We start from the raw sequence: 72089 nt of genomic DNA, 5'->3' as shown, positions 1-72089 counted from the left end.
GTGATTGAATGGGTCTATATATTACACAGTCATCGGCGAACAAACGTACTTCAGGAGTGATGCCATGGTGGAGATCATTAATGTAGATTAAAAAAAAGAAGGGGGCCAAGAACGCTTCCCTGAGGGACGCCAGATGTTACTGTGCTTGTGGTAGATTTTATATCGTTAATAGAAGTGTACTGTGTGCGATTAGTAAGGAATTCAAAAATCCAATTGACTACTGAGGGGTGAAGATTAATATTTCTTAGTTTCATTAAAAGACGTTGATGAGGGACCCTGTCAAATGCTTTGGAGAAGTCAATGAAGATGGCGTCAGTTTGAACATTGGAATCGAAATTTGAGTAAAAGTCAGTTAGAAATGCTGTTAGCTGAGTTTCGCGTGAGTAGGACTTGCGAAATTCGTGCTGGTGCTTGAAAAGGAGGTTATGAGGGTCTAGAAAGTTTATTATGTTAGAATAGAGAATGTGCTCCAAGAGTTTGCATGAAACGCTGGTGAGCGAGATGGGACGATAGTTGCTGATTTGTTGGTGATCGCCTGTTTTATGAACGGGTATGACGTTAGCAACTTTCCAATCTGATGGTATTTCAGAGAGTTTAAGAGATTGAGAGAATATGTTGCAGAGGAAAGTGGAAGAAATATGTTTAGTGTTTATTAATACCTTAGAGTTAATTTGGTCATCTCCGGAGCTGGAGGACACCTTTAGTTGATCTATAGCCTTAAGTACTCCAGTACGGTCAATTACGATAGGATCCATGAGAGGGTGAGTGAATTGGCATGAGTCGGGAATATTTAGTAAGTCTTCCTTAGTAAAGATGGAGCAGAAGAAATTGTTAGTAGCAAGAGCGCCGTGTTTATCAGAAAGCGGAAGTTCGTCGTCATCTACCAATTGCAAAGGAAGTGAAAGTGCCGGGTTGATTATTTTCCAAAACTTCTTTAGTTTCGTGGATAGTATGTTGGGGAGGTCTATATCCGCCATTTCGTTATAACCGACTTCGTTATAACCCTCGACAGTAGAGAGCTTTCCTTCTAGTCTCCAGTAACGGAAGACAACACTGGTTTAGAATTTTAGTCACAGACTTTGTTCAATTCTTGGAGAGCATAAAACAAATAGTCAACCTTTAAACTTCTAATTTTTCTTTGTAAATATTGTTTTTCCCTTAGGACTCTAGACCGCAGTTGCGTACTGCAGTCTCCAAACTTTTTAACAATATCGCAAAAACGCCGACCGGCCGGTAGATCAGCGTCTTATCGCGACGTGAAACAGCAAGTCAGCGAGGCTAGGCGTGTGCCTTCTGCCACACGCGCGTATAGGCTCGCTGACCTGCTGTTTCAAGCCGCGATAAGGCGCTTGTCTTCGGCCGGTCGGCCTTCGCGCGACACTGTTAAAAAATATGGAGGCTGTGCTCCAAAGTAGGGCGTATCATTGATTTACAAGCTGTCACTGTGGCGTCACTAGTCGCAGCTTTTAACCTTCGTCTTATGAAGCACCGACTCCGATATGCAGAGGAGCAAACGTTATCAATATAGTCCCGCCATTGGACATTGTCTGTAACGCGGAGGGATTCGAAACTGCACTCATTACTAAGTTAACATTTACTATATTATAACATAATGGCAAGACATTCCTTTTCTTATATGAATGTATACTAATTTATGAAGATTTCTCTGTATATGTCTCCCCTTGGTCAAGTGCCTTCCAATTCCAAATTCCTGTTGAGTTTTAATTGATCAATCGCGTTGCCTGTTGGAGAGCAAAGAAGATGGTCATCAGTAAATAGCTTTAGTTTTGTTAGTTTTTAGATATTGACGTATATTAAAAGCAGCAATGGCCCCAAGATAAAGCCCCGAGTGATTCCTGATGGTGATACGCATAAAAGAGCAGATGTGCTTCCCTCAATTTCGACTCTGGCTTTAATTTGATATATAAGCCTCAATCTAATTCACGGTGTTACGACAGACTTATTTTCATATGAACTTTTTTTTGTGGGGTATAAATGATTTCCAAAAATCGATGCTGATGACATCAGTGTTGTTTGATGCTTACAGTGTGGGAAAAATCGTGGAATATTTCTACAAATTGTGTAACGGTCGACAGACCACCTCTAAAACCGTGCTTATACGGGTAAAACATCCCGCGCTCCTCCAGTAAAGTAAATATATATTTCCATCTCCAGACGGGTTTTCTCTTTAAAAACGGGTACAACACGGGCAGATAACTGCCCTTGCGGAAGATACTGCCTGTAATGACCTGTCAAATAGGATCTCAGGATGAGAGGGCAGTTACTCTGCAAATCGTTTTACGAATTCATTTGGTACCGTATCTAAACCTACCAATTTTTTTCGCACCAAGACAAAGTAACTCTAAAAAAAAAATAATGGCTGGCTTATTACCACGCGTGGCGTGCTCGTTTTGGTGTCATCCCGCGCTATTTCACTCAAACGTTGTGGCTCCTCGGTTGTGAATACCGAATGAACGAACAAATTGAAACAATCTGCCATCTCTGCACTGTCAGTAATAACCACGTAGCTCTCAATGATGTGTTCATTCGTTTCTTCCCTTTTAGAAACCGCAAAATCTTTTCTGGGGCAGTTCTTACAGGGTGTGGGGTAACCAAATGTATGCGAGTACTATTGCTTTGCCTCTTTCAGTCTTTAATTTAATTTGATTTTTAGCGTATTTGCCTTTTGTTTATTCTTCATTTTATTTTTATGCCTTTTCATTTGACGTTTAAGGCCTATAACATTACGTGTAATCCAGGGATTTTTAGGATCCGTATTTTTATTTCTTCAAGTTCAAGTTTCAAGTTCAAGTTTTATTCGCCTCAAAGACGTTCGTTCGAACGTATTACATGAGGGGGGGGGGGGGGGTAGAAAAATACAATCAAATGCAAGATGGAATGGCAATCAAAGAACTAACTGAGGTGAAAAATTAACAACAAGCAAAAACAAAGAACGAACTATACAGGATTCGGAACAAAGTTTACACAAACCGGGCACAGCAGAACTGGGAACACAGTGTGCAATTTATAGTAAACACAAGCAGACATGGCGCGGAAAACATATCATGGAACCAAAGCCGAAGTTTTTTCGCGGAATATTATTTCGTTCTGTTCAGTGACTATGTCGTTAGGGAGAGAATTCCAATTTTTAATGGACAGAGCAAGAGGACCCAGGCAGCACCGAGTTCTGGGCCAAAACTTGGCTTGCGTCTGGCAGTTTAGGGCATTAAAAAGCCCGAAGAAGCCAAAGTAGTGCCAAACCTGACCTCCCTTGGCAACAGTCTGGGTATCTTGGCCCTAATTCGCCAAACAAGTGCCAAACTTAGGCTTCACTGCCGGGTAGTTCGGTTATTATCTGGCATCTTCGGGCCTAAATCGCCTAAGAAATGCCAGATTTAGGCTTACTGCCCGTTAGTTCGGCAGATCTTTGGCATTTTTGGGCCAAAATCGCCAAACTAATGCCAAAGTTAGGCTTCACTTTTTGATAGTTCGGCTATCACCTGGCACATTCGGGCCAAAATCGCCACAGATGTGCCAGAGTTAGGCTTACTACCTTGTAGTTCGGCAGAGCTTTGGCATTTTTGGGCCAAAATCGCCAAACTAATGCCAAAGTTAGGCTTCACTTTTTGACAGTTCGGCTGTCACCAGGCACATTCGGGCCAAAATCGCCACAGATGTGCCAGAGTTAGGCTTACTACCTTGTAGTTCGGCAGAGCTTTGGCATTTTCGGGCCAAAATCGCCAAACTAATGCCAAAGTTAGGCTTCACTTTTTGACAGTTCGGCTGTCACCTAGCACATTCGGGCCAAAATCGCCACAAATGTGCCAGAGTTAGGCTTACTACCTCGTAGTTCGGTTGAGATCTGGCATCTTTGGGCCCAAGTCGCCAAGAGAGTGCCCAAGTTAGGCTTCGCTTCCCGATAGTTTGGCTGTGATCTGGCAGCGACGGGCCAAAGGTGCCAAACAAGTGCCAGAACTAGGCTTACTGCCTTGGAGTTCGGCTGATGAGGTATTTGATGTACGCGGGTGGTCTTCATCTTAATTAAATAGAAATCAAGTTTTATTCGGCTGGCAACTTTATCTTATTTTGGTTGTCTCTTGATTTCTGCAGTCCAAAGGTTGGCTGAATGTTTTGACGCGGCTGGAGCAGGCTTTGCAAACGCAAATTGTGCCAGATGTTTTACTCGCGCGTAGGTACACAAGCCAATATCGGGACGCGCCGTGAGACTGGTTCGACATTATGGCGCGTTCACACCGGCGACGCGATCTAGTCGCGCCATAACTTTCATCGCAAAAGCGACCATCGCGGGCAAAAAGTGACGGGTTTTGAGCAGTCGCTTGCTGACCCGACGTTTTGCGATGCACTCTAGTCGCGGAGAGGCCGAGCCAACCAACGGCGTTCGGAGCGAGAGTTTTTGAGACGCGACTCGCCAACGAAGGCATTGGACTCGCTCATCGCGCACGCCAAATTGACCAACTAATTACTTTTTTTTCTTTTTTTTTTTTTTTGCGATGCGATTTAGTTGGATCGCGCGACTGCTATCCCCGGTGTGAATCCGCCTTTACAGAAAGTGCTGCCATCGAGCTAAGACTGCGCAAGACGGATGTGCGCACGTCTCAACAAGATATATCATTATTAAGGGGTGTCCAAACAGGACACTACAAAACGCACGACTCCTACAAATCGTGAAAATTGAAGCGGACGCGCCCGCTTCAAGCCCGCTTCAATTTTCACGATTTGTCGGAGTCGTGTCCTGTTTGGACACCCCTTTAGGCGGCGCATTGCAAAAGCGAGCGTGGCTCTGTGCGTGTCTTGCATCGTGATTGAGCACTGTCAAATCCTAGCGATAACAAAGTGCGGAAACGACCGTGGCTCTATGGCGCGGTTCCCGCATCACACTTGGGGGATGAAAATGTAATCCCGGAAATTGTACTATTTTAGCGTGTTGATACTTTTTAAACATTAAAAAGTGGAGACACAAAAGGGACGATAAAGACAGGACAATCTTTGAACTTTAAAGGCCGCTGTACAAACGGGACGTTCTGCAGAGAAGAACCTTCTCTCCCGAAGCCGGGGGACGGGGAGGGGAAGGTCAAGCGTTGGATGAAAAGAGGTTTAGAGAATGGGATTAGCCTCGGGGCGAGCCATCCTCTCGAGAGGGGGTGGGGACGGAACAAAGCTGCCGTGGGGTTCCGGCTAAAAGGTGGAAGAAAGTTAAGCTTGTCAAACGGCGACCTCGGATCCGAGGACGGGCACGCCACAGAATTTGAAAATAGCTGCTTGATTAGCCGGACGACCCAGTGCGGTCTACTGGTTCTAGAAGGTGACTCGGAAGAAGAAAACTCGTTTTGGTCGAAAACTCTAAAAGCATTCTGGACGTGAACTCTTGCCTCAAATAAAAATAACACATGCATGAAAAACTGCGAAGGCACCTAAGTTTTCGCCTATGATGTGGGAATGCATGAGCATTACAGGCAGAGTTATGTTGGCGCAACTTGCAATAAAGAAAGAAAAAAAAAAAAGTTATGTTGGCGCAACGGATAGCGCGCTAGTTTCACGATCAAGAGGGCCTAGCTTCGAAACCGGGCAGGGGATGGTTTTTTTTCTCGTGTTATTTTTTTTTTCGTTTTTTTTTGTTTGGTCACGTGACAAGAAAAATCACATGAACAGAATTTTTTTTCTAATTTCTCCTTTTCTTCAGTCTTTCTTTCTTTCTTTCTTTCTTTCTTTTTTTTTTCCTTTTTTTTTCGGTTTACGCTTCCTATCGCAAAACTCTTTGCACCTATTTCGCGTTACATTGGCGTTAGCCGAATCGTTTTATTTATGGCAGGGAATTCTGCCGTACGTATCTTATGTTACTATTACCAACCCTGGATTTCGTCCGGCAACCAGTTTGGGAATGACGACGCCAAATTTGTGTTATAATTTCTTTGAGGTCTAAGGCTTCGTTATCCGTCGGTCTCTAAGATTGGCTCTTCAAGTATCTTTTGGGAAAGAGTTGACGACAGGCATTTTTAAGGAGCACGTGTGTCGACCAGAGTGAACATTGCTGAAGCGCCTCTAGTGTGATTTTGGCCGTAAATAACTGGAGGCCCCGGGCAAACCAACCCAATGGAGAAAAGTATCTACCTTTCTGGTTTCATAGAGAGCTATGAAAGTCAAAAGGGACGAATCCCAGCCGAGCCAAACTACCGGCTTGCAAACGCAATCGTGTTGATAGTAGCGCAAAGGAGTTTGTATGACTCTCTCTGGCGGTGCGCAGAGGGTAAAGGCACGGAGGTAATATATGCTTTTGCCCAGTCACCTCGCGAACGGTTGGGTATTGGCGGCAGAGATCCATTTCGCGTTGTTTTATTACGGGATTATATCTTGATTTCTTTGTTCCTAGTTTCACAGACGGAACGAAATCGCTTTTCTCGTGTGGTGTCACGGCGGGAAGACAGAAATCAATCAGAGTACCGAAATTCGACGCTTGTGCTCGTTCTATAGCGCTTCTAAAAACCGTGCGATCACGGCTGTGTATCGTCAACATTGCATAAACTGCCGTTACTTGTACTCGTATTGCATCGTGAGGGAACGACTATGACTGGGTAAACAGAAATAGGGAGAATGGGTGCGTGTGATTTGATGAAGTTCGAATCAACAAATCGAGCTTCAACGAATGCGATAGTATTGCATTCACTCAACCAGCTATATGAGTTTTCAGATCCTTCCAAGTATGCGATTCGTGTTCTGCCGGTGGTACCTCAGTTAAATTAAAAAACAAAATCCACGTTAAAAAAAAAAAAAAATTACGGTGACTCGAGCCGCTCCCGCGCCGAATCATGTTTCACGTAAGCGTAATTTTGGGTTCGATGCACGACGAGGGGTCTTCAATCATAAAAATATTTTGATTACGATTATTTGCGGCGCTAAAAATTTGAAAGCCAAGCAGTGAGGACGATGGTGTTCTTATAAATATTATATACATTTTATTTTACACTGTTTGAATACGCTGCCGTCGTTATGTCCTTGAATTATTGGCTAGCTTGTGGCGGACAGGAAAGTCTTGCAGGACCATTATGATAGGACCTACACTAAACCTGCCGCGCTTCGAAAAATATTAGTCCAATGCATACCAGCTTGTTCAAGGCGGGCGAAGCGTTACGCATCCGGCAAAGCGCATTAAATCGCTGCCCGCGACGTTTTTTATTTTTCTTTTTTTTTTTTTTTTTGCAGCGAGATAATCTTTAGTCAGGCAGCAATCCGGCATAACCCCCTCTACGGCGGGTTATGCCGGATTAACGGAGGCGTCTCCTAATCCATTCTCCGCGTTGACCCCTCGGGGGAGGGCGGTGAAGGGAGGAAAGGAGGGCAGGAGAGGAGGAAATGCAAAAAAAAGTGGAAAGAGCGAACTTTATTTTCGGCTTCAACCTCGAAACCCGCCCGCTCCGTGGGAGTACCGGAAAGAGAAATCTTGGCGGAAGGAGAGGAAGCGAAGGAAGTGTACGCGATCCCCCTGTCCTGCGGGACCAGGTACATCGGGCAAACGGGGCGATGCCTCAACGACCGACTCCGAGAACATCAAATGGACGCCGAAAGAGCTGCTTCGGAGTCCAAGCACCCGATCGTCATTCACGGGAGAAAATGTCCCGGTTGCGCTCCTAATTTATGTAATAACAAAAACGGCTTGACATAACAAAAATAACAATTTAATTAAACGTTGCGCCTCCAATGCGGGAGGCATCTTCAGTAGAGCACAGAGCGAGTGAGAGTCGCACAAAAAAGTTCGGCTATTTAGGCATAAAGTTTGTGTACACGTCCGGCAGGGGGCCACGGTTCTTGTTTACCAGCGATGAATCACTTCCGCGTTTGTCGTTCTGGATGAACCAAGATTCCAGCAGCTTCCTCGGTCCCCACCTTTTATCCCCCTCCAAGGTCGATGCCTTGTCAATGTCAAATTGGTGTCCTGACGTCCATGCGGGTCGACGAGTTCGGACTTGAAGCCGAACGCTGACAGGCTAGGCAAGGCGACAAGGTCACCGGCAGAAGCGGCCTTTCCTTTTATGCGTTGTTGATGCCCCTTCGACCTCGCCTTTTGCAAATCCTCCCCACCTGGTTTTGCGTCTTCGTGTGGCTGTCAGCGAGCTCGACTGCCGCTTTAAGCAAATCAAAAGGATGAAGCGAAACGCGTGACTCAGCGTGACCTCTCTACATAGGACGCGTAGGACAAAAACGTTTGGACGAAAATTTGTCACGTGACTTTCTCTGTCACGCTGATGGGATCTCTGGGGCTGTCGTTTTCGCCGTTTGCCTAGTTATAGAAGTAAGCAGGCCACGTAGGTCCGGTTTTCGAACTGGGCTCTTCAGTGTTCTGTTGCTTTCGTGCGTTGCAGACGCGGCCGTGTTTTTTCGTCGTAAACGGTCGGAATACGTCAATGCCAATTTTTGGTAACAGTCATTTTTTGCACCGGAGTTCGTGGAATACTTGTGATGTGTTTGTTGGACACGCTTCGACAAAAACTGCTCTTCGCCGACGACGAGACGTCAGTTGAATGTGCGCAACCTTCTTCCTCGAATGTGTTTGTGGGGTGCCTGAGTTGGATTATGCATCTATCAAGGATTACATGATATCGCTCTTTTATTAGTAAGTGCACTGCAAACATGATTCTGATAGTCGTCCTGCTTTCCTTTCATTCTCCGCGGTTTTACGTGTGATGAGCTTTGCTTGGCATGAGGACAGTGTTAATTGTATTTTATAATTTGCTTTTCGTTTTACAGAGAAGTGTGACCTTGTAAATATGTGGAGAATACACTGTGTGTAACGATAGTTGTTTAATAAACTTCTGGGAGCGATCGAAAAAATTTGTTTGTCCGTATAAGTGATTGGATATGCAACAAATGGCATGCAACGTACACATACTTGCACGACGTTCGGCCAATACGAAGCAGACGCATCGTAGAGTTTTCGCACAATATTACGTGAACGCTAGGCCGGGGCGAAACAGCTGTACGGCAATACCTGCCGGGTATCAAACGGTGGTGCAAAACTGGACAGTTGAGCGATATTGGAACCGACTTTCGGCCGGCACTGGCACGATACTGCAAAGTATTGCCGTGCTGCTTGGGAACGGAGGTGATGACATCTTACTATCGTGCTTCCAACGCTTATTTATTTTATTTCTCTTCTGGGACGCGTAAAAGAGCACTTCTGTAACACACCAGAGATATTCGAAACTTGGGCTGGCCTCTCGGCTTTCTTTGCCACTTTTGGCACTTACTTGGCACTTCAGTGGGTAGCCAGGAAAGAGCCAAACTTCGGCATGCCCCGAATCGACAAATTAAGATTTACTGCGGCAGTTATGGCTCAAGTCTGGCACTTACTTTGGCACAACTGTGGCGGACCAGAGAAAAGCCAAACTCGGCGAGGCTGAAATACCGAAATTACGCGTTGCTTTGGTAGTTATGGCTCAAGTATGGCACACTTCGGCACTCCTGTGGCGTATCAGAGAAACGCCAAATTTTGGCGTGTCCGAAATACCCAAATTAGGCGTTGCTCTGGCAGTTATGGCTGAATTATTGCATCAACTTTGGCGCTCCTCTGGCGGACCAGAGAAACGCCAAACCTTAGCACGTCCCAAATACCGAAATGAGGCGTTGCTCTGGCAGCTATGGCTGAAGTATGGCACCAAATTTGGCGCTCCTCTGGCGGACCAGAGAAACGCCAAACCTTGGCACGTCCCAAATACCGAAATTAGGCGTTGCTCTGGCAGTTATGGCTGAAGTATGGCCCCAACTTTGGCGCTCCTCTGGCGGACCAGAGAAACGCCAAACCTTGGCATGCCCCGAATTCCCAGTTTAGGTTTTACTATGGCAGTTATGGCTCAAATCTGGCACCAACTTTAGCGCTCCTCTGGCGGACCAGAGCAACGCCACACTTTGGCATGTCCAAAATACCCAAATTGGGCATCGCTCTGGCAGTTATAGCTCTAGTATTGCACTACTTAGGCAATCCTGTGGCGGACCCGAGAAAAGCCAAACTTTGGCACGTCCCAAATACCGAAATTAGGCTTTGATCTGGCAGTTATGGCTGAAGTATGGCACCAACTTTGGCGCTCCTCTGGCGGACCAGAGAAACGCCAAACCTTGGCACGTCCCAAATACCGAAATTAGGCGTTGCTCTGGCAGTTATGGCTGAAGTATGGCACCAACTTTGGCGCTCCTCTGGCAGACCAGAGAAATGCCAAACCTTGGCACGCCCCGAATTCCCAGATTAGGATTTACTATGGCAGTTATGGCTCAAGTATGGCTTCAACTTTGGCACTCCTCTGGCGTACCGGAGAAGAGCCAAACTTTGGCATGCCATAGGATCGCCCAACTAAGGCTATAGTTAGGCACCGTACTTTGGCACTGATGAATGCCATGGTGCAAAAACCTAACTGCGCCAAAGTTGGGCCCTTATGTTTGCCAGACCTTTGCCCAAGTTGGGCATTCCTCTGGCGTGCTACCTGGGGAGAGTATTTGTATCTATTAGTGCGACCGAACATAGGTGCAATTTTTAAGGAATGATCATGACGCAAAGAAATGTATGAGGCAGGCTTACAGTGAGTGAGCATGAATGATGGCATGTTGTAATAAAACTTATGAAAAAGAGTAAGGCGAGCGACTGTCCGACGTGATTCAAGAGAAGTTAAATTAGAAAGAACCTTTAGTTGGGAGACACTGATTTTCGTACTGTAGTTTCGATGAATGAAGCGGACGGCCTTATTCTGGACTGATTCTAGTCTATTAATGAGGTAAAGTTGATGAGGAGCCCATATGGTGCTAGCAAATTCAAGTTTCGATCTAACGAGGGTTTTATATGCAGTAAGTTTCACGTCCTGTTGAGCAAGGTATAAATGCCTTCTCAGAAATCCCAGAGTTCTTAATGATGTATTAACGATGTTTTCGATATGGGCATTCCAGGTTAGATCATCGGTAAAAGTGATACCTAAGTACTTGTATGAATGAGTAGATAAAATAGGATCGCAAAAAATTGAGTACGAGGGATTGTGGTGTTTTGAGGAATTAAAAGAAACGAGCTTGGTTTTAGTAACATTTATGTTCATTTGCCATGTTAAGCACCATTCACCCAAGATGTCGATGTCGCGTTGAAGGAGTTCCGAATCGCTAGGATGAGAAATTCGGCGGTACAGTACACAGTCATCAGCAAAAAGCCTTACTGATGACGAGATTAGTGAAGGTAAGTCGTTTATGTAGATGAGAAACAAAAGTGGACCTAAGACGCTGCCCTGTGGAACTCCGGATTTAACTGTAATGGCGGGCGAGGACGTGTCATCTATACATACATACTGCTTACGATTGGTGAGAAATGATGAGATCCAACTGACGATTTTGTCATTTATGTTTAATTGAGAAAGTTTTAGAAGTAAGCGTTGATGAGGGACAGTATCAAAGGCTTTAGCGAAATCAATGAAAATTGCGTCAGTAGTATAAGAGTCGTTAAAGTTATCGTGGAGATCTGTTACGAATTCAAATAACTGAGTATCACAGGAAAGATGTTTGCGAAAGCCGTGTTGTTGAGGGTGAAGATAGCTAAAGTTGTTAAGATAGTCCATGACTTGAGAGTAGATGACATGTTCGAATATTTTACATGGTATGCTTGTCAGAGAGATGGGTCTGTAATTTGAAGGGTCATTGCGGTTTCCATGCTTATGTACAGGGATGACTTTTGCAACTTTCCAATCGAGCGGTAATTCAGACAAATCAAGTGAAGCTTGAAAAAGGCGGCACAAGATAATTGATATTTTGTCTTTCGTTATTTTGAGAAAGTTAGAGGTGATGTTATCGTCCCCGCAAGCCGAATTTGCACGCAAACGTTCGATGACGTTTGCTACTCCGTTTGGTGTAAATGTTATGTCATCCATGCTCGTGCTGGCACGGCACAACGTCTGCGGTAATGGCAATGACTCATCCGTGAACACGGAACTAAAGAACGAGTTAAATATGGTTGATGAGTCATGAGGTGACAAAATGGTTCCACTACTGGGGACGTAATTATTAAAGCAAAGGATCCGGGTTGTTTAGGATCCGGGTTGTTTAAAACAAAATTTCCACAGACCTTCATAGTCTTCGCAAGAGTACAGCGTAACCCTGTCGTCCTGCAACGCAGCTTAATCGGACGTTGCATGGCCTGTCACATTGCGGTATAGTTGAACTAAGCTTCGAAGAACATGAAAGGAACGTTCGTCGCGGACACTTAAGGCCGGTTCTCACATGCAGCGAAGCGCTGATGTAGCGCTGCTCACGTGCCGTCAGTTACTTATCGCATGCCATGAGCAACAGTTTTGACAGTGCGATACAAAGCTGGTGAACGTTCCCGTCGGTACGTGCTTAGCGCGAGATCAGCGCTGTGCTTGTAGCGCTCCGCTGCATGTGTGAACAGGCCTTCACTCTGATCTCGTCATCCCCTTGCAGCGTTCGTTTGAGGCGTCCGTCGTTCCAAACCGCCACCACGTGGCTTACCCATGCGTTTGTGGATGGTCTCGTCCTCATGGCCAGCAGCCCTTGGAAGTTGTCGGCGACTTCGGTAGGACTCAAACACCCCGCCAAGCCGACCACGACGGGACACGTGAAGACGTTCGCGCGAAACCAAACGCCAAACATACCGAAAAAAAAAGCAGCCGGACGCAAGCTATTGCAGATAAAAAATGATCTCTGGGTTGGAAACCTCACTGCAAAATCCTCCGTCCAATGGGAGCTTGGCACGGAGCCGGGACATCATCCAATCAGCGGGTAGAACGTATGCACGGCCGCGATATCAAACAGATTATCGCAGTCTCGGTTATCTGTTTCGTGCCTTTCTTGTGAACGACAAAAAGAAAAATCGATGACATTGCGGATGCTTAAAGCGCGCGCAACGCAAGCAAAAACGAGCATCCAGGCGGCAACTGAGAAGTCATGTGCAGCAGCCTGAAAAGTGCTCCCGTGCTCAGAGAAAATGCTTTGACGGAGCACATTTATGACGCCTGACATTGCGAGAGCCAATAGAACTTTTGGGGTGTTGGACGTGCCGCGCCGAAGGGCATCTGGCAGGCCGCAGCGGTTCCACGGCACCTTGAAACCCTCCTTTAAACACGATGCATGGAACACGACAAGTTTTAAATGCGATATAATTTTTCGAGGAAGTGATTTCCGTACACTCGTCAATAAACGAAGTGGCTTGGCGAAGGGGAGGGTCACTTATTGCCTCCCCGTTTTTTTTGCATCAATCAGTAGTGCAAAAACACTTAGTTTCCACGTCAATAAATCCAATATTTATCTGTGGCTTCCGACAAAAAAAACCGGATCGGCAGTAACCAGTTTATAAACAACTAAAACAATGAGAACCAGGCACATCCAGCATACCCGTCAACGTTCTTTTCCGATGAATACAAAAAGAAAGCGTCTAAGCGGCAAGAGGCCCAAGACATAGAATGAGGCAGATAACCGTACTTCACATTTCGCCCCGGCTTGCACGCATAGAATTGAAAAGAAAATTTTCCACTAGTGGCTCTTCGCTAATCTTTTTGATATATTACTAAACGGACGTAATTACCGTACATGAGGCATAATCACCTTCCGAGGAACACTAATGAATGACGATTATTTAGACTCTCGAACAGGAGTGACCAAACTGCGATTCGCGGGTCCAAATGCGGCTCGCGGGTCCCTGGTAAGCGGGCGCACCTTCCCCTCCTGTGTCCTCAAAAGAAGAAGAGTCATAGCATTTTTTTTAAAGCAAAAAAGCTCATAGTGTTAGAGGCCTTGTACATACATACATTTGGACTGCTTTTTGACACATAGATGTGTTCAGTGATAGCTTCCATTTGTGTTCTACAAAGAACTTTGAACCGTATACCAAATATTCTACTAGGGGAATACAGGACACTCTCATTTGCACGAGAGAACGACGAATGCGACATAAAAGAGCCCTGGTGGTGGGGTTTATTTGGCGACCATCTCTAGTCCCCACCCCCCCCCCTTCTCTCGCCGCCAGAGCACGTGAAGGGGACGTCTCGGAACGCAGTGCGGTTGACGGGGTCGCCGATGCGAAGACGGGACTGCTGCCGCCGTCACGCGCGTTTCCGCAGATCTTCGCTATTTGACTTTTTCTACGCATTCTCGGGGAGTGTCCTGTACACGCGCGAAACACATGTACGACGAAACCGTCCGATCCGACGTGCAAACTGCCGGAATGACCTTGGGGGGAGAGGGTTTTCGCAGCATCGGGGAGCGTTGAAAACCCTCGCCTCCGACCGTCGTATTGCGCGGTCGGACGTCGGATCGGACGGTTTCGTCGTACATGTGTTTCGCGCTTTAGACACACTTATTCGGTGAGGACACGACGGGGCTAAGCGCGTCACGCGAGGAATCAAATAGTGTTCGTTCGACGGGCATCCGAAAGGCTGCATCATTCCGCGGCCACCGTGCCCGCGACTGACAGTGTCGCCGGTGGCCAAAAGGCGAAACTGTGTGAGAGCGCAAAACATTATCTCGTTGCCATGACACCCCCGGTACACCGTGGTCTTTCTTTCTGCACGTGCGACAACCTCGCTGGAGCTCTGCGCGTGTGGAGCATGAGGCGGCACGAGCCGTCTTGCGCAATGCTGCCTGCCTTCTGCGTCTTACACCGTGCCCATCGTGCCCACGGGTCGACGAATCATCTGCCGGCGCCGCTTGAAACCATAGTGAGAGAGAGAGAGAGTGAAAGGCGAACTTTGTCGGCACGTCGCGAGGAGCGCGCTGTCCTCACCTGAAGAGTAGTATCTTATTTAGGGGTTAAAAGCGCTAAAAACGACGGACGAGTAGGAGAGACACACACCACAGAGCGCTACTTGCAACTGGTCTATTGGAAAAACCACACGTACCGCGAGACCAACAAGACACACATCCGATTCAGTTCCAACCGTCGCTAATCACATTTCTTACTCTTACACCATGCATGATCGTAAAAACGATAACTCTGATTCAAACAGGGTTATCGATGGGGCACTTACACACGTGCCCTCGTCACACTCGGAAATAAAAAACGCTTCCGTTATCTCCCTTGTCTTTCTATTTTTGTTTCGTGCCAAGATGACGGTGTTGTCGAAATAGGGTAAACACTCACACCTACTGCAATGCACTGCGAGATTGCCAGAGGGGGCTGACCTCAATGACAGGGCATGTTCCCTCAGTCTTTCGTTCACGTATCGCCCTGACTGCCCCACATATACCCTCCCACAAGACGGAGGAATTCTGTACACTACCCCCACTCTGCATCCTACATATTTTGTTGCGTGCTTTTTCTGACAAATATCCAACCGTGTGTCACCCCGTTCCACCCTCCCACATAGCTTGCTTAATTTCCGTGGAGCTGAAAGGAGAACCGAAATGCCATGCTTTTCCCCTACCTTTTTGATGTTATGGCTAACGTTATGTATATACGGTATCACCACTGGTCTTTTTTCTGGCTTGCCCCTCTCTTCCCTCTTCCCTCCTCCACGAAAATTTTTTTGCGGTATCATTTGACGTTGAAAACCTGTTTTATTCTATACCACATGACGGTCTTTTTGTAGCTATTCGTGAAGCCATTGAGGTGTTTGGAGAGGTCAAGTTCCAAAATCAATGTGGGGTTGCCGCGGAAGGTTTTCTAGAGTTCCTGGGCTTTTATTTGGAATCCACATATATTGTTTTTAAAGACGTACAGCTCGTGCAGAAGCAAGGTGTGTGTATTGTTGCGAGTGTGGCTCCAGTGTTAAGTGATTTGTACTTAGCAAAGTGTGATAGGGACATTAAGAATAGATTGGAGGCAGGAGTCGTCCATGTTTTCAGATTTGTGGACGACTACCTTGTTCTGTTCCGGAAAAAAGGGGAGTCAGAAAGGGCGGTGTTTGTGTCAGACATGTTGGAGATTTTCAGAACTAGCGCCTCGGGCTTGAATTTCACAAGTGAGAACCCGGTGGAGGGTGGTTTGCAGTTTTTGGATCTGAAGTTGGCCCTTCTCCCGTCGCATGTATGTTGGACTTACTGTCCTAGGGCGAAAAAAGGTGTTTTGCCCTATGACTCGAACCACTCCAAGATTATCAAGAGGGGGATCGCCACAACCTGCCTGAACGCGGCCTTAACGAAGTCCTGTCAGCACAGCGTAGCCGAAAGCTTCGGGTTACAAGTGAGGAGGCTAGAGGAGGGAGGCTTTCCCTGTGAGATTATTAAGGGGGTGGTAGAGGGCTTGCTAAAAAATTTTAGTCTATTCTTAAAAATAGCCGCCCCCCCCCCCCCCCCCGTTTTTTTTTTTTTTCAGCGTCTCTAATTCCATGTCGTTCTGCAGCGACAATTTCCGTTCTAGAATATACTGGGATTACCAATGTAAATAATTTAAATAAATATAAATTAGTTGCGGCGGGAAATCTAGCCGGTTTCGGACGTCGAAACGTGATTTTACACTACACATAAAAAAAAAAAAAATCAACGCCAGCCAAGGCGTCACGTGTAGTGCGAGGCCCATTCCAGTGAGCGTGTAGTAACCAGAATGAGGGCGTCACAGTTAGTTCAAAGCTTGAGCGCAGGAGGCCCGTAGCCTGGAAATAAAGGCACAATTGAAACAATTAAAGAAAAGGTGACACTAATCAAGGAAAATTTTATTCGGATGCCAAAGTGACATCCCTTGCCGATTAAGATGGATTCCATAGTGCCTCCTCGTTGCGCTCCTTGTCCAAAAGGCGCAAAAAAAAAAAAGAAAAAAAAAAACACAACACCACACCACACCACGCCACGCCACGCCACGCCACGCCCAGGTCGCTTCCTGGCGCAAATGAAGCCACCGGAAGTTCGATGCTTGTCCGGAAGTCGGGCATCCTGAAGTAACTTTTCATTTAACTTCACATCTACGACGGACGTAAAAGAAGTTGAAACGAGAGCCGACGATGATGATGTCTCCCGTATGCCATGGACGAAGAAGTCGGCAGAACGAGCGCTACGGATGAAGAGAAGGAAGAAGCAAGCGTTGGATTGCTGGTATACTCCGTTTCACCTTATGTTGTACCGCAGAGAAGGCTAAAAGCGCGAGCTCATAGCGTTGGGAGCTGCCCTTGGTGCACGAGAGCTTGTGCCGCCGAGATGTGCCCTGGAGCAAGGAGCGCTTGTAGCCTTTCCTGCGGTACATCATAAGGTGAAACAGTGAAACAGAGTATAGCTAGTCGGGTGTTCCCAGGCCGCACTGATGATGTCTCCTGTACAGGAGACGAAACGTCTGATAAATTGTTGGTATTGTTATGCAAGTCGGAGGTATTTGTTTTTAATCATGAATCCCGGCTTTTGGAACATTTTTGCTTGAAATCAATGATATAACACTATAGTATAACCATAGCCTCCTCTACAGTGACAAAGCCTGGCAGATCGCAACGAGACGCGGACGCCGAAAGTGAAAAGATAAAGCGGCAGACAAGAGGCATGTAACGGACGCCCCGCTGCGGCGTGACGCCGAAACACACTTGTCCCGAAAGATGGAATGTCCACTCGTGCTTCTCGCGTTCCTCGGGCTACCGCTTCTTTTCTCGTCGGGTTTGAAAACGATGCTTCGGGTTCTGGACGCTGCAAAAGCTGTGCGCTGACTAGGCTTCCCGAGAAGTGCTCCGCACTACCAGATCTTCGCGCTCCAAATCTGCGACCGGGCCAGGGTGTAAGATAGACAGGTGGGGAAACGAGAGCCAAATGAGCGACCGGATTGTGTCCCCCTCGGTTTTCTTTTTCTGTGGCGCCATCTATGTGGAGCACCGCGAACTTTCACTCCGGGTGGGCGAACGCTGGCGACCGGTTAAACTGACGGAGAAGGTTTCTCGTGGATTTTCAATGGAGGACTGTCGTGCTCTCAGTTTATTTTGCGCACTCTCCCATAAAGTCCCATGCAAATTCAATTCCAATTTTTTTTCTTCTCGCCGCAGCGCCATCTGTCGCAAATCGGGGGTACCCGCAAGCCACCCGCAAGCAGACGAGTACACAATCGGGTCACGGCACTGCGGTAGGTTTCTATGGGCCGTTTCCCCACCTGTCTATCTTACACCCTGGACCGGGCACTCAATGGCTCCGTCATCGAACCGCCAAGCTTTGTGAATATAGAGGGGGCTATGGTATAACCAAGTTGTTCCTGCAGTACCCTGGGGTCGAAGGAAGGCATTACACTGGTTATCTCTGGTTTTGGCGGGAACAGCTAGGGTCTGTAAACGATAAATTTACAGACCTGCGGCACCCATCAAAGGAAAATTTATTTGGATGCCTAACGAATACCAACGATTAAAGCTGATTATATTGTTCTTTCGCACACCTTTTCAGATGGCGCTAGTTTAGCGCCTTGCTATACTGGCACAAGGCAAGGGAAACGGACTTCTCTGGAAGTCAGTTTCGCTTTGTTACGGACCGTGGAAAAATTGTATTTCGAAAACGATCGTTAAGGCTACTTAAGTTTTTTTAAATGATTTCGGCCTCATGCAGTTTTGTGGTAAGAGAAAACGTATTTGCAGGGGAAAGTGTGATCTTTGGGCAGCTGATACTGCGCTGACGGAAAGATACTATCAATAGCGAGTTTTAGTATCGCCTATACGAGCAAACGCAAGCACTGTCCATTTGCGTTGGCGTTGCGTGTTCCAGATTGCACGCGTGAGGGAGCCCAAGCTGCTTCTTGGATTGGAGCGTGGCGACGGCGCGCATGTGCAGCTTGGAGCACGCAACGCTAAAGCAAACGCACAGTGCTTGCGTTTGCTCTTATACGCAATGCGAAAACTTCATATTTTGGTGAATAAAACAATGTAATGTGACAAAGTTCTCCAACGGATACTTCCTCGCGTCAGCCTAAATCTGGTACAGGCTTACTTGGGAAACGATGTCACGACGAGACAATGGCAGCGTCCGATAGTTATTCGCAGGATGTACTGACAGAGCGCGTACTGAGCAGGTTTGCTACGCGCATCGCTCCAACGCCGCAGCATCAGCCGTTGCTCCAGCGCTGAATCGCTCTGGCTGAAACGAAGTTGAATTCGCGAGGCAGGAGACACTTATGGCCGGCCTTCTGCTGGGTTTTTGTATTTTTTCTGATGCTTGCGTCGAAGGAAATTTTGAAAGAACAACACTATTCCTATGGCATCAAGGAGCTAGCCGTTCTTGGCTGGCTGTCAACCGGATGTTGTTCACAACATAAGCTTACCTTTGTTTGTGCTCAAGCAACTGGCACCAAGCAAGTGGCTTTAGAACTCAATAAAAAAATATAACTCCTGTAACTGTTTAGTTACAGGGAAGGAAACACAAACGACAAAAAAGTAAAAGAAAATCTAATTTTCTTGTTCATAACTTTAGATTCAAAAATGCACATACCGAAAGTCTGCACATTGAGCAGCTGCTCAGCGCGCTCACATTTAACAAAAAAACTCTCGCGAATATACGTCCTCATGGTATCACAGCAATGAGCATTGCACTCTCAGATCCGACACAATGTGTTCGACTGCCGTTGTTGCTTCTTTCTTGTTCTTGACGTTTGTTCGCTCAAAGTGCTCACAGGGAGTGAAGCAAGTCGCGATGATTGAGATACTGCCACCAATACTTTGCTAGCATGCCAACAAGGCGGCGCTGGGGAATTACGTAGACGTGTTTCGAAGGAATGTTCCTTCAGGTAATAAAATACTGTTAAACTAAAAGAAAAAAAAATATCAAGAATTAAAAAATAAGTGCCTCTAGCTTGTCCGTAATAAAAAAAAAGACTTTAACAAAGGAAAAAAAAAAGAAAAAAAGATGAACTTGAATTGCTGTTTCACAGAGCTGGTGGTAGTTCATTTCTTTGTTTTTGTTTCTTGCGTAATTTACATCTTGCTAGAATCGCCGACGCGTTCACCGAGGGGCTTGCCAGGGACGTAGCTGTACTCGTAGGTGTCCTAGGAGAGAAAAAAAAGAATCGCATAATTAAAACCTAGTTAACAACACTACCCCCGGATCGCAATTTATTGGGACTAGTTTACTTTTCGTTCCACCTACATTACTATCTCCATCTGCTTAAGGCAGTAACCACCATCCTACCATTTGAACATCGGGAGATTGATAGTAATAAAAAGGACAAAAGGGGTTTTACATTCTAACTTCGCTCGGAACGAAGAAGCCAGCCGGTGACTGTTTACCACGAAAGCGCCTTAGATTTAGCGACACAAGGATGTGCACAAGCACATCCTTGTCCGCTAAAACAAAACTTTAGTGTTTCCAGCCAATATGTACAGGCATCTATCGCAGCTTTAAAAAGGCCCCTGCCTCTGGACGCTTACCGTTCCGCCCATGCGCACTGGGAGGTCCTTGGGGTCGATGAAGTCCGTGATTTGGCTCTTGTTCACCATCTTCACCCTCTCGGCGGCTTCTGGCATCATCCAGCCGCGAATCACCTTCCAGGCAGCTGTAGAGGCAGTGAACAAGAAGGACCAACCAGGAATGAGACGGCGACAGGCGATGAATCACCAGTCACGAGCATCAGCTTTAAGCCTCTGTCACACTGCCGGTACTTCGTGCAAAAGACCGTCGTCAGACATTGTTTGAGGCGTGTTTATTTCTTGCGTGATGTCACACGCGGCATACAAAAACATGTTTCCAACATGGTTGAAGCGTGTAATTCACGTCATCATGTCTTCAGCGACCACAGTGTCTTTTGTACGAGATGTACAAGGTGAGGCCGTAAGAACGAGCACATTTGGCACGCCTTGCAAAGTCCGAATTCAAAACGTACGTATCTGAAATTCGACACGCGAATATAGTTTCACGAGACGTTTTAAGTCTATTTGTTTTTTAAGAGCTCAACTTAGAGATTGTGAAATATTAAACATAAAGTCAAAACGGTGGTCGTGCATTTCCTCCGTCCCATACCAGCTTGTTCGTCGTCTGCTTCCGTGGTTTGCGAGCTCGATCGCGGGTGGCTTGCTGAACGTAAAAACGCTGAGAATATTATATGAGGGGAAGGCGACGAGCGAGGTAATCGCGAACAAAATATATGAACGGTCACCACCTGGGAGCGCGCTCGCAAACGTACGTGCAGACGACAGACATCAAGTATAGGACATAGAAAGTGCACGCTCGCCGTTTTTGGACTATTTTTAATATATCACAACATCCAAGTTGAACTCTAAAACAAGAACAAAAAAGAAAAAAAAAAAAAAACAAACAGACATCAATTTTTTTTTTTGCGAAACGACGTTCTCGTGCCCAGTTTCAGGTAAGAACGGTTAGAATTCGATTTTAGCGAGGCGTACCAAACGCACCGGTCCTTACGGCCTCACGTTGTAGGGGCAGTGTGACAGCGTTTTTGGTGTAAGCCTCGCTGATTATATACTCCGTTTCATCTTACAAACGATCGGCGCCATAAAGCTAGTTGCGACACAATCACAAACTCACAAACTGAAAACTCAATGCCACGACGTATTCTTCGCGCTTCATTGGATTGGTCGGCTGTAACACGCTTAGGCAGAAAATGTCATGATCTAGCGTTTGCCGAAAACCTCGAACTTACGGAGAAACGAAGTATAGAGCAAATTCATGAAACCGGTGTAATTGTTTATTGTAAATTAGTCTACACCGAATTGTTCTAGCTGAAATTAAAAAAAAAGACAACGTGTATTTGACAGTTAATCCTTGTTAGCAAACGACAGTCGCGTTGACCTTTTTAAACCGGCGTCGAATCGACACTGATCAGAAAAGATGGTAATCTTTAGAGTAGTCACTAATTAATCCGCCATCAAAAACGTCATTAGTTGAAGAACAAACAAAAATAAATCTCCCGCACTGAGTTCGGCCTCGCCTGCAGGGAGGGTGCGAGCGTCGTCATGGACTTTAGTTGTCCCGAAGACTGGCGGCCTGTCATAAAACCTTCAACTCGTGTCGTTGCCCCGTTCGCTACTCGCCTTGACACCGAAACGGACGGAATCGCGGAAAGTCCAGGAGAGCCGCGGGAGCTCACGCAATGCGCGTGATAAAAGAATGAAAGAGGGCGAGGGACCTGACGGAGTGATCGGGGAAAGGACTCACCATTAAACAACCAGGGCATGTCGTACACGATGACGTAGCCTGAAACGGAAAAAAGAGATCGTTGCAGCTACGGTTCCGAGACCTTGACCAGGGGGACGGGAGCGTGGAGCTCGCTCGCCGGCCGCCCTCAATTGCCGTTTGTAATTGTCCTCTCTCGAAAGGTACAGCAGGAAACTACAGGGCGCTCAGAAGCGTTTCCTTTTGATCCTCGTTTGGATTTTTTTTTTATGCATTGCATTGCTCTGGGTGGCTAGCTAGCACCGAGACGATCAAGCAAAGGGGGTGCCGCATATCTTAGCCCTGCGAGCCACCCAGAATACCTCTACTTTCACTAATAAAGATCAGTATTATTATTATTACCATAATCATCTTCATTATTATTCTTTTCTGCATAGATGTGTATAATGTATTTTTATCCACCAGTGTACCAGCACCAATACCTCAGGGTTGTTCCTGGACGCTACAATAAAGACCGATTTTTATTATTGTAATTGTTATTGCTATTGCTATTGTTATTGTTATGGTTAGTGTTATTATTGTTATTGTTATGGTTAGTGTTATTATTATTATTGTTATTGTTATGGTTAGTGTTAGTGTTAGTGTTATTATTATTATTATTATTATTAGGGTAAAATGCAGCAGCATCGGACGCTTACCAAGTCCCATTGGATACCGCTTGAGGAAGACGTTGAAGATGAACTTGGTGAAATCAATATCCTGTGTATAAAAAAAAGTTAAAAATTAAATAATAGAGGATAATTTCTTGGAGGCTTCACCTACACCTCCTACAACGCAAGGTCGTAGTGCTGGATTTGTTATGCATAGCTTCACTAGAGCGACAAGCGGACACAAACGACAACGACAGGCCTAAACATAGCCTCCTCTATACTACCAAAGCCTGGCAGTTCGACGACGGAGCCGTCGAAAAAGGGGAAACTTTCCCCTTCGACGACGGAGCCGTCGAAGGGGAAACTGGACGTCGGCGCACAACTTTTGCAGCGGCGAGGATCCGAAACATGGTTTTCAAACCCGAGGAGAAGAGAAGCGGCATCGCGAGGAACGCGAGGAGCACGAGCGGACATTCCATCGCTCGGGAGAAGGGTGTTTCGGCGTCTCGCCGCAGCGGGGCGCCCGTCACCTGGCTCTCCTCTCATCCGCTGTCTTCCACTCTCCACCTTTACAATATCGGTGGTGGCGATCTGCCAGGCTTTGTCAGTATAGAGGAGGCTATGGCCTAAAGCACGTGCAGCATACATGCGAAAGTATACTTTAAGGAGTTCGCAATAATCACGTGTACTTAGTTCACCAGCATCTGGAGACTGAAAGCTTACCAAAGGTGAATTCGAGTGTACGCTGCACGTTCTTGAGGCTTGTCGGTGTCGGTTGTTTTTGTTTGGCGCTCTGGGACTCGGGTATTGATCGACGGCAATATAGTTGTGGAAATTTACAAACTGCGGTGGCGGTTGAATATTACCCGGTTTATTATGAAATAGCATTTCTGAGCGAACCTTGCGCGCTTTTGCGTCTGTGGCTCGGCTCGGTTCCTACTTTCGCCCTTCCCCTTCTAAGTGAATTTCCTTCCCCTCTGCAATTTCGTAACTATCACCGGGGGGTGTAAGAAATGACCAGGATAACCTTTAAAAAGTTAGGCAAAAAAAAAAAAAAAAAAAGCACTTGTCCGTATCCCCAGTCTCGGGTTACAACTATGCTCAATAAAAACATTGTTTCTTGCTTTTTTTTCCCCCGGCGAGGGAGCCGCCCATTTTCCTCTGGTGAAACCTAAAGCCTAGTCAGCGTTACGGTAGCACCGGGCCCACCGGGAGACAGGGTTGAGACGCTGGGCCGGAGCCACGCGGGAGGGAGTCCCAATTTTCCTCTGCCCCGCCTGTCCCCAGCTGTGCTAGTTAGTTGTACATCATTTAATTTTTCCTAGATAATTTCCACCAGTCTTCCAGTCTCCTCTTTGTTATTAAAATGCATTTATCATATCCATTTTTCCATTTTCATCTGCAAACCACAGCGCGCCGGCTAAATCCGTCGCACCCTCCGGTAAGGGCGGGAGCTAGCCCTGGGCACGTCAACACCACATGTTCTATTGTCTCGCCTTCCCCTTGGCATATCCATTTCCTCACACTTTGTCCTATATGCCCTAGTCTTCAATACTCCTGGTCTAGCCTCGAATAACAACGAGCTTCCCCCGTGAATTGTCGTATACCAATGATCCTTCCTCATTTCCTGTTTTCGTCCCCCTGATTTTCCCTGCATTCTTTCCTCTCACATTTTTCTATCGGCTTTTTTTACCTCCTTTTCCACAGAGGTCGTCTGCTCTGAAACCAAGACTTGACTGTTGGTATTTGAATTTCCGTTTCCGGGCTCGGTTTGTCCATTTAGTGTTGGGGCACTTCATGTATAGACGCTCCTTTTAACCATCGTGCACCCTCAATTGCGTCTAGCCTTTGTTCAAATTTGAACTCGCTGATCGCCTGAACAGCAAATATAGTTACACAGGTTTTATTGTGTTTGTATGCATATAATGTTTATGTCCCAATTGTGCAAGAAACATTTGAATCGCCGTAATGCTACTGTAAAATTCTTGGGTTGGCCGGGGGAGGTCCGTCCGCCGGAAGTAGACAGACAGATTAGAACACTATATAAATAGCTTTTAAATGCGCCAGACTTCGTGGACGTCGACGAAACATATTCCTAGAATTTCCACAGCATCACAGCAATTCAGTAAAGAAACGCAAGCGGTACAAGGCGGTGCAAAATTCTATCGCATTTCAACAACACCCTGCGCAGCGATTGCGGCAACAATTTTTGCGGAAACGGTGGGTATCGAGTGGTTGTAAAATCTCGGGCACCAGCAAGTTTATTTACTGTTCCAGCTACGGTTAATCGCCAAAAATTATAAACACGAGTTCGGTGCAGCACCTACTACGGCTATGTTTACAATAGGAAAAAAAAAGGTTTTTCTTGAATTGTTTTTTATTCTGATTATGGTCGCAGCGTCAGTACCTGTAGTTTGAACTTAGTCAACAAAGTATTCGTACATGCGATACCGCCTACATGTCCTTTCAATTCCTCGTGTGTTGTTTCCTCGTGTCTTGGGCGTAAACCGTATCTTGTGATCAACGCCACTAACGACAGGGGGCGTACCGTTTGGGATTCGCGTCCTCCGTGAGCAAACAACAAAAATCAGGAAATATTTAAAAAAAAAAAAAAAAAAAACGGGCAAAACAATTTGTTTGTTTTTATTGGTGCCGAGCAAAGGTCACTTCCTCCACCGCTCGCATAACGACTTAATTACGCCATTGACGCGGCTCGATGTTCGTTGGCACTACGAGAATCTGCTATTACTATTATTTCTGTTTAGTTCGTGTTGTCCGTGAAACGGGAACACAAGTCTGGGTTTTACCTGTTACGCAGTAGGCGACGAGGATTACCCAAAACATTAGATCGAGTTCACCCCTGTTTGCTGTTACAGCTTACTGCGAGTGGCGAGCCTTTTGACTAAAAGTTACCTATGCCCCAAATGTGTATGCTCCAGCAAACTATAGGGACAAAACCAGAAAGAAGGGAGGAGATGAGATCTCCGATTGAAAGGAGAGTGGGTAGACGCTAGCTGACCTTGTCTATTCACTTTTCGAACGCGTTCACGAACGGCAAAGGCGGTTAATGGAAAAGGAAGTCGATACACTGGCTCCGCCAGTTAGTTACATTCTCGTGCGACTGCAACGCAGTTCAACGCATTCAAACGCAAATGTACGAACCAGCCCGAAGGATTCTAAGGACTCCTACTCACGAGATTACTGAGACCCGCGTCGGCGCAGTCCAGCAACATGGTAACCTTCTTGGCCCCGTGGTCGTTGTAGAGCTTCTCCAAGAAGTAGAGGAAGACCTGCTTGACCTGGATCGCGTCCGCCATGTTCTTGGTGTAGTTCTTGTTCTGAAGGACCACTGCGTTCGGCAGAAACAGAAAACGGGCTGACACGCGGGGCTTTGGCGCGGCCCAAGAATCTTATTATTACTTCTCAGTCAAGCAGATTGCGCCATTGAACTGATAAGAACGGAACGACCGAATCATAAAGCTAAAAACGTGAACGTAATACGTCACTTCCTGCGTTTCTTGAATGACCAGTGATTGCGGTTGCTCCCTGTAGTCTGTTATCGATATTCCAAGGGTATAGAAGCTGCGATAAGGACTGAAACTACACTATGTTTCAACTTAGCTTGGAACACAGAGGTTACAGACGCGAGGTCATAAAGTTTCAGAAGGCGCTGCCCCATCGTCGTATATAGCTCGTGCAACGAAAGCAGCTTCCAAAGGCAGATGCTCGTTCTTCAATCAATCAATCAATCATCAATGTTTATTCACGTAAAGATGTACAAAGAAATGTCTGATTAGTCATCTGGATCCATAGCCTACATGGCTAGTAATGGATCCATTAAAAAAACATTCACATTTAAAACAATCCTATAGGCATTTCGAGCGTGCGGTTTCAGTGGTTTCATTTTATACGGAAATAAGATGGTGGCATCGTTCCATAGCCCATAAAATTGATTAACAAGGATGCACGTTCGCGCTATGCACCGCTCTAATGTTTACGAGTCTACAGCCCGCCACACCATAGCCTTTTCTATACTGACAAAGCCTGGCAGATCGCCACGAGAAACGGCCGCCGAAATGGAAAAGGTGGAGCGGCAGGCAGCGGATGAGAGGAGAGCCACGTGACTGGCGCCCCGCTGCGGCGAGACGCCAAAACACATTTCTCCCGAGCGAACAAGCGTGTTTCGGGTCCTCGTCGCTTCAAAGCTGTGTGCTGACGTACAGGTTCTCCGAGAAACGGCTCCTTCATGCTCTGTGCTACGAAATCCTCACGCTCTAAATCTGCGACCGGGCACTATATGGTTCCGTCGTCGAATTGCTAGGCTTTGTTAGTGTAGAGGAGGCTATGGCCACACGCGTGTTCGTCGCCCTGGAAGGCGACCAAAGCACGCGCCGTATAGACCATTACAGAAACGGGCTTCTGACCTGAGAAACTTTATGCGTTCGTGCCTATGGCGCGTGGTTTGCTCGCTTGTCGAAGCTTCGGAACGCGTATGCTGGGCTGTGATTTGGTAAACATTGGAATGGTGCGCGCACACGACCGGTGAGAATGGAACCAGCCAAAAACACTTCACTGAAACAGTCTATTAAATCTGTATGGCATCGGTGGTCAGGAGCCGACAGCCACTTTTCCACGCATCACTGACTAAGTTACGAGTGCGTGAACGTATCTCCGACCACTGTTTTTGTTTGGGGAGCACTTGCGAGGCTCTAAAACACATCTGTCATGCAGATCTTGGTACGATTTCTTAATCACGTAAAGATAATTTTATGTTCGATATAAACAAGTAGGTTTTTTGTTCATTTTTTGCGCACTAACAAAACAAGTCTTTATTTACCAGACAAGATAACTGTTCACTTCACATTTCCAACTCCAGTAGTCACTTTGAAAGCGCCTGAAGAGAACTTTCGGCAGGAATCTTAATATTGCATGATGTCGATATCGCGTGTCTTGACGAAGCAGTTCAGACAAAACATTAAGCACTCGGAAACTACTCACGCAGCAGCCTTTGTCCAGTAACTCTGGCGAAGTGCATCGTTTCGCAAAACACTCGAGACATTTTGAAAAATGTTCCCAACAATCCTTTCCGTAGAGAATGCATTGCGCGCTGATAGGTATCCCGTAAAATCAGATAATTCGAGTGAAAAAAAAAAAACGTACAGAGTAATTTGTTTAGTTTTACAATAATGGTGCACTCACGGACATAGCACCCCAGTTTGTCTTTGTTGTAGGGGTAGATGGCCTTCTGCTCGAAAAATGCCTTTGGAATGCCTTCCTCCTTAATTTCTGCAAAGGGGAGAGAGAAAACAAAAACACTGCGTTACTTCATACTCTCAAAACGGATGGATAGAATCGAAGAATGTGAGAAGGTACTTTAAATTAAAGTGGGCAACTTAACCAGTGTTTAGCGGGTTAAGTTTGTAACGGTTTGTAACGGACTAGGAAAAAGACTACCGACCGCCATCAAAATCAGTATTACTTGATTTTGAATATTTTTTTCTCAGATTAAGTTATTAATGACCTGTACCAAACATAGCCTGCGCCCGAAAAAGATCCACTAATGCAATAAAAAAGAGGGTTCAGTATGTAATACACAGCGGCAAAAAAGTTCAAAACTTCGAAAAAAAAAAAAAAAGAAACGGGCACATTTGGTCTTGCTTTTAATACTTTACCAAATTCTCTCGCCTGCATAATGTCTCTTCATATTCAATAAAGAACCCTCCAAATGCGCCCCAAGGAGGTTTTTAAAGTCGCTATAAATATATTGATAACTGCCTCTGCCGGCTCTAAGCATCCCATAAATGCCTCAATCAGGACGGTACGCGGCCGATTTCAATATTAAAAGAGCAACCAACGATTGCAACACACCGAGGTCATCTCTGGCAGTGGGAGGAGCATGTTGCGAAACGAGGAATACTATCGGCCAATAGCGAGCGAAGGATCTTCGCGCTTCTGACCGGTGGAACTGCGGAGTGATATCTCGAATGCGTGCGGTTCGTTGCCCATACAGCCCGGATTGCGCGCTTGAGAGCTGACAACCGGACACATATCACACGCGCGGAAAAAGAAAAATGAACAACAGTGTGTTGTTTTTGAGACGATTATTAGAGTATTATGTTCCCTCTCCGCGGAATTTTTTTTTTTTACTGTTCTTGTTTTTATTTACAAAAGCATACACATTTTGTTATAACAGCGTTTGCAATCTCAACGAAGTGTCGCGTTTTCATTGGTCACGTGTCGTCGATGACCTCGGTGTGTTCGATCTTTGATTGCTTTTTTTAAGAGGCAAATCGGCTGCGAATCGTCATGATTTAGGGATTTTTAGGATGCTTAGAGCCAGCGGAGTGAGTTATCGGCTTATTTAGGCGATCTCAGAAACCTCTTCAGGACACCGTGAAACAATCTTTGTTCTGATACGATTGCGCTGGCTGCATAGTCGGCAACTGGAAGGTATCACCGACTGAAAAAAAATTAACCAATATTCACGAAGTATCGGTTGACTAAAGCGTGAAACACGTGAGCTAAAGCCGCGTTTTGCAGAACCCAGGGCTCGAGCCCCACCCCTGGCCGTTTCAATCTGGATGAGCATCGCACCGGCATGCGGTCGTGTATCACTACTACGTGGTGCACGTTAAAGACCCCAGGCTAGCGGTTGTACTGTGGCTAAATTTCTCATCTACAGCGAGGAGTGACTCGTCGCAACTTTGAAACAGCTGACCAACTACACGCTGTATAAATATCCACAAAACCCCAATTATTAAAGCCGCTTCGTATCGCGCCGCGTCGTGACGCATTTTTTTACTTACACGTGTTTCGCGCCTAACGCAAAAATAAACGAGGGTCTTGGTTGTCGTCAGAAAGGATGCTTCTTTTGCAGATTCTGCTGCTTGTCTTTGAAAGCCGTTCCTAAGGGCCCATTCACACAGTTGCGACAGTCTGCGTTGCGTAAAGCAAAGTGTAATTTAAAAAAAATACTGGAAAATTACACACAATGTTTCAACTTCATATTATTTCATTGCATCGGGTTTTCTAGTCTCTGGTTTATTATGAAGTTAGTTCACCAGCTTGCCTGTCTGTGTGTTTTTACAGCGGAGTTGTTAAGGGCTAGGTTCGCCAGGATCGTGTCCGTATATGTCGACACAAACCTACCTGGGCAGCTACCGCCATCTATAAGCGACGGCGGCAAGCACACAACCAGTATGCTTGCCTCCGTCGCTCATAGATGGCGGCAACCTTTCCAGCTATCTAGGGTGCCTACATGTCTGTCTGTCTCAGGGTGAAGACATCCATTGTTGCCCTGAATGTGCCAGCGCGTGACGCTCTCGCGCACTTGGTGCGTGACTTGGGCGGTAAAATGGCGTCTATGCATTAGCCAAAGCTACGCGCTCGTGCTGAGTGACACCGGATTGCGCGCACTTCAAAATTCATAGAAAGAACGATTGGGCGGAAAAATGGCCGAGATGTCACCACTCAAGCAAAAGCGCGCGTGTGTATGAAGGCACTCTACAGCTATCGTAGAAGAATGGATAGTTGGGCGCGTTGGTGGGAATTCATCGTAGGAAACAGCGCGAAAAACAGACGACGACGAAGAAGAATCACACAGTGTATCGAGTACAGCTCCGCTGGTCTTCCTTCTTTTTCCTTGTTTTTATGCGTTAATGGGAACATTAAAGTGTTTCGAGGCAAAATTAAACAAAAAAACTGGCAATTAAGCCTACGCAATTAAATGATCAGGCTTGAACTTATATGTTACAAACTAAGCTTGATTATAAGTCAGTAACAGTTAAGTCAAATCGATGGAAAACCCTTAAAGAAAATCGGCAATCACGTATTCGAGCAAACCTTACTGGGCTCAGAATGTCGGTACGGCTGGCCCCGACTTTTGCTCGGACATTCTCGTCGCAAGTCAATAAATGGGATTCACGGCACGGCGCGCTGCTATACAATTCCCACGTCCGCGGTCTAGAGACGAGCCACAGTTTTCCTGGTATTACGCCTCAAGGATATCCGCCTTTTGTGCGTTTGCCAACAAAAGAAAAAAAACAAACCTAGATACCGATGAAAACACTTCTATTGAACACAGAACAGCCGTACGATCGTCCGTCCTTGATAGCCATACGTACTCGACGATTCGGATAAGATAAGCATCTAGCCCTTCTAGACTAGCCGTGTCACAATATTTGCAATTTATTTTAGTAAGCGAAGTTAATCGGGATGCTAAACTTTCATTTCCAAGAACATACCTTTTACCTGCGAGTAGAAGACTAAAGGTTCTTAGTCTCAGTTAAAAAAAATAATGTTGGGATCTAGTGATGCATATATTATAAAATAGAATACATTTCACTTTATATTTCATTTTCATTTTATAGTGATAATACCTTTTGGACGTGTATATAGAGACCACTTGTAAAGGAGGGACTCGTGGCTGCAGGCTTTGTCGAACATTAATGTTTAGTGTGTGAAATCTGCGAGCACACTGACCCAGATTGTTTGTACACCCTTTTATATACTTCTACGAAAATACGTTCAACACTTCTTTTAGGGCCTCGCTGTTTCAGTTACATTATCTGTCAGCTCCTTGGCGGTCTTTGTTTTCACTTGACATGTGTCAGGTGTCTCAACTCTGAGCCTAGGGCGAACGTGGTGAGGGTGGTGCACTAAGAAAATTAATCAGCAACACTGCGAGATGGATCCGCTTCCGAAAACCTAACGTATATTGTACTCATCCGTTAACTGTCTGCGAGTTCTCCGTAATTAAATAATAGTCCCCCCTTTTTATTCTTTTATATATTTTTTATTATGCTGCGCTACAAAATTCGAACCTATAGGCAGACTTGTACGTAATCCGTTACAAGTAACGAAATTACTTGTAATCCCTTACATTTATGAGTAATTTTGTAACGGAATAATTACATATTTTCTAGAGTAATTTTAAAGTAATTCCTTTACATTTTTGACGTAACGGATTCCTTGTAATCCGCTACATTTTTTGTCAGAACCACCCCCCCCCCCCCCCCCTCTCCGCCCCCATTCTAAATAAAGTTTTTTATTTTTTTTTTATTTTTGTAATGTCGAGCGCAGTGACACTGTCACGCGAATCGACCAGCGCAAAGGGAGGCTTGGCACTCTTCAGTTCCGAAAAGCCTTTTTTTGCAACACCAAGCCCCTGAATCTGTCATTTTTTTAGACCCTAACATCAATGTCAAAAAACCAAATGAACAATTCACGAAATAAAAAAGAAAAAAAGGGGGGGGGGGGGGGGGCAAGTTACTTCCACTTTGTTTTTAGTCCCTCTGTTTTTTCTTTGCGATCGAAGACGGGGAGAGGAGGACACCAAGTGATTGTGCGCATCTTCGAGAAGCTCGAGGCGGTAAGTGCACTGAAAAGAATTAACAATGTCCTTCTCGGATATAGTGACCACGACCATTTTCATAATGTCACAAAAGGAAACCGCTCTGTCTACCCTACCCTTTTTGTGAGTCAGCTTTTTGCGAGCATTTAGAAAATGGTAATAGTCTTCCTTTCTTCTTCTTCCTGTTTTGTCCCAGCAGGGCGCATCTTATCCTAAGGAGATATTTTTACAAATAAAACATAATGGTGGCTGACATAGACTTGATATTCTGGGCTTGAGGAGAGAGTGAAATTCGTGAGTGGGGCCATAGCTCGGCTTACTTATATAGTACTCTACACTTTGCTGCCCGTGGCATCAGTGGACGTCTATCTGGAGAACACCGGAGCAAACTGCAGTCGGTTCGTGCTCCGTGCGTTTTTGATTGGCACCAAGAAAGGTACACACGACAAATGTGTGTTTACATTTCCTTGTTTTAAGCAACGTTCTAATTAATTGTTGTTATAAATGTCCTTTTTTTATTACTTATATTTATATACTAGAAACTTCTTTTTTTTTATTCACCAACGTTTCTACCGAGGCTCGACCTGTTGAGAGCCAAAGGAAGAAGAATATCGAGCCAAACCTTATTCAGTATTTGATTATCGCCTTACTGTTACAACTATGTTTTGCTATTGATGACTTCTACAGCTTCGCGATTTAGAGAATGAAGAATTTTGGTACATCGGTCCGATGACTCCGATAACGATATCCGATACCTCGCCGCCGTCTTTGCGTATGCATCATATCGTTATCGGGTACCGTTATCGCGGGTATCGGAAGGATCTGCTAAATTTCTCGAATAGCAGGCAACGGCTGCAACGACGAAGCTTTGCTCTACATTCGAGGTAAATAGTACTTCCTTTGCTTTGCTGAAAAAGCTCAGCTCAATGCAGAGCATGAAGCATTCGTGAGGAACAATATGGCACTCCCATCGAGTGCCTCAGCTCAAATGGTGTTCAGCTTAGCAGTCGACATATTGAGTAAGAGATAATGCAGAATGTCTGACGAGACATTCGAGAGTCAGCTGTTGCTCAAAATAGTCAAGGTCATTCAATAGAACAGGTTGCAACGATAGGAACTTGAATATCCCTCTTCCCTTTGTTTCTTACTTGAGGACAATAATGTTAAAAGTAACGCCACGAAAGTAACGGATTACTTTTGGGGGTAACGGTCAGTTACTTTCATGGGAGGGTAATTGTAATTGTAATAAATTACAATTTAGCCTTGAGTAATTGTAAATGTAATTCCTTACTATTTCTTAGTAACGTGTACAAGTCTGCCTATAGGCGTATTTTAATTTCCACGAAATGTAACACTCGCCACTTATTGTAACATTTTCCAATATATCCGGACCTAACCCATAAATTACCGTCAGACGTTGCAATGGTGCACTGCCACGCTAATAAAACCAGCAGACACCGCACCTCCGCAGTGTTTTTCGCGAAAATATTTGAAGTTTCCTTTCACTCACCGGCGATCTTAACGTATTTCCTCCACCGCAGCGAATAGGCGGCCACCTTGTGTGCCAGGGCCATGTCGCCGCGAACGTGGGCAATCATCTTCCGGCAGAAGTCATCGCTCTCTCGGATCTTCTTCACGTCGTCTTCGTAGTAGACGTCTGCCGGGAAGAACAAAATAAACGCGAGGTTAGGGCGACTAATCTAATTTCAGTGTCTGGCGGGTTTGCAAACAAGCTCTCAATGCCTAGGAGGCACATATGGTACCCGACTATTCGTGATTTCCTATCAACTTTCTTCAATAAGGCAAAGTTCGACACGTCACGGAGCGTTACGAATTTCCATTGTTAACTCGTACGTTGAGACATATATACACGTCTCAAAAATGTTACTTGCTAGTTCGTCAAAAGGTACACTTTTCAAGCACAAAATAAGCTTTTTTTGTTTTCCCCTGACAACCACACCTTGTAAGAACTACTTCGCGCAGTGTGTGAACTATATGCATAAAAAAGGAGACAGGGTAAAAACACAGACGAGGAGGTGAATAATTTCCACAAGACTTGACGTACATATAAAAGCGCTCGTGTTTAAAAAAAAAACTGAAAGCCTTGTTTAAGACTCCTTGCTTTGTCCGTTCTTTTTTTTTTTTTCGTTTCGTGTCTCCGGTTACGATGAAAGCCTAAGAATAGTTTTTTACTTGAGGTGACCACTATAGGAAAACTTGTGATTTGGCTAGTTGGTGTACACTAGAAAACCTGGTGTAAGGCGCAAAAAAATAAGAGAAAAAACGAACACAAGGAAGAAGACAGGCACACAGGCGCCTATGAATCTTCTTTGTGTCGGCTGTTCATTGCGCCTCACACCATGCTTCCTAAAGTGACCACTATAGTCGTTAACGAGATGAAAGCAGGTAGGCGCCTTCCAGCATGCGCTCGTTGACTTCCGTCGTGCTTTGGCCGCGTGTGTATGCTCGACGTTCACGAGATGCCGAAGTATCGTCGTACGGAGAAAGCTCGCGCAGGCGGCGTGACAACTAAAGGCCCTCCCTTTAAAGGACGGTTTTACGAACCACCCTGTACACCTTTAGCTGCCGCAAGCTGCCGAAGCTGCCGCAAGCTGCCGAAGCTGCCGCAAGCTGCCGCAAGCTGCCACCCGCACTCTGATTGCCGCGTTTTCATAGAGGTCACATCGCCTGCTTTACGGGGAAGGGAGGGGGGGGACTTGGTTCAAGGACCACTCTGGTCGAAAACGAAACAAAAATAAATGACTGGTATCGCGGCACAAAATATGATCACGGCCGAAATATTATGTCAAAGTGAAGCCGCGTACTCCACTTAAACCGATTTGAAAGATGCGACCAGGTGCTCTTTAGCAGGTGGCAAGCGGGTTGGCTTTTCGTCAAGCAACGCTGGGCGACGCGTACCGCAACACCACTGAGAAGTCAAGTCGCGGACGTACAGCTGATATCAGTGTTGCCACTCCTCTCTCGCAGATAGTTCGCCGGAGACGCCCCGAAACCAAACTTTGAACCGTGATATTTATAAAACCAGACACAATATCGAATAAAAAAAATTATACCTTGTATTTCAGGGACACGGACTGAACTGAAAACAGTCGTAATCCCAAATGGGAAAGTATTGACCGGAGCTGCTTTCTAAACAGGCCTCGGGGATCGATGCACAAGCCTTTAGCCAGCACCCAGATTTAGACTTGCGCTTATCGGGTAAGCAAACCTGACAGCCGTGCATGCTTGTAAACCCGAGACTGGGGCAGAAAAGAGAACAACAGAAGGTAAAAAAAGAAGAGGCAACGTCTCACCTGAGACGTTGCCTCCTCTTTTTTTACCTTCTGCTGTTCTCTTTTCTGCCCCAGTCTCGGGTTTAGAATTATGTTCGACTGACACCAGCTCGCCTGCACTCTGACTATTTTTTTTGACAGCCGTCTCGGACAGTGTCGCCAGACTGTCTTTTGTACAATGTGTTAGCAACCTGACCACGGCTTTCGGAGAATGGGCGCGGGGATCCGCGCCGCCGGCGGAACTCGAGGAGCGCGGGGAACGTATCTGGGTCGCTCAAACTCTCGCGTCGTACCGGCGTGTTTCGTCCCGCGGCCCTTATCGACGACGTTGAGTCGATCGCTCGAGCGGGGCGACTCGTCTCGACTCCCAATGACCAGCTCGTTTTCGAGATACGCGGCTTCCAGGCGACGTTCATGCCAGCCGCTTCCTACGGGGGTGGATTCACGGGACGCCATTTTGTTGGACGTTGTTCACAGCGCATGCTCAAAACTAGCTCCCCTTTTATCGTCTTCCAAGAGCAATGATTCTGATTGTGTGGAATGGATGCTAAACGTGCATCCGCGTGCATTTCTCGCAGGAAGTGAAGTCAAAGCAATGGGTAGCTGTGCGCTCGCGGTACTTGGGCCTCTATACTCGCAAAGCCTAGCAGTTCGACCACGGAGCCATAGAGTGCCCGGTTGCAGATCCGGAGCAAGAGGATCTGGTAGCACAGAGCAGCAAAACGCCATTTCTCGAGAAACCTGGACATCAGCGCAGAGATTTTGCAGCGGTGATGACGTCAAACACACTTGTTCGCTCGGGAGAAGTGTGTTTCGGCACCCCGCCGCAGCGGGGCGCCGGTCACGTGGTTCTCCTCTCATCCGTTGTCTGCCGCTCCACCTTTTTCATTTCGGCGGCCACTTCAAGTGGCTATCTTCCAGGCTTTTTCAGTATATAGGAGGCTATGGCACTGATCAAAGCTGAGCACGCGCGGTGTTCGCTTCTTCTGAAATGCCAGAAAAAGTTATCCTCGAGCATCGTTCTGAGTATGCGTTTTGAACAACGTCCGATAAAATAGCGTCCCGTGACCGAAGGCTCGCGCAAGGACACCACAATGGCCGCTGACGTGACGTCATTACAAACTACGCATAGTGCCTATTCATCACTGATGTCTATTGCAGTTGGCTGGCTCGATGCTTGTCGAGCTGGAGTCGAGTGGCACCACCGGAAACTATCGGTTGAGCTAACGCACGGGAAAAGAGCAATTTTCTGCTTTAGTAGGTTGTTCTCGACGATGAAACTTTTATCGCGCCTTCCGGGTATGACGGTTAATACTCTAGCCGAACATATCAAAAGTGTTAGAAGACCAATTTATTTTTAAATTTATGTTTTATGAATGAGGGTCGAGGGCTGCGACTTTGTTGGCCGTAAACTGCGCTGCGGTTCAATGAGACGAGGGTTGCCAAGGGTCAATCTGGAGTAGTTCGTGATCTCGAAGTCAACAGAGCTTAGCAGACGAAAAGTTAGAATGCATTCACTGGGGGCATTTGCATCGTTTCAAGCGCTCGTACAGAGTACTTGTGGTACAAGCTTTTGCTCTGAACTGCGGTGAGGGCTTCTGTGACGAACTAAAACTCGGAGCGTGTCGTTCATTTCTTGCACGTGTCATTTTTATTTAGTAATTGAAGCGAGCGACGCCGACGCGGTCGGTGGTGCTCCGGCACATTTATTTCTTTTAATAGGCGTTCGAACTTCTTACAAATACCGATTCTATCTCCAAGCACCCGATATAACGATCGCAGCACATAATAAAATACTCGCCTTCGAGCACCATGCAGAAGCCATAGACTTGGGTGTATTGCCTGGTGTCGAGCAATGGCCGACCGTGGTGCCACCGACGGGCTCCCTATCCGCGATCCAGTCTACTACATTAAAGATCAGCGGTAGTTATTGGAGGCAGTGCCGTGATGACAGCGAGCTCCCACAGCGTTCATAACAGCAAAGCTGTGTTTTCTGACAGAAGATGAGGGTCATTACCCACAGTTCGCGCTGATGACCGGACCTGATGACCGGACTCACGGCTTGCACGTTACATCACCGCATCATGCTGGTAATCATTTCTACTCGCTCCTTACCAGAAAAAAAAAAAATTCGGTGGTTCCTGTGTATTGTAGTTCCTTTCAATTGCACCGTTTTAAAGGGGCCATAAAACGATTTTTCTACTTTCGCTAAATACTACTTAGAATCACTCCCCGACGTTAATAACCGAATAAACTTGCCGTAGTTCATTTTTTTTATTTTTTATTTTTTTAAGCGATGGCAATCGGCAAGTAAATTCGAGAAATATGAGCATCGTTCATCCCCTAAATCCGGATCCAGAACAAGCGGCTACGTGGTCTGGTGCTAACCCTAAGCCAAGATCAAAGAAAGGCATCCTGCCGTTCGAGTCTGCTCACTCCAAAATAGCGAAAAGGGGCATTGCTGCCCCTTTTGGCTATTGAACAGGTGTCTGGAGGCGTCCTTAGAAAGATATTGCGAACGTTCCGCGCAAGACAGTATTTTGTAGTTAAGACAGATTTCACTCCTTCAAACGGCAGGTTTCCCAGAAAGCTGCCTGACTGAGGTTGCCGAAGGACTACTAAAACAAATGCGAAGGGGCCAACCAACAGGCGAGAGAAAAACCTAAAATAAAACCGGCAATTATTCCTTACTTGCATACCACGTCTTATAAGTTAAAGGAAGTTGTACAGCGTTTTAAATGTTCTGTTGCATTCTCAACTCCCGATACAATGGTACGTCTGTGCCGCTGAATCAATAGTTCCCAGTCAACTACAGAGCAGTGTCAATAATGCAATTAAATGCAAAGCATTTAATTGCATTATTGGTAGAGCACTCCACTGGAAAATGGAGAGGTCCCTTGTCCCATACCCGGACCAGGCGGATTTCTTCGGTCGCGCACCAGTCACCTATCGGTGTTTAGAGATTTGTGTTTGTCCTTTGTCCCTCTTGTTCCCTTGTTCCTTGTTCAGTGCAACGTAAAACAACAGACCGAATATGCCGAGTGTGTCATGCAAGCGATGTACGAGATACCGTTGATTCGCGGCTCCGTGTACATTGGTCAGACGGGTAGGTGTGTCAGCGACCGAGCACGCGAACATGCGACAGCCACGAAAGCAAGCCCTTCTGGTAATCTCGCCCTCCATTGTAGTCGTTGCCCATGCTCACCACTTCTGCACGATGTTAAGATTCTAGCGAAAGATAAAGAAAAAGCGTGCCGAGAAGTTCACGAGGGGTTTGAGATTAGGGAAAAAGTAAATGAGTGAGTCAGCGAACCCTCGCTCTCAGGAAAAGTTTGATTTTATCGAGGGGTTTCATCGATTGTTGTGACGAATAAGCGTTTTACAACGGCTTATATTATGTGTTTTCCGTAAACAAAAAAATCAGTTGCGAGTGCGCCTTGTGTTGTGTCCACCCTCCTTGTCCCTATCGCTTTTTTGGCGGTTTTAAATATCTGCCTATCCTATGCCGCCAACGTTAATCATGGCCACGCGCTGGGGTCGGCAAAGTAGAAAACGCATGTCGAGCTCCGGGCATTGTTACAGTTCGGTTATTCTCATCACCGCAGTGGTTGGACACGAGCCACCACCCGACGGTCCACAGAGGCATCGATTGTTCCGAGCCGAAGTGCTCACGCAGTTCTCGCGTCCAATCCACCAGTCGTGCTCGACTGTCATCGGGCGGGTGGTCTCGATCCCACAATTACTTCATCCAGCTTTGCGAAGGAAAGACTGAAAAAAAAAAAAAAATAGTCCCCTTTGATCCTCGCAATTTCACCGCGACCAAGAAGCTTCTGATTCGGTGGCGGTCCATGTGCGAGAATGCTTGTGCCAGACTATAGGACTAGTACGCTTCTGCAAAGTCACGAACATTCCAAACCCGATATCGTTTCGGGGCCGTGGACACCACGATTTGGTGGAACCAATCACACAGCACCAAAAAGGGCGTCGTCATGCCGCTCATCGCCTTTAAGCGTTCACAACAACGACGAGTGCATGATTGCTTTTATCGCATCCCGACGTCGGCTGCGATCAGGATTAGAGCAAAACGGTTTATGTAAGATAGGCATCCTGCGTTGCCCAGGAGGCGCTGCGAAAAATGACTTGTTAGGACTTGTTTTGGGTAGTACAAACTTGAGCGACTCAAACTGCGACACATATAGAAGCTTGCCTGCTCTCGCGTGAAACACGATAACGAGGAATATAGAAAAAAAACGAAAAATTTTAACGCCGTCGAAGCACAGGCCAAAGCTAGGACGATAAGAGCGTGAACCAAGAAACGCCAAATCACGCGTCCCAAAGAAACATAAAGGGGAAGAAAAAACAAAAACGTCGCGACGCCAGATGCTCTAACGTCACCACTTAGAGATACGAGACGCGTACCCTAGCGGTGGTGGAATGAATTCTGAACTTTCGATTCTCTTGCGGCGTTGAATTTAGCCGATTTCGGACGCCTAAATGTGTTTTTCCGCTCTTCTGCACTGCACAGAACGAATAAAATCACGGCGAAGACGCCACAAAAGTGGGAGTCCCAACCAGGTGAGCTTGTACTACCCAAAACGAGGGCGCCACAGTTTGTTCAAAGCTTCAGCGCAGGAGGCCCATACGGTCGTGTTAGCGAATAGCTTAGAGTAACGTTCGACGGTTACGAAGGTGCCTGCGTGCCATGGCTCACCCACTTTTCGTTTTATTTTTCACATAAATAATTGATAAAGCCCGATTGCAAATATTTTAGACTTAAACGCAACCTGTCCCGACAATTTAATTAATATAAATTTTCTTGTTCATATATCTCTTTTTTCTTTTTGGTTTTATGGGAAAGTTACAAGGACAAAAAGGATATAAGACAGAAAAAAGAATATTGCCCACAGATTCCTTATTCGACGTTCGAGTAAAATGCGTCCTAGTTTAATTAATGCAAAAAACAAATGTTGAAATGAGTCACGTGTGACTTTATGCTAGCCGCCCTCGATGTACTTTCCTCGGCGGGAATATTTCCGCGATAAACTTCTTTTGTTTTTCTTTTTTACGGTAGAACTTAATTTAATTTTTCCCGCAAATGCGCGAAAGAACATCAAAACGCGGAAAACAACCGTAATCACGAATTAGGTATAGCTTCTTACGTAAGTGCAGACCAAACGCACGCGTACCAAATAGGGAAAAACACAGACAAAAGAAATAAGTTGGCGGAGCAGACGACGTTAATGTCCACTGTCGCAAGCTCCGCACGAAACGGTTCCCCGAACGCTGGGCGGACGAATAAAACCCGTTCCCACTCAATTAGAAGGCGTCATCGGTGACTAGGGAGAGAAAGACAGCCAGCGATCCAACTATAAGAAGAAATCCAAATATATATATATACATATAAAAAAAAAAAGACCAACTCGCAGAGCAAAGATTTCCTCGTTGGCAAGGTCGGCCATTGAAAGTGAGCTCCCTGTCTCAGACTCACACGCACGCACACATTCTCTTCACGTCGTTTTTTTTTTTCTTTTGTTTCCTTTTGCGGGATATTTTGTGCCAGATTTCGTATTCTTGACAGCTGTTGGAATGGCTAAAACGTTAAGGGGGTTTTGAACGTCTAGTGAATAGAGAGCTTTAGAATAGGGGGCTCCCCACTGCGCATGCGCATAAACTGCGCATGTGGGGAAGTTTTGCGCACGTCCGTTCGGCGCCCTAACCTGCTCGGGGGTATACCCGAAGCGACCCCTATTTTAAGGTCTCTATTTCCGGGCTCTTTTGAACTCAATGTGCTGTGTTTGAATTGTACGTTTTCTTTGCTGTATATGAGAGATACTACTAAACTTGTAAAGTGACAGGTGTTTGAGGTATATTGCGTGTTTCGCGTAAGTAAAATTCAATTTTCTAAAGACAAGACAAAAAATGACCATGCGTGTTAGCGCACAGAGTCTCTGAGCACGCGGAGCGAAAGCTCGCGCTGCAGAATCAAGGGATCCTGGGTTCGAGCCCCACCCCTGCACGTTTCGATCTGGATGAGCATCGTACCGGCGTGCAGTCGTGTATCACTAAGACCCCAGGCTTCACCTGACGCCCATTGAGGGTGACTATATTCTGGCTGTATAAACCTCCGCATACCGCTATTACTTTTTTGTTTGTCTTACACACGGTAATAACATGCGTGACGAGTAGGGTGTGGTTTAGTTTCTGGTTATTTATTCGGAACTCCGAGATCTAGGCGACGCCACCTGACTAAAGAAAAAGCGGAGGGGAGAAACGGGCAGATACCGACTATCCGCCTGTGTCACAAGCTGGCAAAGCCTTGCAGGGACAATGTGAAACAAAGCAAAATGTGTTCAATATATGTCGCTGCAGTTACGCTCCCACCTTCCCCTTTTCCCTTCGCACCAAAATAAACAAACAAACAATGTCATTTACAAATTGTTTATAGGTAAAGCACTCGTGCAAAGCAACCTCTTTGACGTGAAAATAGGTGTCGACAACACGACGATTTCACTTGTCTGTTGCGCTTTGTCTAAAAAAACAGTAAACAAATGGTTTAAATTTACTTTTCCGTTGATCATCACACTATATGAAGCTTCGTCACCATTCGATAAAATAGAAACCCGGGCACGCTGGCATCGACAGATGATTGTATTTTCTATGCGTATGTTTGCGCTCAGACACCTCGACAAATAAAACCAATCTCATCGAGCGTGACGCCGCCAAAACTTAGTTCGCAGAAAGCAGGCGGCAGTGCACGAGACGGCACGTGCGGTCTCGCGCTCTGCACGCGCAGAGCTCCATCGAGGTCACCGCACGTGCAAAAAGACCAAAGTTCCCTGAATGCATAGTAATATAATTGTAATATATTGTTTGTATGGCCGCAATTAGGACTCGAATCTCGTGCTATGAGAGTTTTGAACGGGACTTCGCATAGACGCTCAGCTGAACAGAATTTTGACCTATGTGAGGTTTCCTATTTAATGTTGGTACTTACCTCAATATCTGAGCGTAAACGCCAGTGAAGCAACAACATTTATCCTAACAATATTTATTTACTTGGCACTGGGGTGATTTGCAAGGTGTGTGAGCTTCGCCCTATGTATTGACGGAGAAGATACGTATACCATCTAGACTCCCGGACAAACTTAAGTCAAGAGGGAAAAATCTAAGTAACCCGGCATCAATGCCTGAAAATGGAAATAGAACCTAAACACACGACTAAACATTTGAAGCCTTACACGCTACGAAATTCTCGTTATTTTACGAAAGAGTCCGTTCGTGCTCAAAATAAACCATACTTCCTAAGCGTCAGATACAAAATCATGCACATGTATATGCACTGCATATCTGTTTGACATAAGAAATGTGACAATTACATATCAAGTTCGGTATTTCAAACTCAAAGACGAAAGCAAAAGGCCCCAGAGGAATTCTCTAACGATCTGCATTCCCCGTATTGAGGTTAAGTAAGCACCGTGCTCGCACTTGTGGATACAGGCTTCTAAGTAACTTTTTTTAAGTACACTACTCCAAATTTTATTAGTGTTTATGTTTGGATATTGAGGTTACTTTTGGTGAGGCAATTTCAAAACCAAAACCCCTTCACTCCGTTCGCTACGGTTTTCAAGTCTTTCGAAATTCCTTTTGTCCAGACTCGATACGGCAGGTCTACGCGCGAATATTATGTACCCGATGTCTTTCATAATTTGCCTTCCGAAATTCGGTAGGCTAATTCGCTGACACAGCTGAAAGTAATAATAGGATTTTATCTTACCTAAGGGTTATGTATTAAAATTGTAATCTGGATTTTTTTTTTGTGTGTGTTTCCCAAGCTGTTTTCAAACTTGCTTTTGCAGATTTTTCTTTGTCTGTACGCCAATTACTGCTTTTGTTCTTGAACGTTCTTCCAGATTTGTCTTCGTAGCTTTAAGTTGGGCGGCGTCGCACAAGCCATTGTTGGCTTTGATTGCCCTCGCACTCCTGTATACTTTCGTGAATGTTCTTGAATACTAATGACTATGACTACTATTATTATAAGGGTGTTTTTTACTCGACACGACTTCTGCTGTCGCAAGAACCTCTGGTTTATGTTTTTATTTTTTGTACTGCTGCAGTTTTTATGTTGATCTCTGGCATAAGGAAAGCGAGACGACGACGAGGCAATTTTTCTGCAGGCAGGAAAATAGCCTAGCGAGATATAAAAACGGTGGGGTTTAGAACGACCTGTCTCGTAGTAATGGTTCAGGGAGCTACGTTGGCAAACTTTACGATGACTGATGACTGCTTATATTTAAAACGTCCAGCCACACAACGCCAGGAAACAACATCGTCATAAAGGATACACGCAGAGCGGACTTCCAGAAACCAAAGAGCGACTGACGCAACTGAAACGAAACACATTAGAATACCGAAATGGTAATGAACATGAAATGAATGCATATGAAAATGCTGACTTGGTTATAAAGTGGATAAAAGAAAACAGTAATGCCCATTGAAAGTTCTTGTAGAGTAACTGAGGTAAGCTAGGTTTACGCTTCAAAAATTATTTTGCCCAGTAATGTAACGTCATTCACAAAGTACCTTATTATCGGTACTATCGCCCGTACTCGGTGTAAAACTCCCAATAACATAACACATAGCCATAACATTACGTTTTGTAGTTCTCGGTCGATGTAAAATCCGCAATACAAAACTTTTGAAAGGAAAAAATTAAAAAAAAAAAAACACCAAGAGGTGAGAAAAAGCTTACAGCTGACATCATCTACTTCTCACAAAGCTGCTGCAGTTAAATTATGATAAACTCACCGCCAATGCGCAGTCTATCCCCACCCCTACCCGTTTAGATCTGGATGAGCATCGCAGTGGAGTGCGGTCGTGTATCACTACTGCATGGTGCACGTTAAAGACCCTAGGCTAGCGTTTTTACTGTACTGACTAGATTGCTCATCAACAGCTGAGAGACAAGTCGCCAGTTGAGGCAGACTCGATCACTTCAGGCTGTATAAACATAGACACAAACACAATTTAGACTGAGTAACTTATACAAGGCTGATAGTGAAACTGTTTCATTGCTTGCACCCTGTATGGGTCTCATCAATTCTGGTTTCCGGCGACGCCTACAGTGTTGCCTGCGACATTATCTCACTATTTAGGCTACAGCCATCCACAAGCACGCTGGTCTTTACGAGGGCATACGTGCACAAATAATCGCCAGGCAAATTTGCGTATATGGTCACCCGTAGAATCTGCTTCCTTTTTAAAACACGTAATCCACCATACAAATCAAAACGAATTATCTTCTACAGACCATTCCAATAAAGGGCTTCAGCGGGTCGCCATCTTTTTTCTACTGGGCTGTGGAAGGTGCTCCGAACATACGCAATAGCTTTCTTCTGCGGAATATCCGACGGCAGTCATGCGCCTACAGTCCATTCAGCATCTTTGACCTGAGCGATAAGCGCTGGAATCGTGGTATAGGTTGTACTCACTGGCGGCCATAGCTGTGCGCGCGATTGCTGAGCTTCGTGCTAACGGCAAGCTTTTACAGTTCTTTTCCAACGGGCCTTCTGCACCATCAAAATTGCCGGTTTTAGCAGCGTATTAATGGGAGCCCGTTCTGGGCATGCGTTCTAAACATCGCCCTCAAATATGACGTCCAGTGAATAACCTTTATAGTATTTTTTTTTTTTGCGAGATAATAAAGAGTTGCAGTAAGTGTGCCTTGAGGAGGTTTTTGAGATCGTCTAAACATGGCGATAAGTCCCTCTGCTGGCTCTAAGCATCCTAGAAATCCCTATGTCATGACGATACGCGGCCGATATCTGTATTAGAAAAACAACCGAAGATCGCAAAAACACTAAGGTCATCTGCGGCGATGAGAGGAGCATGTTCCGAAACCAGGACCACTGTCAGCCAATAGCGAGCGAGGGATCCTCGTGCCTCCAATCGGTGGAACCGCGGAGTGATTGAGTGGGGGCTGAGGAAAAAATCTGCTTGGACAGCTTTTTTCCTCAGCCCCCACCATGCTTATACATGGTAAATAAAGCTATTATTATTATTGCTCGCGGCTCGTTGCTCATACAGCCCGGACCATAGAATTCAACCCAGCGAGCGCGCGCTCGAGGGCTGACTCCGGACACATCACTCCCGAAAACAAGAAAAGAAAGAAAAAGAAAAAAACAAAGTGCACTGTTTTTGAGACGATTACTGCAGTACATTATGTTCCCTCTCCGCGAAAAATTAACATTTTTTGCCTACTCTTACTTGCTTTTATCACCTACAAAAGCATGCACATTTTGTAATAACAGCGTTGGCAATCTCAACGAAGTGTCGCGTTTACATTGGTCACGTGTCGTCCTGAGTGTAGGAACAATGATCCTCTCATCGATGGAAACGACCTCGGTGCGTTCGATCTTTGATTGCTTTTTTTTTAATAGAGAAATCGTCTGCGCATCGGACTTGTGGATTTCCAGGATGCTTAGAGCCCGCAGATGGAGTTGTCGCCATATTTAAGCGATCTCAAAGACCTCCTCAGGATACCTTTCAATTCCCAAAGAGAACAAAGCGTCGCTAAACCATTAAAAAAAATAACATATAAATTTCTTTTTTTTTCCACATCACATAGAGGAAACCGCAGTTTCGCTACCACCTCTTTTTTTTTTTTTTTTTTAATATTAGCACTTCTAAAAACCAAGGTCCGCTACATACGCGGCGGATTAGATTCCGAGCTGAGTGCTTTTTATGAGGATTAAAACCTCTTCTGCTATTGTTTGGTTAAAACAGACAGCAAGCATACATATGGCTTGCATTTGGCGTCGTCGCATCATGCTGGAGGTCATTCTTGCTTGGTTTTCAGGAAAAAAACAAATTCGATGGTATGAAACGTATGCTGCTGAAGGAAGGCACTTAACAGCAAGGCCACCACTATGACTGTTGCTACAACGTCAGTGAAAGCCATCTATATCGTTCAAGGACAGTAGCTTGAACCTTCCATAAGATAACTCTTATCGTTTTTCTTGCTCGCTTTCTTCTCCGTAGCACGCGGAGGATGACAAGGCAAAATGAGCAGTCGCGAATAAAATAAAGATTAAAAAAAAACGCTCACACCAAAACAACAATCGCGCAATCGCCGCTGATGTCCTCATCGCGAAGCTCAAGACAGGCCACCGCGCCACCATGACGTCAGGGCCATGCCCGTCATAAGGTAAGCTTCTGGTAGGATACAATGGACGGAGAGAATAAAATGGCGGTTGTTTCGTTGTCCAAACGCCCATCTCTCTTGACACACGACTCAATGGGGGAACGCGCACCCGCTCTTTGAGGCAGCCTTGTTCCACATCTGAGTTGTACTCTCCCTGTGGGTCCGAGACAACTCCAACGACGAGAAATTTGTTTTTAGGTGTCCTTGGTCCTGAGACCTCCGTAAGTCGTCGTTTCGTCATCATGGCGCACGCGAACTTCCTTTTGTTTTATAGCAGAGGGGTTTGGGGAAGCAAGACGGGTTACTCCTGCATCGTTTCGGAGAGCTGGTGGTTATTTCTGTTTGGTTCTTCTAAATCGGTGGAGCAAAGCGAAAGCGCGGGTGATAGGAATATCGTTAGCGTTTTTGCACAGCAACTTTAGAGCACTCCCATGTTTCACACATGCTTCGAGTCTTCCGACAATTAACTGATTTAGGGGTTGGTTATGACGCTCGGCCAGTTTCCAATTGAAACCATAAGTTTATTTTCACCAATTAAGAAGTTAATTAGTATATTTTAGTTAACTATTTACCTAATTAGTATATTTGTTTGTTTTGGAAAGTCTGACGTCCGCCGTGGATACCAGTTTGTTGTCAAAAAGAGTTTTTTTTTCTTCTCAACCATATTGGTAGACATTTTTAGAAGTCCTCGCTGAAACATCCGATACATTTGTGCTGTCCTGGGTAGTACTGCGACATAAAAACATACGTAAAAAATACTAACCCCACATGGCGTGTTTTTAACAATCGGAACGCGCTCAGTCACAAAGCTGATTCGTGTGATTCAATAAATTATACGGCACAATAATACGAGTCGCCCTGAGCGGGCAAAAATTAAGGAGAATGTCGTTGGACAAAACAGAGAAAAAAAAAACCCGAAATAAACTCGCTAATCTTTGCGAAGAAAAGGTAACTTTCGTCGCGCATTCGCTTTTTTCCGCAAGATGATATGCACCTCTCACAATGGCTAATTCAACTCGGTCGTCGAGTCCTTCGCCTTTTTGACCTTCTCACACAATCTCTAGGATCTATGAGTGGTGGTACAGTGGTGGAAACTCTCTAGGCGACAAACAGAGGCACTTCAAAACTTCCTCGTTTAATGTTTGTTCCCTTGACGACCGCTTCCCGCTAAACCGCCGCAACACTCTGTAAAGCTAGGCTTTTTAACCGTACGAATGCTACCAATATTTAGCGAAGGGCAAACGAACCTAGATCGCTCGCATCCGAACCGTTATGAGCTGTTGTATGTTCGGAGCTTCAGAAAAGACGCGAAAATATTGCCTTCCAATGAATGGTATTCAAAATCCAGTCCGGTAACTTCTAGAAGCCCGTAATAAGCTTCGCATCATCAGAGAAACAAGAGTTCGGCCACCTTGGTTCTGGGTTCAATTCCCACCCCTGCCCATCATGACCTGGACGATCATCGTACCGGCGGAGGGTCGTGTATCACTACTGCGTGGTGCACGTTAAAGACCCCAGGCTGGAGGTTGTACTGCACCGGCTCAATTGCTCATCTGCAGCTGAGAAACAAGTCGCCCGTTGAGGCAGACAATAACTTCAGGCTGTAAAAACATATACACAGCACAATTAAAAGTTAAAAGAGCCCGCGACAGAGCAAGTATATATAGCTTTAACTTCGTGACACCGTCTAAAACTCAGGGAGTCACATTTTTGAGTCGCAACAATCGCCAACAGACCCTTTTTCAAAAGCCCCGTCGAGCAACAATGGCCGCCGCCATTTCTTGGGCACGAAGCCCCTGATTGGACCCGAGTTCCCACCGAGCGATGACGTAGCCCTCGTGTCCAATGGCATGCGCAGAGTGCGTGCCCAGCAATGACGAATTTGGTTAACGGGCGCTGCGACCACTGGATGGCGCGCAATTTTCAAAAGGGTCTATTATATCCGCTCTGCACGAAGCACCAGAATAGCAGCGCCCACGAAGCAATCGAGTAATAAAGCGCCGATACTTTTAAGCTTATGGGCCATAGACGCTTTGCACACGCGCCAGAATACAGCCGCCATTGCTGACCTTCTCTTGTTTTGCCGAGATACCGAGCCACTGAAATTGGTTTGGACGAGCCTTCACAAAGACCAATGCTGGGGAGCAAGATAGAATAAAATCTAAGATGTCAATAACCTGGCCTGCTATGGTAATAATGAAGTGAAGTAAACGTAATAAGGGGGAACAAAAACTGAAGGTCAGTTATGGCGGCGCCCAAGCACAGCTGCTGCAAAGCGTCTATAGCTGACTTAGTTGCTCTCGCCATTTCGATCACTACCAGGTGTCTACGTCATCTTACGACGGCTTCGCGCGAGCTTATGAAGGAGACAGTTAAACATGTGCGACCAATCGGCTGGCGTTCGACCGAAACGGCGGGGCAACGCGACGCGCTGATTGGCTACGAGGAGGAAGTCAGCGTTCGCTCGATATGATCGGCGAATTCCGCTCGGCTGAGCAGACTCAGTTGCCTCAACCTGTCCGTATCGCCGGATATCAAATCAAGTGGCCGGCGACAAAAAAAAAACATTCCCATTTTTCATCCCTGGAGTCATTGATGGTGCCTGATTATATCGAGATTAAAAAAAAAAGAAAGATGTACATGGAAAGTTCAGACCGTCGTTTATGACCCCAAATAAGATAATATCGACTTTGTAAAGAACAAAAACAACAGTAGAACCGTTTGGTCCTAAAATAGCCTGTCGTGTGTCCATGCTTTTTTTATGCGCCGACAAGCTGAGGGAGAGAAAGAGACGAGAGCGCGCCAGGAGGTTCGAACGCTGAACTCTGTTTGGAACGATTAGTGGTTAGAGCTAAAGTTAGCCGTCTTTGTCTCGACTGCACTGGTCGAACCCATTAGAACGCGGGACGCCGGCATCGGGCGTTTGACTCCTGCATCCTAACGCGTTCGACAAATGCAGTGCAGACAAAGGCAGCTGGCTTTAGCTCTACCCACTAATCCCTCCAATAAGAGCTCGGCGTTCCGACGTGCCCCCAACGTGCTGCCTCTCGTGTCCCCCTCCCCCTCATTTTCTCGGCGCATAGGGTCCCTCTGCACGCTTTCTTTTGTGTAGGACTGGACGAGTAACTACGTAACTTGTTTACACTAGCCGTCACGCACGTGATGACGATGCTGGTGGTGATGCTGTGTTGGTTTGGGTTAGTGAGTGTGTATTTGTGTCAGTGCAAGGTGGGCGTCCGGTGTGTACGTGCCCCTTTGTTCCTTTTATTCTTTTTTTTTTTTTTTTGGCAGGTAAGCTTGAATACCCGTATAAATAGTACCTTGGAACTTCGATGTTCCTTTTTAAGGGCGCTGCAGCTCGATGCCATCGAAACGCGATCGCAGGAAGTGTGCAAAAGAACTAGCGTGACACGAAGTGGCGGCGAAGATACCGGTCAGAGCTGAGATCTCCAGTCTGAGGACTCTCTTTCGCAAGCTGTAAAGCAAGGAAGATAGGTACAATATCGTGCAATATTGTACCTATCTACCTATCCTGTGGTCACTATCACAAGACAGCTGGTCTATAAAACAAAGCACCCTAAACGGTCCAAGCTTAAGGTGAGCACGTTGAATGTACTTAGTTGGTACTTAAAGTACCGCCTAAAGTATACCGTCGTCTTTTTTGCGTCTATGTTTGTACCTTAAGTGACGCCTATATGATCCCGTTAGCGTTTCACTTTTGGTCATTGAAAGCCTCTTTATCATTAAACTTGCAATGTATATATATATATATATATATAGTGACTACAACAGAGATGAAAATACATTTAGTGAGACCTACTACCCGAAGACAACACCATATAATCTGAGAAACGAAATCTATATGAAACCAAAAATACGAACCAATTACGGTTCCCAAGCAATGACTTACAAAATACCCGAGCTCCTAAACAACCACCCCGATATCATTGAGTTAATAAAAAGTTCTACTTCACTTTTCACCTTCAAGAAAAATATGAAACGTTATCTTCTGCCAATTTTATGAATAGTGTTGTGAAACTGTTTATTTAACCATTTTCTGTCTATTTACGGGGCTGATTATCAGTTGTTTTTTTTCTGTATTCACCCTTGTTAACCGATACTTTGCTTTGTAAGCGACAAGTTCCTAGCGATTTATTACTGTCAATTCTATGAAGTACCTTATCATGTATATTATTATTTATATGTGTGTAATTTTATTATTACTGTTTTTTTGTATTGTCTTTTGTATAAGAATATTGTTTTGTGGACACGATATTGACTCCATAGTTTTCTTTGCGTTTACTGCTGTATGCTGCTGAGCTATGTACAGGGTGGTGGGGCCTCGTCAGGTAAAATTTGTTTACCTTTTGCCCCTCCACCCGCGACTCAAGGAGTCCAAATAAAGATTATTATTATTATATTTCGCTAGACGAAACAAAGGCATCTCGCTCAATGTTGATTCGCACATCTGCGTTTGATTGTGACCAATTGCGCTGCTTCATCACGGCACGCTACGCAGAATTGAAACCAGATGGCACCAGTGTAAAGATAGTATTCTTGAACACTTCCGAACTTGAACTAAATCAAGGGTTTTGCAGGATTTGCGAGTCAAAATGAGTATCTATGACGAGGAATTTTTTTTTTTTTCTCTTTAGCAATATTTAATTACTCAGCGCCGAAAGCTCATTTTGCGCATAAATGTAGCGTTATAGTGGCCCGAACCGCATGCCAAAGTTTCAGAAGAAAGAGTTATCTCAATCAAATGTTACATGGGATTTTTTTTTTTTTAATTTTGATGGGAAAATGGCGACTGACGGGGCTGTGATTGCTTAGAGCTGATTGGCTCCAGTGAGCGAAAACGGACAAAAACTGCCGACTAAAATTTGCCGACTAAAATATTTGCCGACTGAAATTTAAAAAAAAAACGCCTATAATTTGTGATTGAGACAGCAGTTAGTTTCGACACGTCGGTATATGGTTCGAATCACTAGCGCTACATTTAGGCGGAGAATGAGCGTTGGGTAATGCGCAGTTTGTTGCAATAAATAAAACAGTGTCGTTTGTTGTTTTTTCAGGACACGTCGTAGGTTAGATTATGGCCAAAGACAAACGCAAATTTGTGATCCACTAAATCGAATTTGGGGGTTTTTCGTACCAAACCAACCGCGGGCACCTGGCAGGCCCCAGTAGAGGGACTGATGATTCATTTCGACCACCTGGGGATCTTTTGACGTGCAACCGAAAGCTCGTTTACACGGGGCGCCTTCTCCGCAATAAGCCTCTGTCAGATTGCGGGCACCTCGGCCGGGGATTTGAACCCGCCACATGGGGATCCGTACGCGCCGGAGCTTTTTGCCTCGGAGCCACCGGGGCGGCTTAAAGAACTACCGTAGCACACTATTAAACAAAACAAGGAAACAAAAAACTGTTCCAGTTTGTTTTGTTCAAGAGCGTACATTCCCCGACATCGTTAGCGCGAACAAGCCAACGTCAGTGTTTTCATGTTTATTTTATTCATTTTTCCCTCTCCTTCTCTCTTAGTTTTTCTCTCGGTATTGAAGGACTTTCATCAAAACTACTCAAACGGTAAATTTGGACGCCCGACCGTATCCTTTCGAAGTGAAATTCGAAAAAGCGCCAAAGTCGTAATCACGCGAACAGTGTCGACCAGTCTACATGCACAACCCTCGTATTTTTCCCCTCAGGTTTACCCAACTCAAGAAAAAAAAGAAACGAGGAAAAGAAAAAAAAAAAAACGATGCAAGCTGTAATCAGCGAACTCCTCCATTTCGTCATCGAGGTGAATCCCGCTTCCACGTGATATCGTGCGCAAGCAGGCGCTCCCGCTGGCGTCCGGCGGCCATGCCAGCCCGCCAGGGACCTTGGCGATCGTCTGGCCGAAAGCAGGCCGCCAGCCGTTTGCGTAAAAATGACTTCGGACGTCAGTGGCCGAAAGGAGGGGGATTTATCGACGCGCCATCGCGACAGTTGCACTTGCGCGACTAAATATAAGCGCGCGCGGGACTTCGCGACCTTCGAGCGGCGAAGACGAACGTGCCCACTGGCGAAGAGGTTACTATATATACTACATTTAACCTTATAAGCAGACAATGCGGTGGAAGTTACGTACTCGCCGGACCTGCAGTTATGCGTCTGTCTTTCACCACGTTTTCACGATCCCGTCTGCGCAGTGAACGGGACCAGGCGATGAAAGGAGTGACTATAGTGCCACCAAATAAGCTACGCTTCAGAGTAACGACACTTGGCCATATCGTGGCTTTAAAATCATGGTTGCCAGTTATCTGAAGCTCTATCTGAAATCACAGGAAACGCTTTTCCGCCCTCCAAAATTGTTTAAACAGTTCGCGACAAAGAAAAGCAATATTGCATGAGTTTCCCAACACCGAGTCTAATGCTGAGGAAGTCGTGCCACTTTTGAATCATGACGATCGGCTGTCCTGTCTGCTCTGCACAAGCACCAAAATGGCGGCGCCCACAACAATGTCGGGAAACGGAGTGCCGACACACTAAGCGCAGCTCATTTAGTGGTTCTAGGAGTGAGGTTGCTTGATTGGGCGAGTGTGTAGCTCCCATCAACCGGCAGCTTGGAGGAGGAGGTGTACGAAGAACACGAACAAACAAACGAACAACGTGTACTCGGAGTTTTCCAAGACTCCTGAAGCGGTCACCATGCTCTCAGAAATCTCTAATCTCTGGTGTCTTTATCGCACCGTAATCCTGGAAAGCTTCTAAACAAACAAAAAATAAATTCGCGTGAATGAAAAAAAAGAAAACTACATTTACCGCAGTTGACGCGCCACAGCTCACAGATCTGCAATTTGTCAATCGCCTAGCATCGAGCACGTCTGCCAGTGCAGCTGGGTAGCAGCTGCGGCTTCCTCCTGGCATTGGGTGTCGCGAGTGAAACGGCACGTCTAGGTGCGATGTTGCACGCGTGTGCCCAAGTGTTTCTCTCAGTTTTTATATAAACAGGTTTTTTTTAGCAGTAAATGCATTTTCTGCGCTACTACCCTCATTTTGAACCCGTGTGCAGTATGAAAAACTAAAAATAACTGCTCTCAGGGTGCGCGTGGGATTGTTAAATGATCGAAAAAGATTTCACGGAATGGGGGAATTTATGGAACCGCATCTCTCGACTGTACTGACTGTGAATGATAACTAAACTCAGACTTGTGAAGCTACACAGTGTAGCTTTTTTTTTTTCCTGTCCCTTTTACGATTATGTAGTCATTAAGAAATGAATAGATGAGAACTTCTACAAAATTTCTTTAGGCTAATTTCGAACACAGTAAGTCGGAACACAATCAGGCAAAAGTGTGTTTCCGTGTTTTGAACGTGACACAAAAGTGGATATGTTCATATCTGTTGGCGTAGTTCCTACTAATGCAGGTTGTAGGCTTTCCTATTGTTTCTGGGGAAGTAGGAATACAAGTTTGAACGAAGGATTAGATATGAAAAGAGCTCGCGAGGATTCAAATATCTACTTTCGCGCTTTGCTTTAGACCGCAGAATTTTGTAAATCAATCTGGCACCTTGCACGCGTACCTTTATGGAAAAAAAAATATAGCGCAATAATTGATTTTCTTTGTTCGGGTATATGAAATACTGCCACAGAAACGATAAGCACAGCGTAATAATGAGATAATGTGCTCTATGTCTGTGCAAGTAATATGCTGCTAAGCACCTGTGTCCTGTTTCCTGTTTTCGGTGCCTCTCGCAGTCCGTCGATATTCCATTTTTGGGCGACGTCATAAAACGTGTCGCCGTCAGTGACGTCGACACTTTTTGCGAGTTTGATGCATTCGTTCTGTCACCCCACCTTGTTTACGTGCTGATCTTTAAGCGTTTGAGCGCAACCAGCGTCCATTTTAGAGATTTAATCTCTTTAAGGCTGGAAGAAAATTTGCGTTTGAGCGCCATCAACTGCACCGCGACCGCCTGTGATTGGTTGCGACAAGAGAGCACGCTGGCGCCATCTCTCGGGCAGCCCTTAAACATTTCAGATCTGCGTCACGCGTCATTTTTTTCATCGCATGTTTTAAATAATTCTCACAACATATTATAAGCGACCATCTCTCACGAATAGTGCGTATATTTGATTTCGTGAATACTGCGAAGCGTTCAGTCTTTTCTGCAAGTGCGCCGCCATCTTGAATTGACGTCACTTCCAGTATGGGCGAAAACATTGTTTTGCCTTTGCCACGACCAATAGAAGGCATTCAGGATATAAGCGTAACCGTCTCACTTTCTCGTTTTGCCTCCCCTTTATTTTTTTTACAATTTGCAGGTTGAAACGTTGGATTATTTTTTCGTCGCCCATACCGGATACGCCTATTAGGTAGCTGGGGACGAGAGTAGACAGAAAAGATCTATAGTTATCCGCACATCGGAAGTGTTAAAAACAAATGTGCGAACCAGTCTTGGCACTGGAAAAAAAGTCGCACAGACACAATAGGCCGAAGCCGCTTGGCAGCAGTTTCGCCCTGAAGGCGATTAAAAGATGCGAGCGCGGGATCTTCACGCTCCAGAGCACGTCGTGCTTGACGATGACGTCAACAACAAAAGGCTCCTTCCAGAGGGCGCGACCTTTGAAGGGTACTTTCCGACGGGGAAAATGTGCGAGTACAATCGGGTCTCGATTACGTCGACGGCGGTGTGTAATCTATGCAAATGCAGGCAGGTCCGACAGTTAATGTAGTCACTCTACGCTTTGTACATTGTTTGCTCCCAGGCAGACGTTCGTCGGTTAATGGGATTGCGCCAGATTTTGTGCATTTGTCGGCTCCCATGCAAACCCGCGGGCGTCCGTCGGTTAATGTAATCGTTCTACACTATGCACACTTTTGGGTCCCGTGCACATGCAAGCAACCAGCGGTTAATGGAATCACTCTACATCTTGTACGTTGTGAACTCCCATGAAAATGCAGGCAGCTGACGATTAACCTAATCCCTCTCTAGACCTTGTACATTGTCGGCTCCCATGCAAATGAAAGCGTTCGTCGCTTATACTATGATCACTCGAGATTTTGTACAGCCCCTGCTCCCATGTAAATGCACAAATCTATCTTTGAATGTTATTACTTCACATTTTGTACACGTCTGATTCCGATGCAAAGGCATGCAACCGTCGGTTAATGTAATCACTCCACATTTTGTACATTGTCGGCTCTAATGCAGACGCCGGCGACCGTCGGTTAATGCGATAACCGCTCCATATTTTGTACGCCGTCGGCTTCGAACAATAATAGAGCCTCCCGAAGTTTCCAGGGTCGCCGAATGTGGTAAGGCTGGTGTCGAAAACGGAAGTTCCCCGTTCGGTTGCTCTGTCCACGAGTTTACCTCCGTCGCAGCTGCTCCTATCTTTAAATCATCTCGAGCCAAGAACTTGAGACCTCCAACTTGTGTGTTCAAGATCATATCTTTTTGTAGACAAGAATAAAATCGTAAGCAAGTCGAATTCACCGCTGTATGAATGGAAAATGTAGCCAGTGTAGTATACGACTGGTTACAGGGTGCGATACTTTTGAATCTCTGGTGAGGAACACTTCTCTTGTCCCGGCATAATGTCTACTTACGCCGAAGTCATTGAAAAGAGTATGGGATATATTAAAAAAAAGAGTATATTTAAATCAGTAATTTATACACCCCCCCCCCCCCCCCCCCGGCCCGGAGATCCTCCCAATAAAATTGACAATCATGACAAAAAAAAAAAAAAAAAAAAAAGATGGAGACATGAAGGTTGTATTATCTATAGCCGGCGACAGGTTCAGAGTAAACTGGAAGCTCCTCCCACCCCTTTCCACTTTGGCAGAGCGAACGCTGGTGAGGAGGCGACCTCCTCTACAGCGTTCGTTCTGCTAAAGTGGAACGAGGTGGGGAGAGCTTCCACTTCGTCCTTTATATGTCACCGACTATAGCAACGGTATTTACCCATGGACAAATTTCATGGCTTCGGATGTTTCATTTTGACACCGCTTTGTTTCTGAAATCTGCAATTCGTTGCCTTTTGATGAAAACAAAAACGGCCACGTCAAGTTATCGTGTATTATTTGGCCTATTGCTTGATAAGAACAGCCGGTGCGGCTCCGCCCCCAAATTCCCAAAGTGAAATAGCGCCGTCTCAATTACTCAATATGAACGCGTTAACTATTCTTATGCTCCCAAGGCATAATGTCAATAAGACTACCCCCAAAAAACACAAACACATAGGAAAACACACACACGCACAATATTTTTCTCTCTTACCTCCCCCCATCGTCAAACTGCCGCTTTTTTTACCTCTTCGTTATCTGCAACAAGTTCAAATACCCAACAAAAATAGTCCATACCTCACTGTCAACCTCATCAAGGTAGTCGACAAAAACGAATTCTTGAGAGTCCCAGCCCTGTTAGTTTTTTTTTTTTTTATTGATAAAGTGACATATAATGATAATGCTGTAAAAATGAATGAAGACAGTATTCGTTATAATAGTCGAATTGACAAGAAAACAGCACTTTTAAAGTGCGTCTCTTTTGTGGCTTTCATTTATGCCTGAAATAATTTAAATAATTTCCCAATTTCGGCTTTTCGCAGAGCTGCACCCCTTTTCTAAAGTATTTGCTGACAGACATACCACAAGAGGTTTGCAAATAAAGCCAAAACAAAAATAAGGAACGCCGTGAGCTCCGATCATGAAATGTTCAGAAAAAAAAAAATCACAAATGAGAAATTCTTGGTCTGTCTCTGAGTTTGCTATGGAGCCAGATGTCATACGAGCTCGGTTCAGTCATCGACCCAGCGATAACAACGGTCAGAAACCAACAAAAACACTCACCGTCCTCTTCGTTCCACGTGTCCAAGAAATGTTGTCGCAACTCCTTAATCTGATCCTGCGTCACTGCTTCCCAGTGCTTCTCTTCCCCGAAGACATCGTTGTCCAAGCTCAGCATGTAAGGCATGGCTGTAGTGCAGTTCGGTCCACCAAGTCCCAAGTTTTCCAAGCAACGGCTACCAATAAACACCTCACAGCGCTATGACCGAGGCACAAGCAGCCGCGACCACCCTCAACCGATTCAAGTTTCGCTTTCAAGCCTGACGCACTTTCACGCGCCCTTTTGGCCGCTCAACCGCGCGCGCTCCTGGAGCTGTCAAGGCCGACGAGTGACGTCACATCCGGCGGCGAGGCGGGCTGTCTCACTTCCGGCCCGTGGCTAGGAAAGCCTGAACAGCTACGAACACGACCGACGCACTCGAAGCGGTAAAAAGTTGACGCGCGCTGGGGACCCGCAAGGTTAACCGGTTGGCAGGGGGACGTTCTTTACGAAGACGGTGGTAGTTTACCCCGGGGTTTTTGATGTAGCGCCGGCTCTTGGTCCAAGTGTACGTGCTCGTTGGGAAGGCAGCTGACGGTAGCGCCGGCCACCTGTGAGTGATTCGTCGTGGACTGTCCCGCCGGCAGATGCGCTCGATCTTTGTTATCGAGCGCAACTGGTTTCCAAGAAATACAAAAACGAAAAAAAAAAAAAAAATGTAGATACACGGGCGTGCGGCTGCGGTTCGACACGATACCGCGTCGAGCGAAAAACAGCTGTGGTACGCGCTCGCGATGTAAACTCCGTAGGGGGCGTGGAACATATGACGGGACGCTTTTTTTCTTTTGTTTTGTTTGATAGTGCCGCGTGTCATATGGCGTGACGGATGCATAGACAGGCGGATGCGTATAATGAATGTGATGCGTAAAATTGGATGACAACTTGCGCCGTCTATCTGCTATGGCTGGTCCTTTTATTACGGAACCAGGGGCACTGTTAGGGGGCGTGTCCGCCCTATTTTAAAAGGGTTTTGGTGCGTCTGAGTGACCGACTGACGGACTGAATGACTGACAAATGAAACACATTCTGACCTAAAGAATCCATGGAATGAGACACAGGTCCGGAAAAGATGCTCGCCTATTTGTTTATCTTTTTTTTTTTTTGTGCATAATTATGCTTTTGGATGCTTGTTGTTGCTTCCTCTAAGTATGAGGGAGTTCAGCACAAATTAGATCAACAAATTTTTTTAATTATAATATAAAGTTCTATATGTTTCCCAATGCAAATTATTTGATGCCATCAGATGTACTAAGCAACAACCAGAATTGACCATGATCCGCAATTCCGCATCAATTATTGTTAATTTGTTTACACAATCAACGGCAATCCCGCCGCGTTCGATTGAGTTTCTTGGCTGTTTAAAATTGTCTGTGAGGTTGCATGGTCTCACGAATTTTGTACAAGGTAGGTCTAGAAATCAGCGTTTAAGGTTGTATTCATGGTGCAGAATGTTGGTATAAGTAGTCTGGATGTATCATATAATCAATATTCTGTATATGTGATTGGTCGGGCAGGATTAGTTGTAATTTACAATACTTAGTGATTTGCTTTCCGCTAAGCTGAAGCCCCTAGGAAACACCTGACGTGTCTGTATTGCAAGTAGTTTGTGCATGAGATATATCTATGTGATAAAGAAAATAACCTAAAGTCTTAGTAAAACATATAAAATAGCGCAACAGAAACAAGGACAAGAAGTAAACAGGACAGGCGCTATTTTATATGTTTTATATGTTTTAGCGCCTGTCCTGTTTACTTCTTGTCCTTGTTTCTGTTGCGCTATTTTATATGTTTTACTAAGATGAACCAACTAGCCCAACAACGTACCTTACTGAACCTAAAGTCTGATGTTCTCACAAATTTCATCTTCTTCGGAGCGCGCACATTTCTGATGTCGTATTTCCCTTCAAAAGCATATTTTTATATGACGAGTGAAAATGATTTCTATAATGTTAGAATCTACCTGATTGTGTATGTTTCTTAAATGAAATAATTTTAAACCAGTTTTGACGTGTAACCTCTAATTTAACACCTTTAAAATCCCATTTCTGTGCCTGAGTGCTTTTATGCACGGTTAATAAGTGAATTAAGTTGAATTTATTTTTTTTATTGATTATTAAATAATTCAGGGCCCGAACTCGGCAGAGATGTTTTTGCAACATTACGCATAGATATACCATAGAAAAATGCAAGAAATAAAAGATCACCATAAAATACCAGCTAAAAATTTGCAATTACAATTTTAAATGATTTTAGTTAAAGGGACACTGACCCCCCTCAATTTTTTTTTTTTTCATTTTTTGTTTGACGATTTATATGGCGTCAAAAGACTACACAATCAATATTTTGCTACAAAGTCAGGTATGGTTTTAATCAGGGTGTGGAACCGGAACCGAACCGAACCGAAAACCGGAACCGAACCGGTATTTTTTCCGGAACTGAACCCGAACCCGAACCGTTATATTGTTATCGCGATGAACCCGAACCGGAACCGAACGGGAAAAAAAATAACGGTTACCGGCTCATGTCAAAACGGTTCGGCCACGCGCTGTTGACAATGAATGTGCTATCAATGCCACTTGTTTTTTAAGTGCCGTCAACTGACACACACCTCGCTTACATATTTTTCTTCTCCACTCAGTCTTAGGAATATAAACGCTGCATCCATGAATCTTGACAAACGCTGCATCCATGAATCTTGACATAGGAACCAGTATTGCGCTGGTTGCGGCTTGCACGGAAGAAAAAAATTAAAAAGCTGTGCAAAAAAAAAAAAAAAATCGCGTCACGGGATTTTATTTTCTTACAATCTCGTAAATCCTAAATGCTGCTGTGTGCTCATTTCATAACACGTTTCTAGACGCGCGAGTTCTTGAAGCTTGCTTCCATCGGAATGAGAAAAGAAAAGGCTGTGGAGTTTGATAATAATGCATCCGGTTTCGTATAGGCACTTAGAAGCTAACATATTTGTGAGACAGCCAACTCTTCTATTTTAATATTTATCCTATTACGTCCTTCTGGCGTTGCGTTCGGTAAAGTGTTTTTCATATTCCGTATCGTGTTTAATGAAAACTTCTTTAAGGGTCTAATTTGAGTTACCAAAGGCTAGTTCAAATAAAGAAAGCTGTATTTTCTCCCCACTGTTCCTTCAATTGCTTACACGCCGAGGTGGCGGGATAGTTAGCGAGTTCTACTTGTAAGTGGGTTTGTAAGGAGGTCGCGGATTTTACAGCTACTGCGTCGGACCCAATTAGATGAAGTCCGAATGCGTAAACGTCGGTGAGGTAACCTTTGAGAGCACATAAAGAAACCATTCCTGGTAGAAATCCCTGAGCCTTACACTACGATGTATCCCGTTTCGTATGTGCTGATTTCAGATGTTTTATTTGTAATTTATTTTGATGTTGCAATTTGTCATTTATAATTTCCGAACCGGTTCGCGAACCGGTTCAGCGCCCCGAACCGGTTCGCGGATCGAATTAATCGAACCGGAACTGAGCCGGAACAAAATAAATTTACCTGAACCTGAACCGTAACCGAACCCGTATTTTTTTCGGTTCGACACACTGGTTTTAATAAAGTCAAAAAAGCGCAACTGCTCAAAACCGAAACAAAAACTGAGGAGGAAGAAGAAGTATAGAGGAGGAGAGAGTTGGGCGGAAATCACCTGGCTGTGCAAATTTTTATTTTTTCAATTAACGTATTTGCAGCTTTTTAAAAACCACAGCAAATGAGTATCATATTTCTTTTCTATTTTTAATATTGAGTGTGTGCCTTTGATGACCCACAACTTTGTTTATATTTGGTGGTTGTGCCTAAACCATGGGTGGTCACGCTGCGGCTCGCGAGCCGCATGCGGCTCTTTGCGTGTTAAAGTGGGGCTCGCGGACCTCTCCCCTCCCCCGCCTACTTCCTGGTCACTCGAGCACTTCCCCCAGAAAAGAAATGGAACGCGTTTTAAATCCAAAGACAGGTTGCGGTTTGGTAGTCTTGGGCTACTGCTACCTTACCTACACTTGGACTGCTATTGAGTCGGAGAAATTGAAAGTAATTCGTTCTTTTTTTTTCGTTTTTTTTTTTTTTTGCTTTAGACAAACGTTTGCCCCCCCCCCCCCCCTTTTTTTTTTTTCTTCTTTTTGTGGCTTTTGGAAGTTTTTTGGTTTTGTTTGCGGCTCTTAGGCCGGGTCAGCCTGGCCACCCCTGGTCTAAACCATAGAAAATGGCACGTCACCACGGAGAAGAAAGTGCAGTGCGACTCAAACCGGCCAGTTCTCGATCGGCGGTTTTTCTGGGGAAAGAAGACGAATTTCGAGCCGCAAATTGCGCTCTGGGTAGTTGTGCTCTCATATGTCATGTACAAACAATACCCTTGGCAACAATAAATGTCCTGTGAGTGTCCCTTTGATAATAATAATAAAAGAGACTGTCGTCACGGGACGGATATCCTAATAAACAGAGTACCTGGCAAGAGTTCGTGTACCGTCTCAAAAATGTAAACTTTTTTTCATATATCTTATTTCCTCGAAGTACATGAATTTATTCATTCCATTTATACCGAACCGTTCATCTTTTTCGTGCGTCTGCTATCCGTGACTACTGCAGAGTGAATGCACCGCAAGCATGCGCCTTTTTTTTTCGTGATTGGTTTACTTTGTGATAGCAAACTGACAAAGACAAGGAGCGCCGTGACGACGCACTTTTTATCGCTGCTTGGCTGGCTCCGTCGAGTCATAGCGCCAGCATGCAGAGTGAAAATAAGCAGGCGCGGGAAAAGGCTCTTGCACCATCGGGCCAATGCATCAAATGTGTTATTTTTTTATTTTTTTTTTTTGTTAAATTGACTGAGGGCATCTGAAACTCCCAGTGGAGGATTGGGGATTAGGTTTGCCCACCTGGGGCTCTTCTGACTTAAAACCGAAATCTCGGTTACGCGGCTCCTTTTCCGCAAAAAGCCTTAGTCAGATTGTGGATTCGCCGCTTGGGGATTCGGTGACCGGCTCTTTGCCTCTAGTCCACCGACACTATATATATATATATTTTTTTAAAGCGCAACTTTTATGCGCTTGCTTCCGCGCATATCGGCGTCGGTGTCGGCGTAACAGCCCCGTTAAATTTAGCGAGAAATTGAATTGGTGTTGAGGTCACGTGGCGTGACCTCAAGTGAAGAGTGAACGTAGACTGCTTTGATGGGTGCTCAAGATGCTCCGGCGCACGAGCGCCCATAGCTTTGACAACATTGTGCATAGCCGCACAATGCTGTCCGCAAGTATTGTGCGCTGACTCTGGCTTAGCGTAACTGCAGTTAATACCCCATTCACACGACCGTAAAGCTACCTTTAGCTAAGGGACGTTTATTCTCTGCGGCCAATCAATTACCGATCTTCCGCGCGTGGCGTCTGCTCGCGACCCAAAATCACGGGCTGATTCGCCCATAGCAAAGGAACTTATGTTAAAGGTACCTTTATGTTGACCGTGTGAATGAGGCATAAGTGTGCCCATAAACCGAGGGTATTAGTGTTGCCAACTGCTCAGACAAGGACACACGCTTGGTGCTAGGTTATCGAACCTTGCACACTTCTTTCAAACGGTGCATGTGTTCTACAGATTCAGAATACCTATACACTGGTTTAATATTTATATTTCATGACGTACGGTCACATGGCACCGCTATATCCTATGCAGGCCAAGGAGCATGATCATATAAGAACAGCCTTCTCCTTGGAGTCACTGAGGCTGCCTTTGATAAGATAAATGTGGATGTTAAAGTAATTATTGTAGCTAAATAATAATAATAAAAGGCTAGATTCCATAGTACGGTCCCGTTAGTTTACAATGATCCTCGAAACGAGAGGGTACACTGGAGAGTCACACCAGGAAGATTTCGGTAAACGTGGAATCGAAGGGAATAAAAAAATGTATATAACTTATTGGAAGCGCGGCAAACAAAACACGTCCTTGAGCTCAATCTATTAAATATTTAAAAAAAATATCGAGCTGACGTGACGGGGAAAATGATCCGTAACAGCCTAATATTCAGGGCTGAACATTCTGGAAGTGACCATGAACAATTTCTTTTGCTTATCTTGCTTTGCTAGTTGCTTTTTGATTTAATTCCTGATACCGGACGATCACATTTCCCGGGGACAACTTTCTGTGTTGCGGACGAGAGAACATGAAGAACGCGCGCGCACAGCTGGAATTGCCGCACCAGGTGCACGAGCCCACGTGCGCCCCTGGCTTTGAATTCAATGCCCCAGAAAGTTTTCCACACTAATTGCTACGTAAAGAACCGGAGATAACCAAGAAACGCTAACTTCCTCAAATTTTGAACAGATGATAGATTTTCCTGCAGGTGGTGTGTTGCAACACCGCCAATAACAAGATCCGTAGTGAAAGGCTATTGCCGATGCAGTGTCTGAACATTCGACGAGACGAAGGATCCAATATTGAACATTTCTTGCTGGATGTTACGGCTCGTTGGATATTACGTCTCGGTTCGCTTGCTTTGTCTCGTTAAGCATTAAGATTCGCTGGAAATTACGATTTGACTGAAACTTTCGTCTTGGATATTCAGAATCACGCGACATTTCGTCTCGCCCGACACATGATCTGTATTCTAGTACTATAGGACATGCTGTTGGGGGCAGATAGGATTCGCGCAAAACTTTGGAAAATGGAAAAGATTATTAAAAGCTATAAGTCACTAAGAATAACGGAGTGGAAACATGAACCATTTCCAATAATCGCTAATATTTGTATCACCTGCGTACGAATACTTACAACAGATCAAAACTTCACACGAAGCGGGTCGACGATGGAGGGAAGAACTTGAAACGGAAGCCTGCGACTGGCAGAAAACTTCTCCATACATCCAGCTTCTTGAAGGCGCCAAACCAAATCACGTGTGAGTGAGAAGGTGTGGTAGGCGAGATATCAAGATGTATAGATGCATAGGGCTGAGCCCTTTTAATCGGGCTGCAGCTAGCGCCACCTCGCCAATGTTCTTGCTTCTTTTTTTTCTTTTAAATTTCCTCAGGTAATTTCTACCTAATATAAGGAACCTTAAACCTACATCTTTTAACAGTAATACCGAGGGCCACATCATCTGGGCCAACAAGGCCAGAGGGCGTCTGGATGACGTCATCACAACGTCCCGATAGAAAGGCCTTCGCTCCTCCAACACCGCGCGCTCGTGTTTCCCTGGTATCTTTTCAGCTCCCTCGCACGAATGCCGTACGTTTTCTCCGTAACTTGGATGGCATCATCCGCTTCTCCGAGTCTTTTTGCCATTCTCGCGCACAGAACGTCGAGAAGCCGAGCAGGTGCTTCGCGCCGCCACGACAAAACAAAATTCAGCGTTCACGCGTTCAAATTTCCTCCTGACGAAGTATCCTTAAGGGAAGTATCCTCAATACGAGTACGTGATTTACACGCGAGAAGATTTCTATCGAAGTTTTCATATGTAATGAATGTACCCCATCTGAAACTCGTCTGCCGCGCAGAACGCGAAAAAACACGACGCAAGATAGTCGCTGCCCGCTTCGGTACAAGGCACATTGCAAGAAACTTCATCTTGCATCGCTCGCTGACGAATCGCTATTAACATTGAAAGGTACAACTTCCGTTTCCAAGTTTCACCATGCTCAGTGTCACTGCGCATATCGTTTGTGGGGTCTAAACATAACCTCACGAGCCCCGTTATTCCCAGAGCACCCTCCATATATTGCCAAAGAGATTGGCTCTGTTAAGTGCTCTGCCGGAAAGCAGACCCTCCAGATTTCTTTGAGTGAACGCGACGATCCGCAACGCCAAAACTGCGTTGTCACGGCGCGGGTCGTCTTTGTGGGTTTGCTGCCACCAGATAAACCAATCACATCCACAAAACAATAACAAAGAAAAGGAAACGCAGGATCTCGGCCCAATCTCACTGTGCGATTAGGTTGGTCAGTGATATCAAAGGCAAAAAGGCAGTGAACGCCATGACGGCGCACTTTTGAAGCCGCTTGCTTTGCTCTACTCAATCGTAGCATCGGCTTATATTGAGCCATAGCATCCTCTATACTGACAAAGCCTGGCAGATCGCAACCAGAAGCGGCCACCGAAATGGAAAAGGTGGAGCGGCAGACAACGGATCAGAGGAGAGCCACGTGACTGGCGCCCCGCTGCGGCGAGACGCCGAAACAAACTTCTCCCGAGCGAACTAGGGTGTGTTTGGGTCCTTGCCGCTGCAAAAGCTGAACGCTGACGTCCAGGTTCCCCGAGAGAAATGGCTCTTTGATGCTCTGTGCTACCAGATTCTCGCGCTCCGAATCTGCGACCGGGAGCTTATGGCTCCGTCGTCGAACTGCCAGGCTTTGTGAATATAGAGGAAAGTAGACGCAAAGTGAAACGGCGAATAGCCTTTGTAAATGTGCGAACTTATTTTCACAGATACACAGTTATATCGTTTGAAATCGTTATCTTAATATTAGATATTAGAAATGAGTAGACAGGACAGTGGCACGGACTTGCCAGCAGCGATGTTACGCCGGCTTGGGAATCCACACTTAGTCTCATTATCATTAAACAAACTATACCGACTTGACGTAACACAAATAATTTAATCGAACGTTCTATCTCCCATACGGGAGACATCATCAGTGAAGCCAAGAGGCAGCAATGAGAAAAGACGCTAACCAGAAATCCTATTTAAAGGGTGGACTGAACCGAAATTTCAAGCTCACAAAACAAAGCTGGACAGATGGGGGGGACGCTGCGAAACCACAAAACATCACTCAAACAGCGATAGCTCTCACGGATCGCCGTATTTTGGAAAACAGGTGCGCGGTTGAACACGGCTGACGAGGCCGACGAGACAAGGCACGTCACGATTCTCATTCCCTCTCCTCCTTGCTACGTCCCGACGATTGCCAGACGGTTGTCCAATGGGCAGTCCGGTTTCTGTGACTATGGCGATTCTGGTCATGAAACACGTGGAGGAAACCGTTCCACAGTGGATTGTGCACTCAGTAAGGTTTTATAGGCCTTACGTGGACGAAACTTTCGTAATTATAAAGAAAGACCTTGTTAACGACGTTCAATTAAATTTGAACAGCGTTGAACCATAAATACAATTCACACGGGAAGTAGAAGAGAACAGCACGGGCACAACGGGCTTGCTATGGCTACGTGCTGGCGGCACCTCCGATTATTACACAATACCCGCCGTTTCTTCCCTTGCGGCCGGAAAGACGAACAAGGAGAAGCGGCAGCAAACCCCATTCTTTCTTTGGACATAATTGTGTCAGCTATCGTCGCAGGTGGCGTGCTGTGCGGCGATGAGGCGTTAAGAAGCGACGCCGGATTGTGGTGCGAGAATACAAATTCGAAAATTGTTTTCTCGATTTAAACAAAAATTACTTTGATTAAACTTTCAGAATCAAAAGGCTATCGATTTTTTTTTCCGAACCCAGCATATTTTGTATTTTTACGTGGACCACCTTAGGGTGAAATAAACGGCTGTTTATGCGTCAAAACGCACTTTTTTGCAACTTCAGGATTTTGGTTTACTGCAAGATATTTAATTGAGCGGTTTTAAAAATTTTTTCTTATAGATAATATACCTGCAGGGTAGCCGGTAAAAAGTTATTTTAACTCCCAGGAACAATTAGATATTTTTTTTATAAAATAAAAAAAAAGCTATAACTTTTTAAAACATTTTAGTTTCTTAAAAATTATTTAAATTAAACAAAACTGCACAAGCTCAACCACATTGTAAGTCAAAAGCCGTGCAAATTTAAGAAAAAAATATTGTTGGGCGTTTCATTTAAGAGCTGATTTTTTATCAATTATTGAGTGATGCCTAGTTTCACGCTGTTTTTAAAAGTTTAAAGTTTAAAGTTTAAAGTTTAAAGTTTAAAGTTAAAAGTTTAAAATTAAAAGTTAAAAGTCACGTCATCAAAAAAAATTTTCGTCAGAAATATTTCCGGGCATGGCCACGGACATTGGGGCAAAAGGCCATGAATTATTTTTTTACAAATCGGAGGTCGTCGAGCGCAACGTCTGGGACGTTTGAAATGGAATGACCCTTCACTGATGATGTCTTTTGTTCGGGAGACGAAACGTCTGATAAAATTGTTATTTGTGTTATGTCGAGTCGGTGTAGTTTAATCATAATAAGTCCCGGCCTCTGGAACATTTCTGCTGACTTAGTCTCGTCGAAGTCCGTAAACTGTCCGAGTCACGTATCAAGTTAATACACTCCGACTCTGAGCGTACGCAACATCGTCGGTGCATTCGTCGCACAGCCCAAAGGTCTAGTCGAGGAACTGAACAAGGGTGTTTTCTAAAGATGTCAAGCGTGAATTCTATCGCATACACTTCGATAATACGTTGCGATAAAACGACTGTCACTATATTGAAGCGAGCGGGTCCATAAAGTTCCGAAGCAGTACATCATAAATCTCTCGACGGAGAGTTGGCTTACCAGTAATTCTCCCGCTTTGACATATGAAGTGAAGTGGGCGGCGGAGAGAAGCTCACCAGAGAGAAGCTCACCGACAAACTGTTCGATCCGGAGAAAAGCTCACCGGCCTTTTGTTGCTTACGGAGAAAGGCTCACCTACGAATCTAAGAATCGAGCATGTACTCAAGTGAACTACGCTGGAATGCCTTATGCGCATGCGGTCCATCTCCACTTCACTGGCAAAGCTCACTTTTAAAACATGAAAACGCACTGTTACATGTTTGGGGTTGTCTGACGAAAATAAAATAAATAATTTCGATAGAACGCTGAAACAAAAAGTAACGGTGGGAATCATAACCAGTGTAGAGGCTTGAGTACTTTCAGGATGTTTATTTATGAAATTAAATTTAGTGTAGTATACCGACACTGCATTGCCAAATCTTCACATTTCACTATTCTTTCAAGAAGCAGCGCTTTCAAATCTTAGCTTAATGGAAAAAAAGAAAAGTAATATTTCTTCTATTTTGGTTACGTCACCATTAAAAACGGATTGACTTAAATGCGGAACGAGACCTTCAGCCAGGGAGGAAAATAAAAATTAATATGTCTTAAATCACGATTTAATTGAGACTGATTTTACTAGGATGATTTAAATCAATCGTTTCCCTAAAAAATAACCCTCAAAACACTTTTTTATTATTTATCGTTTTTTTTATATTCACATATAATCTGTATTTATTTCAAAGCGTAATCACACAACAAAGATTTATATTGGGTTGAACACGAACAGAAGGCAGTGGTCTTCGGAACAAATCGAAGCGTTGAGCTTTATTTCTACCTTCGACGTCGTTTTTCGGTTACGTCACATCTTTTTGCGATCAAATCAAAATGTGAATGATGGAAATGAAAACCTGAAAGGAATGTCGTATTACAAAATAATGAGATAGGGGAAAAGGAAAGCATACACAGCTTCAGTGCTAACTAAAAAAAAAAAAAAAAAAGAAATAAGCGGTTTTTTTGTTGAGTTTTTAAACAAAAAGTTGTTAAAATTGCTGTAATTCTTTTTTCCGCATTGTTTCCACTGCTCGGAAAATTTTTTAAACGATCTGCCGTGCTTAGAATGCATATAGTGATAACTAATATTATTTTTAATTACAGTCATTTAAATAAAATTATTCTTATTTAAATCGAACAAATCTAATTTAAATAAAACACAATTTTTTGTTATGTTTTTTTTTCTCACAGGTTACACCAGACAGACCTTACGTGAAGTGCGTACGCTGCGAGACACTGTCAACATAAACAAGCGATGAGTTTTCTTATAAATATTTTTTTCCTTGGATTTCAGAGGTTGATTTCAAAACTACTAGTGCGGTGGAAATTGCTCATTTGGGGCATAAACTATCACGGTAAAAGTTTGAGGCTCTCAACCCCTTCTCTATGTAAAATGCGAAAAATCGATTTGCGCTATCGGTGTTCCACAGTGTATAAGAAGTGCCTTGGTAAGTAGCACAACTGCTATAGAATGATAACGACCACTTTGCAAACGAATTTTAAGTCGAGGTAAGCTTTTCTCCGGGTTTCTTAAAGTACTGGTGAGCTTTTTCCGGATCCGCACAAAAGTGGGTGAGCTTATCTCCGGCGAGCCTTTCTCCGGTGAGCTTTTCTCCGGGATTCCAATGAAGCACCCACCAATTTACACTGTCGGAGAATATGTTGCCGTGCAAGATAACTATTTCGCTCGAATGCTTCTGTTGGAAGATGAATTTTATAAATTACTTTAGGCTAATATTAACAAAAATTAAACAAGGCAGCATGTTTGAGGAACAATTTTAATTTTCTTTCTGTGAATGAGTAAAGTTCGAGTGTGTGGTTCTGTATAAATTATAGTTTCTCCGACTATGGAAGTTCGAAACCTTATAGAGCAACAAAGCAAAATCTATTGTTTGTGTGTGTTCGACGTTTAGCTGGAGGCAAGCCTTAGTGGCCACATCCGTTACCGATACGCTGACAGTGCGGTAGAATCCATGTGCTCCTTAGACCAGTCACACGAGCATCATTCACTACGTGATAATGGTCTCCCGCCCATACCCACGTGGGGTCAGGTGATCAAATCGGAGCGGTTGATTGATCCGACCAACGCCTAGAGGTGCCACCGCACTGTCAACTTAGGGGTTAACAGAACATAATATAATGCGCTACTCTATGTTCCATAACCCCGTTTCTCGACATATTAAAAATTTTTCTTATCATGCATTTTTTTCTATTAATTACACCAGTCAGAGTTTGTTTATTAAGACATAAATCGGAGTGTGTTGCTTAAGACATAAAAACGCCATGTTATACGTGAATTTTTCTTCAGCCTCAAATTCATGTATTTTTTCTTTTTAGTTTCTATGAATTTGCTAAAAAGATTCTCGGTCTTGCTTTTTTTTTTCTTTGTCTGCATCCATTTTCAGGTGAATACGCTCAGGCGCCAATGAGAAATTGAGTCTCATATCAAATGCCTTGAGTTGGGAAGCTGAAGGCTGTTTGCCTGTATTTCATACAGTGTTAGATGCCAATAAAGCTTTCAGACAAATCCCAGGAGACATCGCGGTTATCCCAGATTGCACTGCACGGCGAGTGGAATTGTGGGTCTTTTCCGATGTACGCTCGTGCCGACTCGAATGCTTCGTGTGTCCTGGAAGCGGCACGGCCTATTCTTTCTTATCAATAGGAGCTAAAAACCATAGCGTTCTCTGTACTCACAAAGCCTAAGCAGTTCGACGACGGAGCCATAGAGTGCCCGGTCGCAGATTTGGCGAACGAGGATCTGGTAGCTAGCACAGGGCATCAAAGAGCCATTTATCAGAAAACCTGGACGTCAGCGCACAGCTTTTGCAGCGGCGAGGACCCGAAACACACTTGTTCCCTCGGGGGAAGTGTGTTTCGGCGTCTCGCCGCAGCGGGGCGCCAGTCACGTGGCTCTCCTCTCATCCGTTGTCTGCCACTCCACCTTCTTGCATTTCGGCGGCCGCTTCTCGTGGCGATCTGCCAGGTTTTGTCAGTATATAAGAGGCTATGTCAAAACGCACGAAAAATAAGACGAACACAGAACGAGGTCATCCCCTCCTCTGTGTGGCTGCTGATGTTGTTCTTGGGTTGTCGGCGCTTACCCAAGAAGGGGATTGGCCTTCTTTGCTTTCAGAAATCACAAATTGTTAAACCAACGTCAACTTCGTCCCTGGGCAATCTTTTACGTGCCATCCAAATACTTTACTAGAAGAATACAACCTAACTCTGCACGTTTGCATAAGACGGCGGGCCAACTGCGCCAATTTCTCCCCTCGCCGTGTAAAAGTCTCGCCGCGCCGGGCATTTCCTTCTTACAATCGCCCTGCTCGGGCAATTGTAAGAAGGATTTGATCACCGATGTGTCAATGACGGGGACTCCGGGCTATATGGACGGCTGCAAGAACCGCGGATCGCAAGGAAGCGACCGGCCCTTCTTTCGTAGATTTGTCATGTGCGTCAACAAAAACTTGCACCGCCCTCTCGTTGTTGTCGTTTCAATCGCTTGCGTGCCTATAGTTTCCTTCCGCTCTCCCGGGGTGGCGGTCCCGTCGCGGGTGTCTACTTTCCGCCAGGTGGCAGTCCCGTCGCGCGTGTCTAGTTTCCTCCGGCTTCTCGGGGCGGCGATAGTCTTCGACATGAGCGTGCGTAACTTTCGTCACGATGACCACCGATCAAGGCAACAAATCTGTTCGTACCTTTGTTCAAATATATGTGTCACGTCAGTGTCGTATGCTAAGCAGCTTTGCTGGTCATCCAACTTCTCAGAGTAGAATGACTCATCGTTTGTTTCCCGTGACCCACGCATGTGAGTAGACGGCATTTAGGATATCCCGTTCCTGTTCTGGGTTGATGCATCTCGAGCAAATGATAGGGTATATCATTCCAGCCGCTGGGAATTCGCAGTTAGCTGCAGGTCTGCAGATTTTGACGCCGTGTCCAAAAAGCATGGGCCGGATCAAACTGAGCCGAATTCTCTGCGCAACAAACGTGTGTTATCCGATCATTTTCACGAGAACCACTTCAGCAACCTATCCTGAAGGGTCGGGTGTGAGTAATTTCGAGATAATCTTGAAGTGTACGTCTGTACACTCGATATTATTTACATGTAAACATCTACGGAGACTGTCAGAGATCGAAGAGATCTAAACTTGAGATGGCTTTGTACTTCGTCGTTCTTCATCGTCTATGTTCCTAGAATATCGATAACCGAATCGCTCGGATT

At 45.2% G+C, this 72089-nt stretch overlaps 1 protein-coding gene across 1 annotated transcript; it reads right to left on the bottom strand.

Moving 5' to 3' along the window:
• Positions 1 to 19312: 19312 nt before the first annotated feature.
• Positions 19313 to 58089, bottom strand: LOC8039705 (motile sperm domain-containing protein 2). The gene is made up of 8 exons (XM_040216546.3): positions 57333 to 58089; positions 33515 to 33661; positions 27852 to 27938; positions 25847 to 26001; positions 22701 to 22761; positions 22045 to 22083; positions 20301 to 20425; positions 19313 to 19919 (listed from the first exon to the last, which is right to left on the bottom strand). Exons 1-8 carry the CDS (start codon positions 57454 to 57456, stop codon positions 19848 to 19850), a joined length of 810 nt encoding a protein of 269 aa, XP_040072480.1. The 5' UTR covers positions 57457 to 58089; the 3' UTR covers positions 19313 to 19847.
• Positions 58090 to 72089: the final 14000 nt, after the last annotated feature.

Source organism: Ixodes scapularis, unplaced genomic scaffold (assembly GCF_016920785.2).
Source record: "Ixodes scapularis isolate PalLabHiFi unplaced genomic scaffold, ASM1692078v2 PGA_scaffold11__112_contigs__length_91849675, whole genome shotgun sequence".
Lineage (NCBI taxonomy): Eukaryota > Metazoa > Arthropoda > Arachnida > Ixodida > Ixodidae > Ixodes > Ixodes scapularis.
Note: the sequence above shows the minus strand (reverse complement) of the source record. Positions and strands in the feature narration are given on the sequence as shown.

Coding starts and splice junctions, on each gene's coding strand:
- LOC8039705 (XM_040216546.3), bottom strand. CDS start 57,456: ATGCCTTACATGCTGAGCTTGGACAACGATGTCTTCGGGGAAGAGAAG. Junction 33,662..57,332: donor CACGTGGAACGAAGAGGACG/GTGAGTGTTTTT, acceptor TCTTCCCGGCAG/ACGTCTACTACGAAGACGAC. Junction 22,084..22,700: donor GCGGTATCCAATGGGACTTG/GTAAGCGTCCGA, acceptor TTTCCGTTTCAG/GCTACGTCATCGTGTACGAC.